The 72,089-nt window shown below is 41.3% G+C and overlaps 1 protein-coding gene across 1 annotated transcript; it reads left to right on the forward strand.

The window, feature by feature from the left end:
* The first annotated feature begins 1,299 nt into the window (after positions 1–1,299).
* Positions 1,300–31,742, forward strand: LOC104617694 (tyrosine 3-monooxygenase-like). The gene is made up of 12 exons (XM_010283080.1): positions 1,300–1,497; positions 2,394–2,568; positions 6,619–6,707; positions 9,978–10,045; positions 10,940–10,990; positions 14,724–14,869; positions 18,507–18,642; positions 19,299–19,368; positions 21,069–21,125; positions 24,228–24,323; positions 29,811–29,944; positions 31,583–31,742. The coding sequence occupies exons 1-12, from the start codon at positions 1,300–1,302 to the stop codon at positions 31,740–31,742; spliced, it is 1,380 nt and encodes a 459-aa protein (XP_010281382.1).
* Positions 31,743–72,089: the final 40,347 nt, after the last annotated feature.

A 72,089-nucleotide genomic window follows, 5' to 3' on the forward strand; every position in this document is an offset into this window, starting at 1 on the left:
GGACACCTCTTCCGCGGCTGGCACTCACCGCGCCCTGCAAAACCCGCAGTGCCCGAGGTCTGGATGGGACAGTGTTCCTCAGGACGCTGAGACCTGCCTCCTGGGGGTGGTGCTCCCAAATTCACCTGGAGTTTGTCTGTCTCAGCCAGGCAATAAGTGGGGAAATCGAGACCTTCCCAGTGCTCTGTCTTGGGCCCAGGGGAAACACAGTGCTGTCATGGTCTCTGGAGAGTAAAATTTGGTTGCACCATATTTACCTTCCCCGGCTAGGGAGGAGGCAAGAGCAATACAGCACTGTGGTGTGTTACCCAGCCAGTATCAGCTAAAGGGCACATCAGAAATGACTCCATCTGCAAAGAGAGGACAGAGAGGTGGCCTTCCCTGTGGGCCTGCAAAGCAATTTTCACAGGGGTTCCAGCCCACTGTAACTTGGGGCATGAGGATATGAGTGTTCATACCCAGAAACATGTCTATGGATCTCAAGGGGTGCCATGCCCTGCCAGGTGGAGAGCTGAATCTTTCCTGAGCTTGCCCTGCCAGATGTGAGAAACATGTGACCCTGAGCTTTTTGAAAGTCTATTTCACTGGAGATGAATCATGACAGAAACACATTCCGCCAGGGGAATTTAGCATGGAAGCTAAGGAACTTACCCTTAGCTCTTCAGTCAGATCCTGTGGGCAGGAAAAGCTCAGAAGTAGTCAATGAGCTTTGACTCTGGCTCAGGTCTCTCTGGCACTCCCACAATTGTGTCTGTGCAGAGGGGACACTACTTGGATTGGGCTAGGGGCTGGGGAAAGACCCCCTTTAGTTTCCTGGGTGCATGGTCAGTGCAGAGAGGGCCCAGTGAGGTAAGAGAGGGTGGGGAGGAAGGGCAATCTCAGACATTGTGCAGGGCAGTCCAGTCTGGTAGATGTAAAAGGGGTTCAGGCTAATCGTTTCTCCACAAAGGAGCCCATCTCCAGGGGTGAACAGCTTGCAGACACCTTCAAACTGGGCAGGAGGGCCATGCTTTGAAGTTACCCAGAGGAGGAGGGTTATCTTGGGCTCTTGCGCATATCCTACGCAGGCAGCTTCCCTTGATGTGTCTGGCATGGCCAACATAAATGTCCCTACACCTAAAACAGTAGCAACAGCTTGCCTCACTGTTGTCTGTCAGCTCTGATCTCACCACCTGCATAGACACACTGCACCTCTAGTCTCACCACATCCCCTGCCCATTGCTCTGGGAGAAGTACTCGCATCCTACGGCCGTTTCCACTCAACATCTGGCAATTTCAATCCACTCCCCTGTCTCCCAAATGAAGACTGACTTGTTGGGGATCTCAGGCCAAAAAGAAGAGGCCAGCAAGGAGAAGGAGATGCGTGGCACAGAGTCCTTGAACAGGCAAAACATCCTGGACTCCAACAGGGAGGATGGCAGAGCCACTTGCATCTTGACCCTCATCCTCTGCAACGTGAGGAAGATTGAGCTCTTTAGGGCAGCCAGAGTCTTTGAGGTACAAACCTCACCATTCCCTTCCTCCACTGAGCCCTCTATTCTGTCCCTATTCCCTTCACCTCTCCCACTCTACATCTCCCCCTCTCTCACCCTTCTGCTCCCTGCCTGGCTTGTGCCTCCACTTGCCTTCCCCCTTTCTCATTGTCCCTGTTTTGCTACGGTTGCTCAGAGAGGTTGTCTGGCCTCTCCAGGTGAAGAAGGAGAGTGCTCTGGAGGGAGGTAGCAGCTGGACACAGTCATTTAGAAGAATCATTATTTTAGATAAGGGCTGTGTAGAGCACATACCAATCTATTATGTCTCTCTAACAGTTGTGGACAGCCATCACTAAACAACAGGCCGGCATTTCAAGCACTCAGATTGTGGGTATGTTAGGAGCCAATGAATTTTCTCTGCATATTTGGCAGGAGATGCAGAGAATACAAGAGCTGTAAACCACACAGGCATTATATATTCTGGGCACTTGAAGTATCCCTACCAGGTGCTCACTCTCATCTGTGAAAATGAATAACTCAAAAGAAAAGTATTGTATTTGTTACTTATTTTTAATTGTTCGCAATTATTTAATGATTATGGTGTTATTATACATCAATAGATCTGCTTTCATTCTGCCAGGGTCTTACCCAGCAGTTACCCAGCCACTCGTTCATTATTTCTGCACAGATGAAATGCTACAGTCAACAGTATCTCATCTTTCATCTCCATCTATCTCTACCTAATTCTACAGTGTTCAATCTTTAGTTCTGCCTGTATTTTAGCTCCTTCTGTACTGGGCATTATTGCTTCATTGCTTAACATGCATTTCTTGCTAAGACCTCTTTTAAAGACATTGTAGAAGTGTATCTAGACTTACCTGGATTTTCAGTCTTTGGAGAAGCTTCATCTGGCTCTTGCAGATGTTTGAAACTCAGATCCATCACTTTGAAACCAGACAAGCCAAAAAGCCCAAGAACTCTTCTGATGATCTTGACATTTTTGTTGAATGTGAAGTTCACAGTGCTGATGTTAATACCCTTATCACCTCCTTAAAGAGTGTAGCAGAGGATGTGAAAACTAGCAGAGAAGACAAAGGTAAGAAATATACCCATCTGGTAGTCCTATTTTGTTTCTTTTCAGAGTAAGTTTTTTGGCATTAGCTTCATAGTAGTAATTTAATTAGTCTGAGAAACAGGTGCATTCATTTTTCTTCACTGCATGACTGTTTTCCTTGAATTGGGACCATTCCCATTGGTGGGGAAAGGGAGGCACTTCGTCACAGCCAGTGGAACTGAGGTGAGAAACTGTCCCATCAAAAAAGGAAATGAGAAGGATAGAGCAGCAAAGGAAGAAGTTAAGGAGAAACTGGAAACTCCTCAATGACAGGAAGACTGTGGGTTGAGAGCTGGGAGCTGACTTGAGTGCAGAGAACTGACTTCTGTGAAGCTCTGCAGAGTAAACACAGACACTTGGTGGGAATTTAGTGATATGGCAGAGGGTCTGAATGTTTCATTTGCTTGCAGTGTATTTCTAAAAGAAGCAATAGGTTTTGTATTGGTTTTGTTAAAAGAAGCAGTAGCTGTCTCTTTATGGTGTCTTGGCTACCACTGTCTGGGTCCAGTAGTACTGTCTGGAGGTAGATTGCTCCTTCACTGAAAAGAGCTAAATGCAACAAGCTGTAAGAAACTTCCAGAGTGGAAGAGAGAGAGAGGATCAGCAGAAAATCTGCAGGTACTGGGCACACTTGGAGAACTATGGGACGAGCTTCTTGTAGAGAGCAGCCCTGCTGCCAAATCTGGAGTAGCAGAGCATCAAGCATTTTCCTAGGCACCTGAAAATCTTGTTTGGAGGTTGTGCAGCTTCAAAGCTTGCACTTTAGGAACAGTATTTCACCTGGAAAAGTGCTGCAAATGGCTACTCCACTGCCTGTGTTGTATTTGGTCACCATCTCTGCCAGTCATCAGGATGGGAAGCGAGTTTGCCAGAGGTAGGTGGGTATTTTTCCTGTTTACAGGCAGGTAGGGGATCGGTGAGTACAACAAGCTGTTACAAACCTTCGATAAAATCCTGAGGATGCCAGAGGTGCCCCTGATATATGAGAAGGCTGCGGGTCCAGCTCATAGGTTGAGTTCTCTGAATACAGAATTGCCATGAGTTTTCCCACCCTTGACAAGGCCAGGCAGAAATCCCGAGGGCCCTCTTAGCTAATACAGACCTGTTTGGACACCCTTGGGGATTGCTTGAAATTCGCCTTCAGTCTAGTGATGAGAGGCAATCCGTGATAAGCTGTTATCAGGCACTGTGGGGATATCAAAAGGGTATCACTTGTCATCAGGGAAACTGGAGAGCCAAAGAGCATTTTGGAGGTGAAGAAGCATTTCTTTAGGATTTCCTTGGGAGTTGAGAGGTTTGTGTTCAGAAGTAGCAGTTAGTTTCAGGTGTGCTGGGACTGGGATCTACAACAAAAATAAAGGACTGTTAAAAAAGGGTGTGTTTTTTAGCAGAGGTTTAAAGCAGATAAATATTAGGGACAAAATTTTCTTCACATTTTCCTTTTTCTTACTGTTTTGAACAGCAATCATAAAAGTAATCAGGCATATTCTGAATGTAATGATGCTAGAATTAGGATACATGGCATGCAAATGACCAGAGCTTTTCTATTTCTAAGTTAGCTCAGACTAACACACAGCACTCCTTAGTTTGTAAAGTCTTTTCTAGGTGTTTCAGATGCCAGAATTCAGTAGCACCCTAAGCAGTTAATTTGATTTCAAGATTAAAGGATCAAAGAGCTGGTATTTGCGGCCCACAGAGACACCTTATGTATGGGCACCAGCAGGAACTGGGGATTTGGAGATTTTGTCCTTGTCCTGGTTTCAGCCAAGATAGAGTTGGTTTCCTTCACAGAAGCTAGTGCGAGACTATGTTTTGGATTTGGGATGAGAAACTGTTGATAATGTGCTGATGTTTTGAGTTGTTGTTAAGCAGTCAAGGACAGTCCAGCTTCTCATGCCGCCCTGCCAGCGAGAAGGCTGGGGTGCATGGAAGCTGGGAGGGGACACAGCCAGGACAGCTGATCCAGGCTGGCCAAAGGGATACTCCCTACCATACAACATCATGCCCAACATATCAACTGGAGTTGGCCGGGGGGCGGGAATCGCTGCTCAGGGACGGTCTGTCGATCGCCGGGTGGTGAGCAATTGCGCTATTGGGCATCACTTGTTGTAAATTCCTTTGTTGGTATTATTACTGTTGTTATCATTGTTGTTTCCTTCTCTCTCGCTGTCCTATTAAACTGTTTTTGTCTCAACCCACGAGTTTTTTCCCAATTCTCTCCCCCGTCCCACTGGGGAAGGGGGGAGTGAGCGAGCGGCTGCGTGGTGCTTAGTTGCTGGCTGGGGGGCAAACATGACAGGCCCTAAAGCTCTTCATGTTTTTGGTTCTATTGAGGTGAATTTGGGAGTGCTAAAGTGTCAGAGGACTTTCAGTTCAGCTAGCCCCTAGGTCTAAGATTGGTTAGTGACCCATTTTACTGGTATGTCTTATTGAAAGAGTCTAGCTGCAGCTTCATTTTCCAGTGGGGCTTGCAGATGCCTGTGAGAGCATATCGGTAACCAGCAGATATCTAAGTTGTATAAACGTGCTTACTGGTCAGCAATTATTTTACTGGGAAGATGCAGGTGTGTACATTCTGGCTACCCCCATCACCTGAGGCTCCAGCTCCTGGGTTAATCTATCTTTTTTTCCCACATAGACTTCTTACTTTTTTCTTCGGAGATTTTAGGTGAGCCAGACAGGCCTTCCCAGGCAGTCTAAATGGACAGTGATGAGATAATGCCCTGCCCATAGTGGCTTTAACCCAAATTAATTTGGTACTCAGTTGATAAAAGCAGTGGTTATCTCCGCTTCCATGAAGCAGAGGCAGATGCGGCCAACCTGGCACCTGACAGCACCGTCTCGGTTTTCTTGGCTGCATCCATTCCTGTGACCAGGTCAAGGGTTCTGCCATGGTCCTTCCTCCCCTCTCCTTTAGCCTGTCTGCCCTCTCCCAGGACTCAGTAAGGGATAGGCAAGACGTGTACGGGGACATACGCTGGAGGACTTATGAGCAGGTAGAGGTTTTGAGGAGATATGGCTGCAGATGGCAGGACAGGCACCTTGCATGCAGAACCGTTGGTACAGCTAACGACAGAGGCTCAGCAAAAAATTCTGGGTAGACGTAAGACGTCTGTCAGACTAGTATTTCTTCCTGCTTATCACAGAATTGGCCATAACTGTGTGAAAGAATTGGAATTTCCCAACATCAGTGTGTATTTGTAGCCTTGTGCCTTTGTGAAGTGGCTCTGCCTGGATATAATATAGTAGGGCTAAAGCTAAATTTGCCATTCAGTAGAGACGTGCCTCGTTTCCTTTTGTCAAGTATGAGATTAAGGTGACCCCAAACAGACTTTTTCTGAGCTGTAACACACTAAGTCTGACCACAGTATAAGTCTGACCTCATAAAACAGTATTAACTTTGTCTCTTTTCAGTTGTTTTTTAATTGATTGGTTATAAATGCTGGCACTTAAATTGAAATGGGCACACTTCATGTTTATTTTAGTCACCAGAAAAGGTCCCCACTTCAGGACAAGGAAACTGAAAATTCAGCTAATGCTAGAATAATTTTGCTGAAAAAATTAAAAAGGAGCTGGAAGGAAAAAACTGAAGTCAAGATACTACTTGGCCTGTTTTATTTCTAGAATTTTAATGTTTTCTTTTTAAAATGTTGTTTTCATTTTTAAACGTATGAAAATCTAACACTACTTTTTAGATAAGATCAAAATATTTTTTTAAATCTAAAATGTAGAAATAATTTTGTCATGCTGTGTCATTATTTGGCCTAAGAGGAAATGATTTTGCCTTTAAAAATTGTTTCTACTAATTAAAGCTGAGAGATTATCCTTACAAGTTAGTTTCAGGTCATTTTTCATCTAGTCCGCCAGTTTGGTTGGCAAAGTCAACTACTGACATACAGTGACATGTAAATATGAATATTCCTGGATATTGATGAAAAGAAAGTTTGTAATCTTCATCACAACTTTTATTTTCTGTCTCTTTTAAAGATTGTTTGATCCTATCTCATTTAACTCTTGCTGATTTCTCTCCAGTGCCCTGGTTCCCCAGAAAAATCCAAGATCTGGATAAGTGTCACCATCTGATCACTAAGTATGATCCCAGTTTGGACCATGGTCACCCTGTAAGTTTAATGTCACTGTTACTTGATTTTTTAAAAATAAACTCTCTGTAGGAAAATTTTTGTAAGGAACATTTCAGGAGTAAAGATAATACTCATGAAAGGACAGAAAAAATGGAGGATCAGATACAGGCTGATCTTCAGTGAAATTAGGGAGTATAGAATTAATAACTTAATAATGAGAAAAGCTTATGGGTCCTGATTCATCAAGGTACATATGATTAACATCAGACACATGCTGAAGTAATTTCTATTCAACATATTCTTTAGCATGAGTTTACATTTCATTGTTTAGTTTAAAAAAATTTCTGGTTTATTATTTCACCCCTGATATATTTGAAGTATTCCCACATTGTACTAGCTGGTCCAAATAAGAGTCAGGTTCCCCAGCCTTCTGCTTTTTTGTGTTTTCTATGTTTTGACCTTTCAGATATTCCATATCTGCATTTTTAATTTTGCATATGCCAGGAATCTCATTCAAGTGCAGATGTACAGAGGATGGTAATGAGGACAAATGGCAAAGAGCTAGTAACTAATAAATACCAGATTCCCAGATCCCACAGTTTGCTTAAACTTGCAAAAATTGTCTAGACAGAAAATAAGATAAATACATGGTAGCACTGATTTGTGGATATAATACCTGAACTGAGATTTAAATGTGACTGGAGAAGCTCAAAAGGTCTAGGGATTTCAGTTGAGGTAAGCATCTGAAGTTTAAATAGGAAGCAAGTTGGAAAGATTATAATCCTAATTTACATCTAACTTTTCACAAGGCCTTTGGAGCCAGGACTTTGGCAGTTTGTTGATACTACTCTGCAAAATATTGTTAGAATGTTTTTGACAGGTTTTCCCTTGGATTCAGGGAGTAGGTCTTTGTTAGTAAAGCAAAAAGGGCTTTACTCCTAATAGTTTTGTGTGTGTACTCTTAGCCTTGTCATAATCAGAAACTCTTAGAAGGAAGAGGGAAAATGCACTGCAGAGTCCTGCTCTAGGGATGATAATAGTAAGGCAAAGTACGGGTGGGAACAAACAAACAAACAAACACTTGTTTCTCATCAAAGCTTTCCAACTTTAGTACAGGTAAGATATGAGTTAGGTATATGCAAAGAAGGGACTCCGAAGGGCCAGTTGCTGATTGACAAGATAGATCACAGAACTGTTGTGAAGTGTTCTGCCAAACATCGCATAGAAGTGGTGCATGAAAATGAAAAGCAGCACAGACTTTGCACTGAAAAATGCAAGGAAGATTTAGATGGGCACCAACAGAATCTACAAGATTTTGTCATTCCCTTCTCTAAATGTCTGAATTCTATTTAGACCCCTTTATTAACCTACACAATGTTAATGTTAGCTATGTACAGTTCGCTGTGGTACAAAAACACTTTCCAAGTCTATATTCTATTTTTTAGAATCACTTATTAAACTACAATGCTCTAGGAGAGCTTCGTATTCTCCTTAACTGGGACATCTTTCATTCTTTCTCACATCTTTCTGATAGAAACAATCCAAGTACTTGTCATTTTCCTGAGCTTGCTCGGCGGCTGTTTCTCATGAAATAAATGAATGCACATTGGGAATTCTTTGAACTGGACTAAGTTCCCCTCCTGCTTTGCCAAATAGGAGGTGTGAGCACTGAAGAGGATGAGAGAAAGCACCAGTGGTGCAGAGTTACCAAAGTCTTGAGTGGGGGTAAATCTACGCTGCAGAATGCAATGCAATGCAGAAATACCTAAACTAGCTTGAAACAAGTTAGCTCAGGCACTGAAAACCATTTGTCTGTGGCAGGAGGGAGCACAACGTGGGCTCATTTACTGCGCTGCTGAGCACGGCTCAGAAATGGACAGCTTGGAGGAAAGTACCAAATATGCTGATCTACAGGTAGCTCAGCAGAGGTTTTGCCTATACACTTACTGCCACATAAACAGTTTGGGCTGTCCATCTCAACAGCTTCACTTTGTCCTTTACGGTCTCTTCAACGACCAGAAAAGCAAACGGATGACACTGTGACACCGGTCTCCGGGGCACCCTGACGCTGGCTGTAGCGGTTCCCCAGGGAGGCTCCTGCTGCTCAGGGAGTGGGTACAGAGCCCTGGGAAGAGCAGTGACAAAGCTGAGAGGTCACAGCATCAACGTGAATCTGACCCAATGGCTTTCCCACGTGTTTTGAATGGACTTGTTACAGCTACTGACAAGCAAGGCTGGCATCTGAATGAACATATTATCCGTAACACATGACGAAAATAAACATGCTCTCAGGATCCAGTTCTTTCCTCAGATTCACGCACACAATACTCATTAACTCCAGTATTACTGGTATTATTGCTACACTGAAAATTATGTGAATAAACCTAAGGGAGAAATTTGGCCTGTAGTATGCAAAGCGGTTCCAGTAAATTCTGAATATTTTAGAATAATAAATATTTGTACAGTGATGCCGATCAACGCTGCTTTATGAGTTATATTAGTAACAGAGTGCCAGATTTCAGATTTTATTCCTATTATGAATGATGTAAAATTCAGAGGAATTTGATTCCACATCTCTATTCATATTTAATAGCTGGAGAAGCCTGCTTGAAGCTCAACTTCTAGTAAACACTGAGGGGGCAAAAACAAAACTCTGGCATTTAATAAGTAAACTGCCCCTTTAAACAGATACCACTGGATCTGTCTTTATCATAACATGCTAATAAATGGACAAGGGGAGACTGAGCTGAAAGCCTGTATTTTCTACAGATTCAGTGGTGGCTCTAATGGTTTCTAGCCAGTGAGGACCCCTTCTTCTCCCGAAGTGCAGCGCATCATGCAGGCGCGGTGTACGTTCTCTTGCGAGGTGGTTCTAGGCTTGGTACCACCACGTCCATCACCGCCCTATATTGCAACCTTCGGGCTTAGCGCAGGAAAAAAGTGGTTCAGGGATTCAGCACTTCTCCAGCGGAAGTGACACCCCTATTTCAATTCCATTTTTAGTGTGACTTGCATTTAAATTTAACTGTAAGTGTACTGGTCTGCGATGTAGTGTTTATGAACAGCTCCAAAACCTTCCCACCAAGCCGTGTTACTTTCCTTTCTGGTCACAGGCCCAAAACTTTCATCAAAATGTCATGGCTGTAACTGAGTGCAGTCTTTGGCTGTTCATAAGGCCCGAGATTCGTTGCCTCAGGGAAAACACCTTATCTGAGGCCTAGTTTTTCTGAATGCTTCTGTCAGCAAATTTATTTATGCCTGCAAACCTCTCTTAACATAAAGTTTTTTCCAAATTATTTTCCAACTCAGGGCTACGCCGACCTGGAGTATAAGAAACGGAGGGCATTCTTCGCTGATCTTGCCTTTAAGTACAGAGCGTAAGTAAAAGGCTGCTGAAGGGAGGCTTCAGTGGTCCACAAGTCCTTTCAAACACCTTCATGTGCAAGAAATACCAGAGACTTAATCTTTTATCAACGGATCAATGGGGCTGTCTTTTAGAAAACAGAATTCAGCCACGGGAGCTTTCACTCCATACGAAGTAGACTTTTCCCACAACACAGCAAATATACCTTAAGATAAAAACCTTAGGATTGCATCCACATCTCCTTCAGTGCTGTATTTTGTCTTAGCAGAGGTGATTTATCAATAGGACTCTTTCATTTCAATTCTGCAGTTCCTTTTAGGACTAGCTCCTGAGTTGAGGCTGATCTTTTCTAAGGAACTTTAAGGAACGATGTTTAGAAACATATTTTTGATGGAGAAAAACCATTTACTATTTTTGTTATTTGTTTGACAAAATGTCTCTAGACATATACATTAGCTAATTCAAAAACTAAAAACCTCTCAGGTCTTGTGTGGGTGACTGAAAATATTTCTGCCTTTATATATAAAACTTCAGCAGAATCACACTGCTGCCTGACAGAGTCAATCAGGTGTATAGGTGGAACTGGTTGTGGATTATCAGCCTCATGGTGTCCAAGAACTGGTGAAATCTCCCAAGCCTTGACAGACTTCTATCTGAGTACAGCTTTCTCACCACCACCACGTATCACAGCCAGTGCAGCACAGAACAGCACAAAAGCCACACGCTAAACTGACTCAGAGCTACTGAAGAAGCACCAGTGAGGAAGAGGAGAGGAGACTGCCCATCAGAGAAACTAGTGATAGCCACACAGTGTATGCCTGGGCAACTCTCTGCTGATGAGTTTATGAACCTTTCTCTCCGATGATACTGTGCTGATCACATGCATTATTTCCTCTCTTCATTACAGAGGAGACCCTTTGCCTCGCATTGAGTACACAGCGCAGGAGACTGCAACTTGGTGAGTTTGTTACTTATATTCTGACTCCTGGGCCATCCCACTGCAGTCCTGGGAAAGACTGGCAATGTGAGACAGTTAAAATGTTTTAAAACCATGTTTATTCATCTCAAATTTTTCTCCTTGGTTAAGTGTCACATTTGGTGATTTGTTTTGCAGAGCCCCATTCTCAGGGCTGGCCTCAACTTTCTAGAGCAAAATGTATTTTCCTGACCATCTCCCTTCCTGCCAACCACACCAAGATACCAGCAGCCAGAAAACACCTGGAGCCTATAGTATAGTTTCTTCTAAGTGACCTCTAATTAACCATAGCTATGGTGGCGACAGAAATACCACCTTTCCAAATCTGTTGCCAGGAGGCAAATGCCCACTTGCAGGATGGAAGTTCACTCAAGGAATGTGGCTGATCTAATATTCATAGGACAGACCAGCCTTGCCGGCTCTTTTGGAAGTATTCATTGTTGTTAACATAAATAGGTATCATTCTCTTGAACTGAAGATAAAGAACATTTTGGAGCGTCCTTCCAGGAAACATTATTTACACTGTAAAAAGACCCTTGATGTCATATGAAATGATGGCAAGTTACTTTTACATGGGTGCAGAATTTATTCACTGGAGCTTTGTTTCTCCTGAAGGTTTGTCACTCAAAAGAAAAAAAGAAAAAAAATCCCAAAACCAAAACCAACAAAAAACCAAAAAACCAAAATTAATTCAAAGTATGTTTGCAGATGCTATGTGAAGCATGTGGCAGATTTGAAAGAAAGCAGAGTTCTTATTCCATATACCTTGGTTTCCACTTTCTCCCACTCCTTTAACAAATCTCAGTAAGCAGCAATAATTACATATTTGTATGATAATGCAAAGATAAATATGTCCAAATGTCCCAACTAAGAGCTGTGTCCCAGGACTGTGCAAATTGCCACATGTGCGTGTAATAAGAGAGAGTCTTTGTTCAGAAAAGTTTACCATTTAAATGGAAAGGGAGCCTAAAGGTGGGGAAAAGGAAGAATGATGACCACATTTTGTAACTGTGGAACTGAAAAAGCTAGAGCTTAAGTGATTTGCCCAAAATTATACACAAAGTTTATGTCAATGCCAGGAATTAAATCAATACACTATATGTCTCATGCCAGAACCTCAACCACAGGGCCATCCCATCTTTTTCAGTGATTATTTTATTTTAAATAAAATCTACTGTGCCATAGAAAGCTTGAGGGGTGTTGCCCACAATCACATAGAAACCTTGCATCCAACTCATCCAGGCAGTCACATTTTTACTAAGCTCAAATAGGTTTTTATAGCATCTTTCAATTGTCGAAGATTGATGGTCGGTGTCATGCTCATGATTGTTACCACCAGCCAACAATCTTGGCATGGGATGGTGTGTGGGAATGTCATATTTAAGAAAATTTAATTTTGTGTTCTTTCCTGTTTTTTCCTTTTGTTGCCAACCTCCGTCATTCCAGCCCTTCTCCACCTAGAATTAGTCCCACTGTGGTAACAGAATAGGCCTTTAAAGGAGTATCTGCCCATTTCCCCAAACAGCCAGCCCCAGCAACCCAGGTTGTCTTGTTATGTAAAGCTGTTTCCAAAATTAGACCTCCCAACGGTTATCACAGCCCCATGGGGCTGGGCCCGGAGGTCAGCTGCATTACAGCACAACTTAATTGAGCACTGTGCAATTGAACGGGAAATTTGTAGCACAGACTAAATTCCCTTGGTGTTCACTCTGAAGAGTTGTTGGATGCCTTCAGTTTGTAGCAACATGGTTATAAAATGAAAACTAATCAAGTGAAGAAATATAACTTTCAGAAAACAGAGGGTACAGATGATTTGAGTTTCTGTTTTCAAACAGGCTTCTTGGAAGGCCCTGAAATGAAGTAGTTATAAAAGACATCTTATGGGTAAAAGCTATATAAGAAAAAGGGAGAATCTAGGATGAAATTATAGGGATGCACCTGTCGCATCTTCATAATAAAACTGAACAGTGCCACTTTTTTCTAAAAGAATAAAGAAATTTATGTAAAATAAGGTCATTGCCTTTAAAGTCTTTCAAGTGGCTGGCTCCATCCTTCGTTATGAGGCTCCATTCTAGAGTATTTCATAGCCTGCGCTTTCAGCAGTTTCTCTTTCCATCTCTGGACTGAAGTACTATGAAGTAGCAGCTTAATGAACTTTGCATAATAGTACCTCCATATAGTGAGGCATTACACCTACTTGAGACACTACCTTAGGGCAAGCTCAACTGTTGTCTGGGAATATCTGCTACTCTATTGATTTTGGAGCGAACTTAGGTGATTGCCTTAGAGGTACTTAGAGAGGAGAGACACTTAGCTTTAGATTATTCATCACTAGTCTCTGAGACTGCCTACATTTCTGCGGTAGTCAATGTTTGGACACACAGTAGAATCATACTTTGGTGAAAGAGACCATCTGTGCAGAAGTGTAAACAAGCCTGCCCTCGCTGGACTCCAGTCTGGGGATGAGCTGTGCACTGGTTCAGATCCTATGCAATCCCACTGAAGTCAGTAGTATCATATGGGGAAATAAGCCAGGGCAACACTTGAACTCTAGTCCTTCTCATTTTTTCCTAATTCTTCTATGGAAATGGCCCAGTCTCCTGCGGCTTTTGCAATAGTGACAGCAGCCACTGTTTCCCTCTGTTTTTTTAGGGTTTTTTCCTCCTCAGGTTTTTCTCCCTCCCTTCATTCTGCTTCATTACTCCCACACTGTGTAAGACATTCATACAAATGAAGAGAGCCATTACCAGAGACTGGCTATCACCTCCATAGCAACAATAGCATCACACAAAAAAAAAATAATACAAAAACAACAAAAGGTCATTTTCCGTAGTCAGCATTTCCAAGAATGATCTCAATTTTCATAAAACAATGTTTATAAAATTGTTAACACCCTAGGGCCATGTCTGAACAAAAATAACCATTTCTATAAGGTTCTTTGCCATCCTATTACTATTTGTTTATTTTGCAACAGCTAAATATATTCCAAACCACAACTCTAAATCCAAGCACCATCAAATTTAGGAGAAGCCTGGAGCCTGTGCCCAAATCTGGTTATATATATTTTTCTTCAGCTGGTCTCTTTTTGTATAATGGGCTGAATGCTTCAAGAAGTTGGCACGTCTTTCAAATAGCCCATGCCAGGCATTTTGAACTGCAAAAGTATGAACCTCTTTGCCTGTCCAGATGTTACTCTTCAGTATCAGAAAACGCGCTTTTTTAGGAGGACGTTGTAGGAGTCAAATATAGACTAGGCTTCAGCATGGAGATGGAGGGACCAGCATTTCAAGTTGTACCCCCACAGAGGGAGGGAGGGAATACCTGACTCATTCCATCCCTAAACTGCAGGACATAGAGAAGGCCACAGCGTCAGCTTTCTCCCTGGGATTTCCCTGGCACCTCCAACACCCTTATACCTAAGCAAGAAACACTTCTGAATCTGGATTAGAGTCCTGTTACATTAAGGGAGGGTGTAGGAAGGGATACAACAGATTCACTGAACAGAACCCACCTTCTGAAGGCGAAGTGAAACACAAAACTCTTATGCTTTGCTACATCCACCCAGGTATTGGCTTCCAAGTACCAGGTGTCCTGAGTTCAGATTTTTAGACTGTTGCCTGTGCTGGGGGTTTATGCCTTTCTGTGGATCTGTAGATAGGGCAGAGGAGTACTGCTTTGTTGAGGTGGGTCATGCTATCTGACTTTTGCTTTTCAGGAGAGAAGTCTACAGGAAGCTAAGCAGCCTTTACCCTACTCATGCCTGTACACAGTACCTGGATGCTTTCCAGCACCTGGAGAAATACTGTGGCTACCAAGAGGATAACATACCTCAACTTCAGGACGTCTCCAGTTTTTTAAAAGGCCAGTCATTATGAATCATAGTTTATTCTGGGGTTTCCTGGATATATGTGTACACCAGTTACAGACACAAACCATCTCACAGGACCCAAGCTGGTGAGCAGAGCTGATTAGCTGTAGAGTTCCCTTGTGCGAGATGAGTTGTAGCACAAGATATTAATACCAGACATATCTAGGGACCAAGCTGTAAGTAAGTTTGTGTTTGCTCTGTGAGTGGCTGCAGTTGGTGTAGCACTAACCAGTTAATTCCAATACTAGCAGAAGTACATCCATAGCAGCACACTCAACATGACTTCCACATATAGGTTTTTTATGGGTTTAGCTGTATTTTATGCTTCTATAGCTATGCTGCTAGTAAGACTCAAACAACTTTGCTCCTTTCAACTCATCAATCAAATGTGTGCTTAGGCTCTTTCCTGTGTTACAGGTGTGCAGTGCTCAACCAACCAAACCTCAACCAAACCATAGGCTGTGGTGTGTCTCCCAAAAGTCCTTGGCATACAGTGGATGTGTTTCAGCTACTACAGCCTATGTGGAGAGGCATAGTGCAGTTCCTCCTGTCGTTGGTTAGCTCTGGGTGAGCCCTAAACTGTCCCACTCTCCCAGTTAGGACATGAATCCCAGCATGTTCCTTTGCTGATCACTGCCTCCAAGGATTACGCCATTCTTTAGCATACATGGTGATAAGTCTTGATATAATAAACTATAGGCATGCAGAGAGAGAGAGAGGAATACCCTGAGGAGAAAGTGATCATGCTATAACCAGTCCACACAGCCAGATAAACTTCAATCTTCTCTGTTACTCATCAGTATCTGTGAAGTCAAGCAAGCAATTCCTTTTGACTTCAATACAAGTTGAACTGCAAGATCTGTATAGTGTCACCTGGCCTGCCAGTGAGGCTGGTTTGATCAGAAATGAACTCTACATCATAAGCATTTCATAACTACTTGAAGGGAATTTAAATGGTTAACCATGTGACCATTTAACATGGCAAGTGTTTTTCTAAAGGGTTAACTAGATGAACCTAAGTGCATTTTTCTTTCTAGGAAAGATGTTTGGATTTAGGCATTCATTGTCCTCCACAGCTGGAAGAAATTACAGCCAATAAACTCAAGCAAGCTCACACTACAACGCACAGGCCTGTATACATGAGTTTTTTAGGCCAAGAATTAAGCCTTACAGATAACTTTAGGTCAACCGCTCAAGACCTTCTCTTCAACTCATTCTGATTTCAGAGATTTTTGGGCAGCAGGTCCAATCAGCCACACCCCCAGTTCTCTACCGATTGCTGGTTTCATTGCACAGTAACAAAATAGAAGTTCAGATTTTGCAGATATTACCTTCAGCAGATAAACTTTTCCTATGGCTTTTCAAGGCAACTGTCCAAGTCTGTTTCATCAGCAGACTGTCTGATTCAGTGGCCTATATTTTAAAGGGCATCTCAGGGAACATAAGCTGTAATTTTCACTTTCCTTCCTGCTCCTCTGACATGGATGCTAAAGCAATATAAATTTCCCTAGGCTTTTTCATAGTACTTCCAAAACTGTGTTACTTAGGGCTTGCTGCTCGTCTGATATATTTTTCAGCTGGTGCAGTTTTCAATTCACTCAGAATTTACCCCAAAGATGACCAGATTCTGAGCTTTTCACATTGTCTGGATTGGCTTAGTATGGCATCGGCAGCAAGGGAGTACCCTTCTGTGCCGGCTCCTGGCCAGTGCCTAAGGAGACGTGGCTAATGGTCTGTCTATTCCCCCAAACACCCTGCTTTCTTAACTGGGGAGTGGGGACAATAGTAAGCTACTTTACAACCACTTCCTATTTCCTGGTTAACTCTGATGCCTCTGTTCAGCATATAAACAAAGACATAATCTCCATAGATTTATTTGCTGCTGTTCAGCTTTTAGGCATTTCTGTACCCATTACCTTTGAATTCAGTGGAACTATAGAAGATAACCATGGCAAATGCTAATGATCTAGTCCCTCACATTGTCAGGTAGAAACATTCCTTGCTGTCCACTCTTTTTTTGTCTTGTATAGCTTCAGATGGTTTGTCACATCTAATTCTTCCAGTGAAGTCTTTTTTTTCCCTTTTCTTCTCTTCTTTTTTTTTTTTTTTTTTTTTAATGGGAAAAGTGCTAGTAGCCAGACAGAGCAAGACAAGAAATGCTGGAAGAAACATTAAAAACCAAACCAAAACAAATCTTGTAAATGGCTTGGTTTCTGGGTGGGATTTTTTTGTTTGTTTACATAAAATAAATTAGGTTCCAGGCTCGATGACACAATAGAATATGGATAGAGAAGGGAGAATAAAGCCATTTCTGAATTTTTTTAAAAATGTAGTTTTATGCTTTAAAGAAGATGAAATGTCATTTATGGGAGCTGAGAATGCAACACAGATTTCGAATATAGGACTTCAAAAAGATTATCGTTGGCTGTCTTTTAAAGCAGTGATTTTCAATTTTCTTAGCTTTACAGACCACCAACGTGTTTCCCATGGAAATGCAGATGATGTAGTCTGCCGACCATAGGACTGGTTATATTGTTAGTCATCTCTCACAGACCTTTCATACTAATGCAGAGTGTCCTGGAGTAACACTGATAGCACAAGCTGAAATCATGGTGCAGAAGTATTGCATTTTTCTGTCCTGTTCTATGGACACATGCAAAGCAGAACACGTACGATGACATCACTGGGGGCTGTGTTGTTAGCTCTAGACAAACATAATGGTGAAAAAAAAACAGAGGGGGAAATCAGGTGAGAGCACTGATGGAAACTCTGATGTTAAATGGTTAAGGGCCAAATTCCAGCACTCTTACCTCTGACAAGGACCTGTTTGCTCTTTCTCCTGCATGTTCCCATTCTAACAAATTCCAGGCAAAAAGATAAAATTAATAGCAAGTTTTACCAGTGCTGAGCTAGTTTATGCATGTGGAGCGTGCACTGACAAAAGGAAATGAAGCTGAGTAGTATGCTCCGACTCTGCCTCTAGGGTATGTTGAACTAAGCCTGTTGAGGAACAGAAGAATTGCTCAAACTGAAGAAGACCCATAGCCCACCTACTTCTGTCTTCAACAGTGCAAAGTACCAGGGGTTTCAGTGTAGGGAGGAGGGGTCTAAACAGTAACTTAGAATCAGGGAAGAGCCGACTGCTCTCAGACAAGGGTAAGGGCAGGGAGTGTCCCTTGTCAAACTCCTGGTTATCTTTTACATATGCTATAGAAGAAATGAGAGAGAATCAAAGAATTAATAAACTAACCAGGACTGAAAATGGAGTTTCTGTCCCCTGCTTGATCATAAGGATCGTGTGTGACCTCAGATACATCACTGGCATGTGGAACATAGTAGATAAATATGTGTAAATGTGCTAAAATGATAAACTGTGGTGAGCAGTACTTCCATACCTCACATCATTGCTGTGTAAATACATGTAGGTTGGATGATTTAATGTTACAGTAATGGACCCATAACAGTACCGTGGAACTTCGCTAATGGTAAGTCGGGATGTTCCTACAATGCTTAGGTGGAGGGAGCTACTGCAACAGAACACAACGGCCCTTTGAAACTGCTTACTTGAAGTAAGCGTGCCATGTAGTCAACCCTAGAAACTCCTAAATTCGTTCTCACTTCCCTTTGCAGAAAGAACAGGTTTCCAGCTGAGACCAGCTGCAGGACTGCTGTCTGCTCGTGACTTCCTTGCCAGCCTGGCATTTCGTGTCTTCCCGAGCACACAGTATATAAGACATTTCTCTTCTCCTATGCATTCCCCAGAACCGTAAGTTTGGATGCCCTGGTACAATCCTGTCCTTCTGAATGTGTTGGGGATGATTCTCTTGGGAATGGCTCTGGAGCTCTATCCAGTAGTCCACAGAATGAAACAATTTGAGAAACTGGTAGCTGGAGAGTTAGAAGGGGAAGTCATGCATGAGAGGGTGTGGGTCTCTGTCTCTCTTGCAAAGTTGTCTGGGGAAGGAAAAGACTGGAGAATATCTGGTTTAATCTTTTCATCCTTCCTTCATTTACCATCTGCTGGGGTTTGATTCCCTGCTGTGAAACTCTCCCAGTAAGTGCTGGCCAGACAACAGCAATTACATTTCATGAGAAATTACAAGTTTGCACAGACACTTTTGTTGTATGCTGGGACGAAACAGGGGCCTTTCAAAGATGTTGTGACATAGAAGACTAGTGCCCGTGCCATCCCAAGTGAGACAATAGCCAGGGTAGCGGGAGGCAGCTGGCTCCCCATGGCAGGCAAAAGGGAATGCTCTGTCATGCTCCCTGCAGAGCCAGGCCAGGCATGGAGGCAGGTACTGCGGAGCAGCCCTCACACTAGCTCCCTTTGGGGCTCTATTGGCTAAAGTCCGTCATGGGAAGTTCATGTAGGGCAGGAAATAAACCCTTTATTAAACACGAAGATCACTTGTTTTCCAGAGACTGCTGCCATGAGTTGTTGGGTCATGTTCCCATGCTAGCTGACAAGGAATTTGCTCAGTTCTCACAGGTAAGAAGCTTGTTCTCCTGGCTGTTTAACCAACTGCCTGGGATAGCAGGCCAGACATGCCTCAAAGGCGTGCAGCTCACCATGCTTGAAATGCTATTTTAAGACTTGACTGTGCCTGAGTCACAACCTCAAGGGGTCGTGGGCTAGCAGTGCCCCGGGAGACATTTACTCCAAGGGAGTGGTAGCACTGCTCCCTGCGGACATCGTGTAAAAGGAAGGGCAGGCAGTGCTTGCGGGACTTCTCTGTGGGAGGGCCGTGTCAGTCTGCAGAAGGCTGCCAGTGCAGCCTCTGCGGCACTGCGTGTTTGAGTTGTAGTGACTACGTTGTTCTCCTGGCTTCCTGTCCTACACCACATGAACCTAACCAGCAACAGCCATTGAGCCCCCAGGCTGGTTCTGTCTCTGGACGTACATTTTTATCTCACATGCTACTTTAATTGTGTCCATCACCATGTCATTCATTAGAGATGTTTTTCCTTTTACAACTCACCAGATTCTCACAGCATTGCTCACACTGGTAAGGAGGCTCCAAAAAGCAAACAGGGCTTCTTTGTACAATAAGGGCCTATTTAGTATCAGAAGTCAGTGTCAGACCCAAGTGAACTCAATGACCTTCTATAATTAAAGACTTCAGAGCCATGAATACGCCTCAAAAACATAGTAGAGGGAAGAAGACAACTCATATTTTAGGCTTATCAATCAGTGGCCAGTGTGGAAACTGGCAATAAATACAGAGGGGTTACATGATGTAGGTCCCTGTCAGAATATCTTAAAAAGAAAGCCAGTTCACCTCATATAATGTGGTTTCCAGTTGTATTGACTTGGATACATGCCAGTTTCCATTTTGGTCATAAATATTGGTTATTAGCAGATTTAGATGAGTAGTCCTTAAAATATCCTAGTGGTCTATAATTTATTCTGGAAGAAACCTCTTCAGTTCAGTACAATACCAGAACTGAAGACACATTAAAAATAAGACATTATAGCAACTGTAAAACTTTCAGCTTTCCTCTTTTCCCATCTATAACGCAGACTATACAACATGGGATCACATTAAATGAATTTTCACATTTCACTACTTTTTTTTTTTTCACGAAGTATTTTTGCAGTTCGAATTCACTCCATGAAAATTCTTTTTTGTTCCATTCAACATGAGATGATGAATGGTGAAAATGCTGTAATTCTGTTTGTTTGCTGCATGCTATGGCTCCTGGGATAACTAAGAAGAGACATCTACAGATTCCTATTGTGAGAATAACAATTAACAGGGAGTACAGATGAGAGTAAACAGAATCCTCCCTGCACAGATCTGACCCACTCATAAGGGCTGTCAGAAAGAGAGTGAGAGACAGAAAGGTAATGGCAAGGAAAAAACCCACCTTGCTGTCCTTCCTTCTTATGCCTCCCTATAAATGTCTGCCAGGGATAGTCCAGCATTAAGCCAAGAGATGGTTAACTTTACACAGGGAACACTGAGGATTAAAAACTCATCTAATGTGGCTCCCAGTGGTATGTAGCTGGGGGCCAGGGAGAGGTAGGCATCCTGGAAGCCATGGAAGGTCATTTTGGGTGATAAAAACAATGAATAGTTCATGCTATTCATGTTAGAAATTATGTGGTCCTCCCCCTTCCCCTCTTTTTCTCCCTTGGGCTGAATAATCATAGTAGTGTAACACTGCCTGCTTGCTTACTTGCTTTAGGATATTGGACTGGCTTCTCTTGGATCATCTGAAGCGGAGATTGAGAAACTGGCCACAGTAAGTGCAGATGGCAGTTTAATATCAGAGGCAAAACCCGAACGATTCACTGCATATCCCTTACTGTGCAGGGAAGGCTCTTCTCCAGTGTCTCAGATTAGCCAAAAAATGGGAACATCAGCACATCTCTTCTCCTCATCCACAGGTTAGAGAGGTGCTGGAGCAGGGGCTAGAGTCCCTCTGGGGGAGCCTAGAAGCATGTGATTCCACCTGAGGAAATGCTTATACTTTTTCCTTCTATTAGAATACATTGCTGAAGCTGAGTTTCTACAATTTCAGCCACAGGAGCATCCCAAGTGGCTTTCCAGATTCACCTAATAGGCTGGACACCCTATGTGGTTCCTGCATTTTCTCCTACACAAGGTGCAGGGGACCAGCAGAATTCAGTGTACCCTGTATTCATTAATCTCACAATATAGGTGAGTTCTTAAAAGCAATTTGACAACAGGTACTGTCATTCGGTTCTGAGTAACTAGGCTGTGTACGTCTGCCAAAACAACTCATGCAGCCCCTGGCTGCCATCCTAACTTGTTCTGAAAGTGGGCTGGAGGCCAGACGATTTTTTTTTTTTTTTTTTTTTTTTTGTGATAATGGCAGTCGTTTCCCAGTCTTGTTGATTTTTTCAGGGGAGGAGAGTAGCCTTACCCTCACCCAGATGGGTGAGGCTCATTCGGGAAAGCAGGTGGATGGGAGGAGACTGTCACTCCTGAAATTCCTCACCCAGCCCACAGCCTCACTCATGGAAAAGTGGAACAAAGTGTTGTGTGAAGGAGATTACGGCTCACCTAAAATCTATCTACATGACATCTTGGGTCAGAACTAGGTAAAGCTAGCTGTATCTCTAGAGTTGGGAGTCCGAAAGGTCCCAGTGCTGGATTTTTTGTAGCATCATCCAGGTCCTGGGCTGGTGATGTGAAGGGATTGTGTGGGAAGAGGCAGTGACATGTAACATTTCCACTGCAATTACCCCTCTCTGGGTCTGGCGAGGCTAGAGTAAGATTAAGACCCATGTTTTTGTTAGGATCAAAAGAATTATGGGTCCCAGACAACCATTTTGCATTATTATCAAGTTCTTGGTGGGACTGGGTAAAGGCCAGTAGCTTACATAGAATCCCTCTGCAAGCATCCCACTCTGACCCTGGGCAGGGCAGGACTAGATTAGAGATAGAGCTAAGGTTAGAAGAATGATGGGTCTCAAGTCTGAAATAGTCATAGTATCATCTAGGGTTTGTGGAGGTAGAATAAGGGCACCTTTTTGAAAGGGTTACCTGCAGTTTAGGATCTGTGAGAATCTAATTTTATAAGTGCCGTTCAATTGTTCTGAACAGTAAACATATTCTGGATTAAGATCTCAATCTTCAATTGTTTGAAAGTTAGACATCTAATCTAGGCTTATTGTTTAAGTTCCTTCATTAGAAAGTGAAGACAGAGAAGAACCTGTAACATATTCTCTATCCTGACATAAATGACTAACATTGTAAATTCTTTTTTCTCTCTGGAAGTCTCTGTCATTCTTTGTTCATTATAAAGAGGATATAGGTAACTAGCTTAGATGATATGACAACATTTAAGCTAACTAAAAATTTTCTAAAGAATCACAACTTTACTTATTTATATGACAAACTTTGAAACTTTGAATTGCCATTATTTCATTCAGTCCCTGGATTTCTCTAAGCAGCTGGATCTGTGCACAAGAGATGGGAAATTGCCCGTGTTCATGTTATCCACAGAGTGCCACTAGTACCGTGGCCTATTAAGACAGTGAGTGCCTAAAGAACCTCACTAACTAAAAGCCAAATACAGGATATCTAAGGAAACACTAAAAAGAATTTCTCCTCCTCCCATGTCTCATTTTCCAGTCAAAAAGACCTTTTGTGAAAATGAGGAGATACTCAAAAGACTTTTCACTGCGCAATAATAAGAATCAAGATTATTAACACGATAAAGATGCATAATTATTAGCTGAACTGTAGAAAAAGCAGCTCAGGATTCTGCAGAAAGAAAGATCCTGGCATGCTGTTTCTTTAGTGGTAAATTTGCAGGCTAAAACCAAGTAATTAAAATTATAAGACATATGAAAGTGGATGGGAGAAAGAAAGAAAAAGAAAGTAAGAGGCAGAATAGACAGAATAACAGAGAGTTTCACATTATTTTACAAACTGCATCCAGTTATTTGAGAAGGGTGCTGAGAATGCAATACTTATGGCTAAAGTGAAGCCAAGGTCCAGCCCTGTGTATGAGGCAGCAAAGAGCTATGTGACCCTACAGGAACCTTGAAGAGTTGTGACACAAAGCTGTATTCTTAATCCTCATGTTTTCCATGTTTTTCTTTTGCACAACACCTATCCAACAGCTCAGGGGTCAGGCTGTGGCCGGAATCGGTCCTCCACTGTCCATTTCCTTAAATGCTCTAATAAGGGAAGGGCTAACAGGTTGGCAAAGCCAAGAGTTGCTTTTATCCCACTACTGTCCAGCAGGTAAGGAAGTATGGTCCTAAGCATGCTTTATTGCAAGAAAAACCAAGAGAGATGCATCTTTATTTTCTACTGGAGCATGATAAATACACTGTTGGCATAATTTTAAAGGGTACAGTGCTGCTAAGGGATAAGTAATTCTTCAATTCTTCTGAATGCTATCATACAGACAAAGGAGGAGGGAAACTGTCCTTTCAAGTACCTTTCCTAGGGTCTTGAACCCTCTGTGGGGGTTTACCCGTCCTTCTGGGGCATATGGATTGAAATCTGTCAGCTTCCACTGACTATAACGAAGTTAACAGCTTGCAGGGTAATTTGTAACAACTTCCAAAGAAGGAAGAGGATAGGACTTTATGACTTTATTTACTCATGTAATTATCACTAGCAATTTCTTTTCTTTTTTTGGGAGTGAGAATGGGAAGGATGGCAAGTTTTGAAAAAATACATGTTATAATTTGTGTGTTATATAAGTTGAGAAAAAAATAATCTTCTTAAAATATACAACTATAAAATTTGAAGACACAAAGACATTAAGGGATAAAGATAAAAGAAAATGAAAGGAAAAATTAGAAGCTTAAAAATGAACTGCCTGTTGAGACCGTTTTTCACAAATTGTTCTTATTATCAGCTTTATTGGTTCACTGTGGAGTTTGGTCTCTGCAAGCAAAATGGATCCATCAAAGCTTACGGGGCAGGACTGCTTTCGTCCTATGGGGAGCTTATGGTATGTGTCAAATGTATGGTATTGAAATATTTCTATAATCCAGCTTTCTAAACTCTCTGGTAAAAGCAAAACATTGTTTCCTTATATAAACCTATATGATTTAAAATACTGATTTTTCTTTTGTAAAGCAATTTATTCTCCCTTCCCAGAAGCTACTGAGTAGGGAAAAAACTACTGTAGGATTGTACCTGTCTTTCAGCTAAAGAGATGGAATGCAACAAAAGCAACCAACCCTATAAAGTATTAGATTAGCTTCTTACTGCTCCTGTCACCTAGTAATAGAGTTGACTTTAATAAAAAACTCATGTACCTTTCTGAATTACTCACTAGAGGGCAATATTATGCCTATTATGAGCTCTGCTACTTCCTCATGCACATATGAATCGGAAAGGCACGGACCAAATAAAGTGCGAAGAAACTGTAAATAGCATGGATACTGATAAAAGGAAAATGCTTTAGAATTTCACGTTCCTAAATGTGCTTCAAAACTAATCACACTTCGAGTTTTATGTAGATGAAAATCTGTGCACACAGGTTTGATACTGCTCTGCCAGGACATATTAACTGTGGAAAGAGGGACTGTACACCTTTACAGAAAGCTTATGGGTTTCCCCTCCTTCAGAAGAATGCTTGATAGGGGAGATATTAATTTCTCCTCAATTTTGCAGAGCACTGAAGCAAACGATATGTTTCTAAGTGCAAAAGCCCTAAACGGGTACCAGTAGGTCTCATATGCTTCAGGTTGTGCAGATACTGGATGATTTTTTTGAATTAATAAGAGCCAAAGGAAAATAAAACCCACTCTTTTCAGGTGCTTTTATAAACCAGAAATCAATTTTTTCATGGGAGGCGTATTTTAAGTTTAACACATAGACACAACAGCCTAACAGCCAACCACATGATACATCCAGATGGAACCATGGCTGGATTAGCACAGCTTGGACTCCCGTAGCTGGAGACAGTTGGATCGCTATGACAATAAACCTATTGCAAAACTCTCCTAATGGTATATAGGTCAGACCCCTTCCCAGTCAAGTGACAGAAGGACGAAACAACATGTTAACGTAATTCAAGATATTGATAATAGGAGTCCCAACAGCGACCCAGTTGAGAGTTAACGTATAGAAAGGGGAATCCTCCCAGTCATCAGCCTCCATTTTGCCACCTGCCAAGTGTAGCACTGATTTTCTCCCCAAACATGCAGTTTGGGGACTTCTGTGAGCAAACTGTGGTATATGATTCGCAGTGCTTTCTCTCTAGATAAAATGAGAGGTCTGCATGCTCATTAGCTCTCCAGATAAACAAACATGCCTTCCTTTCTACATAGCTACCTGATCTTGTGCCTGACTGCTCATGAACATGAGCAGGACTGTGCTAGCACTATTGTGGCACTCATCTGTAGAACAGTGAAACGCATTGTTTCGAAACAGCAGATTAATGAGCTCCCCCACAAATTAGGCTCCAGTGCAATGCATCTGATTTACATGTCTATCTGTTCTAGGATAACGCTGATGCTACAGTTTTTCTGAGAATCCTTCAGTATTTGCTATATTCACAGCCAACTAATAGGAAATCTAGGCTTGCATTTATTTACCTGGTAAAACCAAAAAGATCCAATATCAAAGCATAGTTCAAGGCAACATTTATTCTAGTCTGCCTGCCTGAATACAAGCATTTACATGTGAAAAGGGCAGAGGTAATCATGTCTCTGATACTTAATGTAGCTTTCATGGTAATATGCACCACATAATCTATTTGCATGGTTACCTCCTTTTCTGTTTAATTTTGACACTGATGAAGGTAAAAGTTGCACCAGAAATGCTCACTTCTGGTGGCTGGAGTTAAGTGGACCAGACTTGTGCTCCCTCTCCTCTCTTTCTACTCTTTTCTTCACCAGACACTCACAAGCTCTTCGGCTGTTGGTTAAAGTAGTAGGCAAGAACTGCTTGTTCACAAAACTGTGTTATATAACAAAAAAGTATAACTACATCTCAAATTCCCTACCTCTAAGGTTGACAATGGAGGTAGTAACTGTCCTTGAGTTGATAAGTGGCAGATTCTTGTCATTACTTTTATCATCAGTAGCTGTTGGGTAATGCTGCTGGATAAACTTTTGATACAGCAGGGTCCACCTAGGTCTTCATCCATCATATTACTGAAATTACATGCAGATGTGATAGCATTCAATAAGTAATGAAGAAGGATTCCTCCCCCTTCCAAAAGTGTGTCCATCTTGCATGTTGTACCTTGGACAGTCTGAAGATGGGCAAGTAGCTCACCAGCAATGCTACTATGCGCCCTGCACTACTCCTGTACGAGCTTTGCAAGTTCATCACTCTGTAGCTTTTGGGACAGCAGCTTAATGAGTTCTGTGCACTTCACCTTGAGCATCTGAAACTTCTTGTACACAAATTAATTATATCCATGGCCTTAAGTGCTGAAGTTTCCTTTTACAGCTGACTGAGTCATCTCACAGATTTTTATCTGGAACAAAACTGAAATACAGGAATGTTTCCATTTAATCATTCTAGTCTGCATAAGCATCAGGTTCTAACTTCAGTATAGACAGTGGCAGTGTGAGTAAAGTGCCGAGGTCCTATGCCTAAGCACCTGCTAGCAACTTGAGAATGTATACCAACCGTTTCTTTTACAGACGAAGAGAAGAAATATGTGTAGTGCAGTGCCTATTTCGTAGAACAGATTTTTTTAGAAATACAGCAGTGGCTAGGCAGTTTTGTTAAAGAAGATGAGAAGGTTGGAAGATAGTGAGGCTCATGATAACCTTCAGTTTCTTGCGTAGCTCATTTTGCAGTCTTAGACTGGCTCTTGAGAAATCTCTAGGTAAGTTTTGCTACTGCTTGGGAGAAAGCCATTGCCCATCCTGATAATTATCTGCCAGTCTTCTCAGTATCGTCTCAGATGTGGGCTTGTGGATGGAGGCCCCGAACTTGATTCCATATCACTTAGCTGATCGGCATATTTGGCACCGGCAGACTCACTGCAGCTCATGTGACCAGGGAGACATGCGGCAGCAAAGGAGGGGTTTCCTCATCACTGAAGGCTTCTGAACCAGGAATAGAAGGATGATCTGGTCTCTGAGGAGACAATAAAGGCAAGAGTTACTAAGGCTAGGTGGCTGGCTGCAAGAAGATAGCATCTAACCAGCTGGAGAGGGTGAGCAGCAGTACGTCCAGCTAATGTTATGTGAGAACTTAGTATCAGCAAGGAGCCTGGGAACATCCCTGAACTGCAGCCTGGACTGACTGTGGGTGTGTGACTGTAACCCAGGTAACCACATCCTGACTATGAAATCTTCAAAATGTTTTCCTCTTCTCCACAGCACCCACTGACCGGTTTGCACTCAGCTTCGGGCAGTTATTCTCTGTGGATGAGCTGATCCTGCCCAAACTCAGGGCATAACCTGGGGGAAAGGCAGAGGATTAGAGGTAGAGCTGGCCGGCCTCTGCATGAGACTTGCACTTGAATCCATGATATCTAACAAATCATTAGCGACAGCAGCTAGGTATCGGAAGGGACAGGATAACCATACCCAACTCTAAAGTGAACAGTTGTAACGGGTCTGACTGCTGGCCAACCTTGCCTCCTTTGAACTGTAAGAATTCCTCCCCAACAGCCCTCAGTATTGCACTGTTTATTTCACTATATTCTGTCAGCTGTTCTACATTATCCAAAATGCTTCTCTTGTTAACACTCAGCTGGACTCTGTCCTACGTACTGTAAAATCTTATGGCTCATACCACACTTCTGGCAGCACTCAGTGCTGCATATGCTTTTCTTGCAGCACAAGAAGTACTTAACTTGTAGAGGCCTTTAAGGCCATCCGGATTCAAGCTGAACTTCCACTGAAATCAGTTCTGTTTCAACACTGACGGCATAGAGGGACCCCTGTCAGATTTTGAGTTTCTAACATCTTTTCCCATTTGTCCCCAGAGCTTTTAAGGTTATAAGAGCGGCCTCATGTTTGTGTATACCATCCATCTTCGATTGTGTGAGTGCTCTCCAAGGTTTATTCTTCAATTACACACTGCAAATGAAGAACAGGAAAAACACCATCTTCTAGCATTTTACATTCTTGTTCTTCTTTTTTTAAAAAAGGCCCTGTATTAATTTCTGCACCAGTTCTGCAGCAAATTGGCCTACTGGTTAAGGCAGGGCTCCAGTGATGGAGAGTTCAGGCTCAGTTCAGTGAAATACCTAAAAATGTGTTTAAGGGTACTGTCTGAATTTTTCCAGTTAGCAGATTGAATTGAAAGTCTTGTGCCGTGACACCTATTCTTACCAGTTCTTTACTTTGGATCATGAAATAGTGAAAGGAGCCTTCTGAAGACTGGTGAAGAAGAGAGAAAGACAAACAGACAGACCTCAAAAAAGGAGTCGGTGTTGAAAGAACTGTCCCTAGATGGATGGGGCCCACTGTTCAGGCTGAAGGCAGAAAGAAAGGTCTCGATGTTGACTGGGATGAGCTGCCTTTTTTCTTTTTGTTTGTACCCAGGACACTTCGTCAAAGTGGCCATGGCACTCACCATCCTTGTTGACCGGAGGCCAAATCAGCTTTTAGGCACATTTACGGTGCAGTTCAAAGGGCATTGGAGCCAAACTAGCTTTAAACTAGCTCACTTGGGTTTCACGAGCAGACAAACTGTGCAGGAACTCACTTTGAACTTGAGCTGCCCTGCCTTCCCAGGACCCTGTGCAGGTACTAAACAACCAACAGCAATACCTATGCAACCACACTGCCACCAGCTCTGCTTCTGGCTGGTTTAAAGGTAGCTCCAGTATGTCTAAACAAATGATAGATGTGCCTATGGACTGCAGTGTGGATATGAATGGCTTCCATAACCCTCCTGTTTGCCTAAGGGGAAAATGTAGAAGAACCAGAGAAGAATGTAGAGAAGATCCTCTGTGGGCCCAAAACACAAACACACGCACACATAGAGTATAGTATTGTATCTTGGGTTTCAGAGAAGCTTTTAGGATGCTTAACTGGCATGGGAGCTGTGCAGAAAATACCAGGAGCATCTGTCTGTTCTTCAGTGCAGGAGGAAATATGAGATTTGTGACATGGGCTGGCGACTTTGAAACAGTGCTGCACAGTACTGTGAATCTTCTGTGATACTGGTCGAAAAAAGCAGCATGATATTATTTTTTCTTCTAGATATTCAGATTTTGGGGGTGGCATAGACTTTCCCCTCCCTGTTCGAGAACGTGGCTATGGTACCCAATCGTACATCACTATAATACAGGAAATATATATTTCTTTTTTTTTTTTTTGGTTTTTCTTCTTTTTAAAAATTACTTTTATTTGGTTCATTAACTGCTAATTATGAAAAGCAGATTTTACCTGTGAAAGAACAGGAATTGATACTACCTTTAACTATTCCACAAAGAGCATTTCACAGCCCATTAGGCACTAATTCTTGCTATGTTCATTCACCTGTTCTAACCTGTGTTGTTCCCATTACAAAGTACGCTTTATCAAACAAGCCGGAGTACAAGCCTTTTGATCCAGACGTGACTGCAGTTCACCCCTATCAGGATCAAGCCTTCCAGCCTGTCTATTTCATTGCAGAAAATTTGGAAGATGCCAAGGCCAAGCTTCAGTAAGTAAAGTGTTTGTGGGTATTTTCATTGAGAGGGGCACACCGGCTTGAATCCCTGTCTGAAATACGTCTACTCCTACTGCAATAACCGTGCCACGCTATCTCACGACAATCTGCAAACTGGCTTCACTATCTCACTTCATCTGCATGGTGGCTTTTTTACAACAAAGTTAAGCATGAGATTGTTCATCTGATAAAATCTTCATAGAAAATCACAGCTATATGTTGAGATGCCCTGTCCCATGTTTCATCTTAGCGATGCCTCATTTTGGCAACCTTTGAGGTCAATGCTGTAGCTGGATAGTGAGAGTAGAGCACGATCCCACAGTCAGGGTGCGTCTGTGCTAGTCCATACAAATAAGAGGTCGTGAAGAACTGATTTACCCAAGGTCACACAGAAATTTTATAGCAGACTCAGGAATTAACATGGATCAACAGGGGGCTTAAAAACAAGATTGCCTTTCTCCTCTGATTATATCTGCACAAGAATGCAGAATCAGCATTCACAGGCAATCTAATTTCCACAAAGTAGCTGACTGCAACCTAAATAACATTATTTCAAATTAGCTTGAGGTGTTTCTAAATGCATTTTTTTGCCTGTGTTATGTTATGCAATAAGTACTTTTAAAAAAAAAAATTTTTTTTAAGTAAGCAGGGTTTAAATTCTGACCTTAATCTCCAACAGTTAGAATAACATGACCAATTCTGGCTGGAGGCAGGAGGCTGGTTGTGGAGCTACTGGGGAGCATGTAAGAGCTGAAATGAGGTATTTATGAGAGGAAGAGAACCTGGGCCAGAGTTCTTCCCTACTCCCTCCACCTCTTCTCCAGAAGCACTGTCTGCTGGGGTTATAGCAATGGAAAATTAAGCCCCCCATCTTAAATCTGAAGTTTTACATTAAATTATTATCTTGGCACCGTGTAAAAATGTGGCTGAGAACTCACTGGCAGAAGAGCGAGGACTTTAAAGAGCATTTGACTCAGGCAAACCTGAAAAGAACTTACAAGGACAAGGAATACACCATTCTCAGACTTGAAGCTCTTCCGTACATTTTTTTCAAGATAGTTGCGCAGCCAAAGCTGCTCAAAATAACCAAAGGCACAAGAATCTGTCAGAACGGAAAACATAAGGCAGCATCAGTACAGGGGGTTCCTACCAGCATGTACTTAATGGAAACATTGTCAAAAATGGCAAGCAATCGTGTTTTTTTCTTCCGATAGAGATGGCAAAATAGCCCAGGATGCCTAGTATCAACAGGTTTTTAGAGTTTCACTCAGGAAGAGCTACTCCAGGTTATTTCTTGGAAGTGAAGGTGGCAGACATGCTGTGTTCCTGCATTCCTCAGCTTGTGGTTGTAATAATTCTGAATTATGTTAACGTAGAGCTGCAAGAGCACAGCCGGGTCTTAGCCAGCCACGCTGAAAAGCAGGCACTGCGGATCTTTTGGGCTGCAAGTAGCTCAGCCATGGGGAGGACATACAGCACCAGACTACGTTAAGGAGTAACACTGAGGAGGGTGTCACATCAGCCTCTGCTCCCCGATAAGTCCATGCCTACATACTGAGAAATTAGGTCCTGCAGGTTTTACATTTAGGGAAATGGCTTCTGAGCTAGCAGCTGTGTGTTCTTCTCCTACAGAAACTATGCGATGAAGATCAAGAAGCCTTTTTCTCTGCGCTATGACCCATTCACCAGCAGCATAGAGGTTATGAACACACCGCAGAAAGTCAAGAGGGCACTCTGTCAAATGAAAAAGGAACTGAAAAACCTGTGCTTGACCCTTGAAAACCTCTCCTAAAACTACAGCAGTGCATCTCACCTGGCGCAGATACTTTTAGACAGTTCCAGCACTTGAAGATTTAGTGATGAAGTTGTAGTTGCATGCAAAAATCTTTAACCCACAAACAGCTCTGTCAAGCTAATCTTTTCACTGTAATTTAGGCTGCTGGCTTAGCCACACTAATGAGTTCCTATTGAGTATGTTTCAATGACAAACAAGACCAAATTACTCCAATTTTTGGTAGGTGATATGAGCTACAGCTGTTCAGAGTGTGTTTATCTGTTACTATTGGACCCCTAATTTTTTTTTAATTCACTTGCCACCTTTTCAAGTTATCTGTCATGAAATAGCACTGTAACTCTTCAGTGACAGTCTTTTACTTGCTGCTTAAATTACATGATAATGATCTTCTAGATTGGCTAGCTGCCTACAGCTAACAGTTCTTGCAACTAGCACATTTCTGCTAGCAATTACTATCAGCTATTGTGCTCACAAACTATGAATGGTTCCCTTACAATGTGCAAATGCAAGAGTTTGTAAGAGGAACCCTTTACTTCGACGCACTATTTATTTTTTAGACACTTGTCTCATTCAGTAGCCTTTAAATACAGCTAAATAATTTCCTGTCACAACTGAGATCACAGAATATTTGTCCCTTGGCTAAAAAAAAAAAGCAGAAAATAATAGGCCCATGATACTCTGGCTTTGTCACATACAAGGATTCTTAATTTGAAAGGGAAATTTGGATTCTGGGAAGGAAATTTGGGTGTAAGGAAGGTTTTTCAAAGAAACCTGCAAGAAATAGAGTCCCATTGGTTTTTCATGGGATTCAGATACTCCTGGAGACCTTTAAAAATCTTTGTTTCTTATTGATGTCATGATGACTGTAGTAATAAAATCTATTGAACACCTAGTGTAAAACCTAAGATCAACTGCTAGCAGCCATGTAAACTTGCTACGGAAACAATATCAGATGTGTGCTCCAACTCATCTTGCCTCCCTCCCTTAGGGCAACGAAGCTGGTGAGGGGGCTGAATGAAGAGCGGCTGAGGGAACTGGGGGGGTTCAGTCTGGAGAAGAGGAGGCTGAGGGCAGACCTTATCGCTCTCTACAACTACCTGAAAGGGGGTTGTGGTGACGAGGGTGTTGGTCTCTTCTCCCAAGTAACTAGTGATAGGACAAGAGGAAATGGCCTCAAGTTGCACCAGGGGAGGTTTAGATTGGATATTAGGAAAAATTTCTTCACCAAGAGGGTGGTCAGGCATTGGAAGAGGCTGCCCAGGGAGGTGGTGGAGTTGCCATCTCTGGAAGTGTTCAAAAAACGTGTGGATGTGGTGCTTCAGGACATGGTTTAGGGAACATGGTGACGCTGGATTAATGGTTGGACTTGATGATCTTGAAGGTCCTTTCCAACCTTAGTGATTCTGTGATTCTGTGATTCCCTCTCCAGTCCCTCTCTGAGACATGTCTGAAATTTATCTATACTCTGCAGGTCACGTTTCCCAGAATCGAACCCATAATTACCTTTTCCAGACTTTCATGCTCTTTGTGTCCCTTTCCTTCCTCTACTATCCACAAGTAGAGACTAGTTCGGGAAAAGAAGAGGCTCATGCCTAGAAGGATTCCCTCTCCTCTTAGCAGCAGCGCAAACAGACGGGCTCGATGCAGGTTACAGGTATGGCATAAGCCGGGGCAATGTGGATCTCATGGCCCAAGCTCGGCGACAGTGATCCACAAATGTCTGTTTAGATTTATCCTGTGCAGCTTAGAAGCTCTGCTTATTTTTTCAAAAGTATATTTAGCACGTGGCAGACAGCAAGCTTATCCACTGCTATCCACTAATTGCCTGCGTGCATGGTCTGAAGTCTGAGGTAAATGTGAGGTGGTTTGGCTCTTGGTGGACAAGGAGACATCATCTCTGTCTTAACTGGTCCCAGTGGGATAGGAGCATGTACACAGAAAGTCACAACAGAGCGATTCACATGCTGTTACTTCATACAGAGCTTATCTCACTATAATTTGTCCATGTGCCAGGCTGTAAAGAAACTGTCTTATTGAAAGTTAGTGGGATTTTGCCTCTTAAATCTTCATGTCTATAAGCACTTCAGAAAACTTTCCCATGGGCAGTAATAGAGTATTCAAGATCTGGGGAGATGCTGCAACTTCCCCATTTTATTAAAATGTGGTGATGCCTGAAAAATTTGGAAAAATCTTGGCAAAAATGAATATGAGACCCCTTCCTCTCAACAGCAGGAAAATCACAAGTTCTTTCTTTTTTATTTAAGTCCAGGATTTTTCTCTTCTTCTCCAAAAACACTTGCATATCATAAACTCTGTTTTGCTAGAGATTCAGACAGGGACAGAGCTGAAGTGAGTTCCTCTGCTTCCAGTATATTTCTGCTGTGATGGATGCTCTCAGCATGCTTTCATGGATTTAATTCTACTTATCCTGCTCATACACACACACAAACACAATTTCTCTTCAGAGAAATTTGTTTTGTTACATATTGTAATAATTTATCTGTCTACTTCCTGCCAATTGGTGCATAGGCAAAAATGCTAGATAGCTCACAACAGATTGTTTTCAGAAGTATTATTTTCATCAATCGGTTGTTTTACAGTGAAAACTGAACCATGTGCTCCAGTTTTGTGTGTTTTCTTTTTCTTTCTTTTTATGTGGAAGATAATGCCAGAGTGGAAGAGCTATCGAAATGTTTTCTATAGATGGACCCCGTAGGCCATAGGGTCTTTTTCATGTATTCCCCCTGAATCGGTTGAATGTGGCGTTTAGGACTTGAGTTTGGCTATTGCTCAGAACAGACCTATATTTGGAAGAAATGAGAGACCTGATGGATTTGTTTTGCCCAAGGCCTCACACTTTCCTTGGAGGGACTCCAGGCCCGCCCACACACCCTTGTCTTTTCCAGTTCCTGTAGCAAGGAGAGAAAAAGAAACCATTTGGAGCCAGATTCTCCCACCCTTACACATGATGAGTAGTACCCGATCTCTCAAGCAATCCCAGCAACAGTACTGAGCCTATTTAAGGTGCTGTACACAGACACTAAGAGCAGGATTATCAAAACTTCTGCCGGTGTACTTGCTTTTTATTGTCTTAATGACAGTCAGCCTGAATACATGGCTAGGGCAGGCTCCAGCGAAGCTTAGCAAAGCTTCAAAAGTAATGAATTTGACTACTTGAGCTTTTAAGAACCGTGAATATTTTTCCAAAGGAGGCAAACCTGTCCCTCCTTACAGGCAAAACCTACCCCAGGATAGCCATGTTTGACACTCCCCTCTAAGGAGGTCCAAATTCTTCTCTTCTGATTCAGCGTAGTGACAAAGCAAAAGCCTTCAGGGTTACATCCTTGTGAGGTACACTGGTCGTGCTGCTCTTCCAATAGTCATTCTTTCATTTCCTCACAGAAGCCAAGAAGTACCTCATACTTGTGTCGGTCTAAGGCAGGGGTGATAGGGAAGACAGTGATGGGGCCTCCCGATGAAAATAATGGCACAGAAGAAAAAGCACCAACCAGTAAAAATATGTCTTTTTGTCAGTTTGCATTTCAGCAGTTTCACATTAATCTTGCACAAGAAGGCTCCAAAGCCAAGTAAAACACATCTTGTGACTTGAAACTGAACTGATGAACTCCCCATGGGTCCTTTGCTTATCCTGATAAACTTATTTTTCCTAGATGGAGTGCATTTAGAACAAATAGTGTATATTATTAAATCTGTATTGTGTTGTTCTGTTATACATGGGAGAGTTAGTAAATTCAGTTCATGGGTTTGGGTTTGTTTTGTTTTTTGGCTAACCAAGTCTGTCCTCTACCAATTTTGGTCCACCCTCAAGCCTCCAGCTGCTTCACTGCTTCCCTGCAGATTTATTAGGGATGCCAAGGGTACCACTGTGTAAGGAGAATACACAGTTATGCAATTTGGGGAATTTGGCAGGACAGGAAGAGGAAATTTAGGCAGGCCTCCCACCCAATCCCATGAGAAATAGTATTGTATTACAAGGCAGAGTTGTCATCCTCGGAAAGACCTTCTCAATCACTTCCCTATGGTTCCCTTAACATTTTGACCTTTATACTACATGGTGAATGTAAACCTTACTTAACCCATTAAAGAAATACCAGAAGAAAGAAAAAAAAAAAAAACCCCAAACAAAAAAGAGACCTTCCAAGAAAGAAAACTTCATCACACTCCATCTTCCTTATCTTCATCACACTCCGTCTTCCTTATCTCTGCTGATCCATGATGGAAGAAGCAAGCAAAAAAAGCAAAATTCCACGGAAATGATAGTGTATTCTTGAAGAAACCTAAAACATGAAATTGTTCCATGTACAGCTACACACATGAAGATCGCCTTACATCCATCACTGAAATGCCATAACTTACCCAGTAAATCATGGCCATCAATTAACCATGCAGAAGTGTTACATGACTGCTTGAGGCAGGAAATGAAGCTACCAGGAAAAACCCTCTGGTAGCTTTGCCTTTTTTTTTTTTTTTTTTGCACATACTGCAAAAACAGAAGGTTCTCTGGAGCCTGCTTCAGTAGATACCCTACAGTATGGAGGAATTCCAGCTGGCAAAGAAACAGAGGTGTATATACATACATCCCCAGTGATCTTACCCACCTCTAATCAGGAGTTTATACGTGGGCTTTGAGATTTGGTTAGAGGACATCACTCTGCAGCATTCTCCAGCTGGCGCGTGGTCAGAGATTGGCAGAAAGGGTTACTGGCTGTATCCTATTAAATATACGTTAGCTTTGGGTAACGCTGGTGGCTGAGGCCCAAACTGAAAGCAAATCTCTGGCAGTCTCTCCCACCACAAGAATTCCTCAGGGGAAAGAAAGTCAGACTAGAAAAGGAGTCTGTCTGACAGCTGTCAGAGCAAAGGGACAAGGAATGGAGAGGACTGGTAGATAGGCCTAAAACCTGTGTGTTTTGCATATGCTGTTTCATTACATTCGAGAAACATTTCTGTTTGAAAGGGGAGCTTTTTAGCATGAAGGAGGAAAGTTCAGACCTGTGAGCGTGTAGAGGACTCGGGGTCAGTTAAGACTTTTTAACTGTGCTTGGGGAGTGTTGGCCTGATCCAAGACATTTAGTTTCAGCATGGGGTACAAAGGTTAGAAAGTAGAAAAGGGGTCTTTGGGAAAGAGGTTTTTACATGGTGTGTGGGAAAGCTGAAGCTGACCAAGCCTTGCTGCCATGCAAGACACAAGGATCCTAAATTTTGAGTGCAAACTAGAGGGGAAAGTGAGCAGCTGGCCAAGGACTTCCTCGCCAGCAGAAGACTCTGAAACTGTTATTGCTATAGCTGTATGCTAGGTGTTTTCACCCTGCTTAACTATTTTGCCATGAGTTTTCTTTTCTCCCTTTATTCAAAATGTTATTTATTTATCCCTTTGACTTGTGTTTGCAAATGGGGAAAATTAGATCACCGAACATGAGAAAGCTTAGTATTATTTTCCCAGGGTTTTGGGTGAAACTTGTGCAACAAACAGACCTTCTTATACTTAAACATGGCCCTTGTCAATGGCAATTAAGACCTGGCAAAATGGTTACATTTGGGTAAAACAGGTGACAGCTACCTCTTGATGTATCCAAAACAAATCTCTGCTCCCATCCACAACCAGTACTGTTAGTCTTCAAGGTACATCTTTCACAAAATTACTCATGATAGATTTAACCATAAACTAAAAAATATAAAATCTAACACATAATACCTGTCAGGTACAGTAACTAGAAAAATCCTCTGGTTTGGAAGTTCAGTATCTGGCTGCTTTGTAACAATATTGGACACAGTTTACAATTACGTGGCCTATTTCAGCTGTCGCTGAAGTCACGGCGTTTGAGCATGGCATGCCATAAAGCAGGATACACTGTTGACTTCAGTAAATCTGGTTTGACTGATCCCACTTACAGACTCCGGATCAGCAGCAAAATTTCTGTTGAACAGGCTAATAGCTGAAATGTGGAAGTAAAAATAAAGGATCCTCTTACAGTCATATCACTGTGCAGCGTTTAGTATTTTCCTCTTGTATTTACTGACAGAGAAAAACCCCTCAACTATCAGTATTATAGAAACATTCCTTGAAGTGGTAGACTGGCACACTTTAAATACTCTGACATAAATAGACAATTAAAATGAACTCGTAGAAGGAAAGTATCTATTAATTTGTTAATTAACAAATGCTGTCTTTCAAGAACATCTCACAAGATGACACAGATGATCATCATTATGTTTTGTACAAGAGCATTAGAAACATTCTCAATAGAACCCATAAAAAAAAAAGGTCTGTTTTTAAGTATTTCCTGAAAGAATCCCAAAACTGATGGGTTAGAAATGGAATGTGTGTTGGATGATGATATGAATTTTGTACAGCGTTTAAGTCTTGTACTTCAGACATTTCAATTTGTTTCTGACTCTTGCGTTAGTTCATATTTCTTGGTTTAAATCTGAGTAAACAAAATTATTTCACTCGATTTCTTCTGTCTCTAGTGTCCTACAAAGGCAGGCTTTGTAACCAAATCTGAATTTTAGCCACCTTTATGAAAAATTGTGTTAGCTGCAGGGAGCTTGAGGAGGAAGGAGTTTCATAAATGAAACTTGCTGGTCACTGTTGCTTGTTGTAACTTTCTTTCAATTATCAATCTTTATCCCTGGGCAGGAAACAAGTCAAATGTTACCACAACAGGCTTTCTATTACAAATATATCATCCAATACTGCTATCAACTGCATACAGAGTTTGGTAAAAATTCCATCCCATCACTAGTGTGGTAATGGTTTTATGATGATATTGCCTGGGCAAACTATTCAAGCATGTTTTCTCAGTACTTTGTGATATATCATTACTTTCTGCTTTGCTATCTTACTTGGTTAAATGAAGTTAAAGATAGATAAAAAAGCAAGTGGGTGAAGAAAATTCGCTTTCCTGTTGCCTTGACATCTCTATTTGTCCAGGAATCAGACTGAAAACATGAAGTAAAGAAGTAATGATGTCATTATGCAGAAAACTACAGAACACCTCACTCTTTAGTACTGAAATGGCAAAGATAGGCGGTACAAAGATTTTCCTTATTAATTTCTGCAAATTGCTCTTCACATTCCAGCAGTTTACTAAAGCCTTTAGGTGCTCACTAACAGCTCAAGAAACTAAAAGTTATTACAGAAAACAGATGGGCCCAGTATGATTCCCACTCATGGCTTAGTTCCGTATCCTAAGCTGATATAAAATTACTCCACCAGTTTCAGAAGAGCTATCTTAGGCTATGCTACATGGCTCACTATGTTGCCTGAGAATTCAGGAAAGGAAGTTCAGGTTTTGAGCCTTCTAATACATCAGTTTTGAGATTATGGAAACCTGTTTATATTTGTGTGCAAGACAGAGTAAGATAAATGATAACATTTAGGAAATGGAGCAAGGAGAAATAATTTTTTACTTAAGGAACCCAACTCATAGAAGTAAGAAAGAATGTACTCCCATAGCTGAGGACACCAACAAAAACCAGCAAGAACTGTTTTGCTCTGAATTCCACCTACAGCACCATCACAGAGTCTTCTGTTAGCAATTTCTCTCCAGAGAAATAGATTCAGCATCTGTCACATTACCAGACTTCCACCCTCAGTAAAGAAGTTGTTATTTTCAGGATGACATGAAAATCTTTAACTAGCAAGATCTCAGTAAATGAAATTAACACATCTTTAAGATTAAGGTTTTTGGTACACAACCCATTTTTCTATGACACCTCTGTTATTTCACAGTATTGGTCAGTGGAAGAGACGAGAAAAATGACGAGAGATGTGCATAAATGGGAGACAGTCCTAGATTCACGGTAATCCTGTGTAGCAATTTTGCTGTGACTGAGGCAGAGCAAGGGGTGACTGATCTAATCCTGAATTAAAAGACCACTCTTCTGCAGAGATGGAGTGGAAGAGCACCTGCAGTGCATTTATTGCCCCTCATGCCCTAAGCTTATCCTGTGCTTCTGCCACACCAAAAAATAATATATATACTTTGGTCTTTCCTGTCTCCTTGTAAGACAGAAGCTGGGGCCCAAAGGGAGCTGTGATCCTTCAATAAGTTCCTTTGGGCAACAGACATTTGAATCCCTAAGGCAGGGAAAAGTGCTGAAGAGGGCATGAGGACTCATACATGTCCCACAATACCTGTGGGCTGAATGTTATCCTGAAACTCTCAGAATCAATAGAAATGTTTTTCCTCTCTCTGCCAAAAAATGAACAAGAAGTTGTATGCAAGAGCATTGCTTCTATCAGAACTGTGTCTGGAATAATGAACATGTTACTGAACAGAATCACAGGGATTGGAAGGGACCTCTGGAGATTGTCTGGTCCAACATCTTAGAGCAGGGTCAACTGGACCAGGTTGCTCAGTAATGTGTCCAGTCAGATTTTCAGTATCTCCAAGGACAGAGACTCCACAACCTCTCTGGGCAGCCTGTTCTAGTGTTCGACCACTCTCAGAGCAAAAAAAACTTTTTACATTTAAATGAAATTCCCTGTATTTCAATTTGTGCCCATTGCTTCTTGTCCTTTCACTGGATACTGCTGGCAAAGTCTGTCTCTGTCTTCTTCACTCTTCCCATCAGTTATTTATACACATTCATAAGATCCCACTGAGCATTGTCTTTTCCAGGATGAACAGTCCCAGCTCTCTCAGTGTCTCCCTGTACGTCAGATGCTCTAACCCCTAAATCATTCATGGTCCTTCATTAGACTTGCTCCAGTATGTCCGTGTCCTTGTACTGGGGAGCCCAGCAACTGTCTGCAGCACTCCAGATGTGGTTTCACCAGTAATGAGCAGAAAGGAAGGAACACCTTTCTCCATCTGCCTGCAACAGTATTCCTAATGCAGCCCATGATGCTGTTAGCCATCTTTGCCTCAAGCCCAGATTCCTGGCTTACAGTCAACTTGTTGTCCACCAGAACCCCCAGTTCAGCTGGCCTTTTCTGCCAAGCTGTTTTCCAGAAAGTGGATCCCCAATCTGCACTTAGTGCATGGGGCTAATCCTCTTCAGGTGCAGGATTCTGCACTTTGCCGAGCTTCCCGAAATTCATATTGTCACACTTCTCCAGTCAATGACGCAGTGAGTTCCTCAGCCTTTTCCATATCCCCATTCAGCAACATGCCTACATTTCCCCAGTTTTTTGTTGCAGATATGCTTGTAGAAGCTCTTCCTGTTTCCTTTTACATTCCTCTCCAGATTCTACTCCAGCTGGGCTTTGGCTTTTTTGGCTAACCTCATCCCTGCATTATATAATGTCTCTATATTCCTTGTGGGAGATCTGACACTAATTCCACCTCTTGCATGTTTCTTTTTTATGTTTGAGTTTTGTCTGGAGCTCCTTGTTTCATCCATGCAGGCCTCCTGCCATCTTCCCTTGGCTTCCTGCATGTCAGGATAGACGATTCCTGAGCTTGGAAGAAGCGATCCTTGAAAAAAATGCTCAAATTGTCTTATGAAAATGTAGGGAATGAGGGAGGTGAGACAGAAAGAAAGCAGAAACAATTTTACGCCTACTATTAAAGCAATCTGTAGTCATGTTAGTGCTCATGTGCTTGCTCCAGTGGACACCTAATTTTCCATGCGAAGAGAACTACTCTAACAGAAGGGTAACTGAGGAAAGCTTGCTCTGTAATATCAAATAAACTGTGTTTTTTGGGCATGTTCTCCAGATGTGGAAAGCCTCAGTTTGATTCTGTGTATCAAATCAGACCACAGAGAGAATTTGGCATCAGTATAATCTGGACCTCTAGCCTGTTAACTAACAGTAGAGTCAGTCCCTCAAAAACTTTTGTCTTCAGCCATTAAGACCCAAATCAGACCATGCCAGTCATTTTGGCATGTAACTGAGATGTCTGAGTAACACTTGTCTTTGAAATCGTTATGTAGTTCTTGTGTGAGGAAGCACATCAGACAGCACATAACCTCTTGGTCGTGCAGAGTTTCAGATCTGCAGGCGGATTCCTTCAGTTTTAAGGAAAAGGAAGATAGGGTTTTGAATACACCTTTTTCTCTTGGAATTGACTAAGTGTCATAGGGCACTTCATCTTGATGGGGTGAAGAGGCTACTAATAATATTTTTATTAATAACATGTTCAGTAACTGAACTTTCAGGTGGTGTTCTGATTTCTATTCTTCCCTGAAACACAGCATTGAAATGCAGTAGCGCTGCTGTAATCACAGCAATGTGGAGACAAGACCATGGAGGAGCTGGGACTCCAAGGTAACACACTGCCAAAGGACTTGTCAGTTGGGTAGGTAGCTAGCTGACAGCCAAAGAAGCTGTAGGTAGCTCTGAGCGTTGCAGTTGAGAGCAGGCAGGTCGGAGGAGTTGCCTATATAAAGGCGTTGGTACTGTTCATAGGAACAAGATTTCATTCCTACTTGCTTCTTTCTATATCGTAGAGGAGAATCAGACTGTCATACCCCTTTCAGGGGCACCCTTCACCTGCTGTCACGCTTCAGAGTTCCAGCAGATTTTCACAGTCTGTTTGGTTTCTGTTGGCTGCCCAGATCTTGAACTGGCTCGTTCCGGAGGATTCAGAGTGTACTGTTCTTGTCAGCTAGGCTGCCCGCAGTCACACCGTCCCAGCCAGCGCTGTACTGATGTCATACGGGCAGGGTACCTGCGTGTCGAACAGCTCAGCGCTATTTACCTTTTGTCCACAAGGTGGTAGCGCAGCATTAGCATTAATGTAAACATGGTGGCCCACCTCACTTTCGCCCGGTTACCTGACAGAGTCCCACTACAGGACAAACGTTGACAATCTTCTTCCTGTTGTTAAATTTCTAATTAAAGAACAGCGTGATATATTAGGCCAAAGACATATACACCAGGTTAGTAAATATTTGTGAAAATAAAGAAAAGATACAGAAATCTACTCCATGCCCGAAAGGGCTATTTGGAAAGAATGAGATAGGGATAAAATCTCTTGAGATTTTGACTTGTTTCCAGAACTGGTGAGGCCAACTATTATCAAATGCTGCTCAAGGGGGATGATACTGGCTGGGCTGCAGCGGCCCCTAAAATCACACTTGAGTGATGCTCTGGCTGCAGCGTGTGGTGTGGTAGAACTTGTCCTCTCAAGACCCACCAGAACCCATATCTAGCAGCTTGTAGGAACATATGCTGACCATCTCTTCAGTGAAATATTTAGGCTCTTTTCTAAAGCTGGTTTAGGTTATAGTTTTTGCCTTTGGCAACAAGAATACTGGCTTCAGACAGTCCCAGCTACAACCTCCTCCCACTTTCCCACTGCTCATTGCTGCTCGCCACAGCTAGCGGTATGACTATGAAAGATAAGGAAACTACTTCGATGTTATTCTTCTCTCCCTTACACATACCACTTTTTTGACGCAGATTTCAGAGGACTAGTTCACAACACAGGCTCATGAACAGTGGTGCTGCCACCATCGAGAAGGTATTGTGCTTGCAGCAGAGGGTCAGGAGTGGGACAGAACACGTTAAACTGGAGTTAAGTCCATGAATGCTTTTCATCATGGACCTGTGACTGTAGCTCCCCATAGTGAATGAGCTCTCTTGGCAGGGTTTGTTTCTTATTTTTCAAGCTGTTGTATCAAATGAGGTAAAATGTCCTTTAAAATATGTATTTCATATTAATGTTATGGAGATCACTATTTAAAAGTTACTTAATAACAAAATATTTTTTAATTTTTCATACAATTATTACAAGTTAATGAACACCTCATGAGGATTCATACATCCTCAAAACCTCTTCACGCTCTCAGGTCACAAAATAAAAGTCAGTTTGCGAGTGATTTTTAGTAGTCAATCTTTTGTTCAACATAAAATCAGAGCATTCATACAAACCCTTTGAGCTGTCATCCTACCCCCAGTGAATTGTGCTCAACTCTGGGATACATAAATTAATCAAGTAGTGATTTTTGCTGGAGAGGAAGGGGTAGGAAGAGAACTTTATCTCCTAATTAGTGTGGTCTCTACCTTCATATCACATCATAGTGCTGATTAGCTAGGGCACTCTCTAGATTGCCCAATTTGATACCACCTTTAGCAGGTTACCAAACAAAGTGGCTCTAACTTCAAACCCAGGCTGCTAGGCTTCTTACACAGGGATGAAAGGACAGAGTGTATTAGTGTCAAAGAGATCAAAAGAAGGTTTTCAACCTAGTTGGTACCAGAACATAGTACTGGAACAAAATTCTCTTGTTTGAGTCTATTTACCAGTAATTCTAGGTGGTCTCCCATCAAAGTGCTGGAAAGTCCTCCTTAGTGTCATAGTGACTGCCCACAATCCTTACAACCAAGACAAAGTGTTGCACAAACTACGCAGGCTCTTAGGTCTCAAGGGCATTACTACATACCATGGGTCTGACTATAATTCTTCATCTGTTACTGTAACTTTAGTAGGAGGCTTTTATTTATGTCAGAGTACCCTTATAGTGTGCTGATAAAGTATTATGAAGCATTCCAAGGAATGGACATAGCTGTCTCCAAGAAATGGAACTGCTGTTCCAGTCTAGTAAAACTATCCACTTGAGTGAAAATACTTATATTGATGGTAACAATTTTGCCAGTATGTTCATGCCACTGTTGGGGATCTCACACTCCTGACAGACAGAGCCTGGCAGGAATTTAGAGCATAGATGGGGCCTAGATCAAATGAACAATTTGGAGTTAGAAACATATAGCAATGATCCTTTCAAAATCCTTTTATTTACAGAAACATTCAACTGAAATAAAATCTCTTAACAGGAGGTCTTGATTACTTTTCCATTTCCAAACCACAGATCATAATGGGGATGGAATGTGGTTACCATAAATTGTTGGTTTACAAATCATCACTGACTTGTTAGCAACAGCTAGGATGTTAGAGTTAGAGCAACAGTTTGGATGTGATAAAATAGCAAGAGCCCATTTTTCATGGCATCGTTGGAATGAATATAAATGAATTCTTCCCAGAGATTCATTGTGGTGGTTGTGGTAAATAACAAACTGCATATTTCCTGCTCATGTTGAAATCAATGGGAGTTTTATTATTGGCATCAGGAGAAGCAGGATTTGACCTTAATAGAAAAGAGAAGAGTAAAAGAGAAAAAGATGAGGAAAAAAGAAAAGAATGAGCCTGAGAGTTCTAAAATGACTAGCAATTCAGATGCCTGACTGGAGACACTTCAAAAGAGGAGTCTGAAAAGCACAAAGTATCAACAACCTGGAACTGGGGCCCCTTTTCATTTGGATTTCCTTCCAAATTTTCCTTTGAATTCTCTGTTTGTGAACTTTGAAACTGAGGAATAACCAATACTAGTGACTGCTGAAAACGCAGATTTTCAAATTTTCCTTTTTCTTGGAAATGTTTCTGCCTGTCTAATGTCACTGAAGAGTTTTCTTATTGGGTTTTGGATGAAGCCTATAAAAATCAGCAAAGGCATTCTGTCAGGGAAGCCAGCACAAACTTTCTTCCATACTTGTGTTTGAGTCATGACATAGATCACTATCAGTCACTTAACCTTGCTCAAGCAAAATCCACATTTGCTAATAGACAGAATTAGCAAAGCTTACCTCTGTCATATAGGTAAATCTTGACAAGAGTACTTCTGCATTAGAAACAGAGGAAACAGGAAGCTCTGGCCCAAAAGCGATCATCACTACTCTTGCTTAACTAGTAGACTAAACTACTCAAATTTTTTTATTTCTCCTCAAGTGCTCTATAATAATAGACTAAACAAAACAAAATAACAATGTATGCATTCTCACCCCATGGTACAACACGTCACAAACTAACTTCCTTTATTACGTGTATTCAAAGCACTCACCAAGGTCACAATCCCTAAATATAGTTGTTTAAATATTTAAAAGAGTGAGTGAAATCTCGTCCTCTAAAGTCAACAGCAAAAGTTCCAATGAATTCACATAGACTAGAACAGATGCTTGGCTAAGTCAATTCAATATTAGTAAGACTAGGATGATCTCTATTAGCTGAACATTTAGTACTTACCTACTTAGATTTTAACAGAACAAACATATAAGCATCCTTCCCAAAGTATAGACGTCCTCAAAAATAGCTAATAGGGGATTCCAATAAAGATATGAAGAGCAAATGCAAAGAATAACTCTTCCGCCCAAAAGATGTACTGGTCCATTTCATTGATGTATCCTTCAATACCCACAAACCGCACCTCCTGAGAACTCTCACCTTAATGTTCAACAACTTACTGGTCCTGAACCTCCTTTTGGACCTTCAGACTGGCACACAGATGTTCAAAACGATCATTCTGTGCAACTACTCTTGAGCATGCCGATAAAGAATTCGGATAACATGTGAGTGTTTCAGACCAGATCCTGCAGCAATGCAAAGCAGGATGAATTTAAGTTTTGCTAATGAAAACTGAAAGTGCAGTATACATTACATAGACTTTAACATATTGAGAGAGAGAAACCATCCAAAATCACCATTTTTGTTTTAAGGTAAAGGACTAATGCAGTTCATTCTTTCCCATCTGATTTTTTTGTTTGTTTGTTTCTCTATACAAAATTCTCATTATCTGCAAGACAGCCCTTTAAATAGCACATGTTGTCCCAGCCAGATGAGGAAGGTTTGTAAAGGAAAGTTGTGCCTAATAAATGTAATTTTTCCTTAACAGAGTCAGACATTGTTGAGCTTTAAACGTGTAAGAGTAGATGATCCAACTGAGATTATCATAAGAAACGTTAGAGGAATTTAATCCCATCCTTTGAACTTTAAATAAGGTTTCTTAACTGTGAAGTACACAAGGAACTATATTGACTATTGTCATAGCTGGCTAGATATCCCATATCTTACCAAAGTATTCTCTAGAAAATGATCCTTTATCTCCAAAATGTTTCTGATGTTGCTTGAAAGAGACAGCAAACACAATTGAGGCTGATTTTGGAGGAAGGATATATTCTGTGTTCTAGAAAACCCTAACCTGCCAAAAATTCACTCTCCCAAATGTAAAAGGTGGTTAGTACTTCTCAGAAGATGCACTTAAATTTATTAGCTTCGTTTTGCCTGGATAACTTATCCCAAAGCTAATCACTGGAGTACACAAGGTCTCTACTAAAGAGGTACGCGTTACCCATTTCACTAGTCTGGTAGATTTGTTTCTCATTCCTCCAGAGTGGAACAGAGGTCTTGGGTCCAAAATAGCAAAATACATGTGTTTCACAACAAGAGGACTTATATTCCTCATTAGTTCACTGCTCTGCAGAGGATTTCAGAAACACCACTTCGTATCCAGTTTCACTACTTTCCCCATGACAACTGGGATGTTCAAAAGAGAAGCATTCAAAATGGTATCTTGGAGGTGTGTCGACCTCCTTTTTTGGAAGTGAATTTGTTTTCACTAGTTTGATTTGATTACTGTATTTAAACTCTGAGTAAGTCTGGGCTATGGTTTTACTAGGTGGTACAATATCCCAGACATTATGAATAAAGGTACTGCTATTAGACTAATTTTGAAATGTTTCAGCATTTCTTTACATGGCAGACAGAATGGTTTTGTAACGTAGACTTACCTAACCTCAGCCACCTTACTTGTGCACTGGTAGCTGTCTCACTGTGCCAGCAAGGAGCATAGTAAGGGCTACTTTGCCCATCTTGAGAGGGTTTTGCAGCCTCTGCTGAATTTCCCACTCCCATGACCAGACTTTCCTGGCACTCATTTGCAGCCAGAGGCCACGTCTACTGCCTTGGTGTTTGAGCGGAATCAAAGCTCACTCTTAAGGTGTCCTAGTATGTGCCATAGTAATACCAGTTAATAAAGTACTTGCCTGACCTACATCAGTTTTGATTAAGAGCAGAACAACCCAAAAACCAGGCTTGGGATTCCAGGAATTACAGACCAGAATATTTAGAGGCTGTGCAGAGCTTACATGGCAGACCAAGTTGCCTCTGAATGTATTAAGATTCAGGCATAACAAAGTCATTTTCTCTATCAAGATGTTTAGAGGCAGTTTACTCTAATTCTGAACTTTCTCTGTTTATTTGCCAGTAACCAATGACTTCAGGTAATGACATTCTTTCAGGATCACCCACCAATGACTTCAGGTAATGACATTCTTTCAGGATCACCCTTTTAACCACCAGCACTTCTACATCCCCACTTGTCCTTTTAACTGCTGCTTTTTCTTTGGCCTTAATTCTAGAATTGGGAACTTCCACATTTCAGCATTCTAGCGTTTAAGAGAAACATTTAAGTGTTTCCTTAATAGGCGTAGTTAATGCAGGGAGCTACTCACAATCAAGTGGTAGGCTAGGAGCAGGGTGTATTGAGACCTCACTTTTGGGATATGCCCAGAGAGGCACTGAGGGGTCTTCTCTGCCAGCACAATCCTGAGAATGCTCATGAAGTTGACAGACTCTGTAGAAACTCCTGTGGAGATCAGAAGATGCTTCAAACTGGGTGCTGCTTACATCCTGCTTGATGGATATAATAGCAACTGTTTGGGCATTTGGTAGCCTTTGGCTATGTGCGTCCTACATAGCGTATAGTACTGCATACTGCTTAAAGAGCACAAAGACTGTTGGTATGTGGTTTATAAACAATGCACAAGCCAGAATGTGGTATTCAGAAAACTGATGTGTTTCTAATGTACGTAGACATTGTTGTTACTAATATCTAAATTATACCCCCCCACCTTCTAAACTGAGTCCAAAGAACCTATCCCTGCCAGGGACAACAAAGTAACCCAAATTTGGAGTTTCTCGGTCAAGATAGTTTTGAGTCATGACATTTCTTTAAAATAAACATTAGGAAATTATCCAAAAAGTGAGATCACCCCACTTTTTAAAATATCTTCCTATCTCCCAAATGTTTTGCCTAATATCAGTCAAGTTTTCCTGAAAAATTGTAGTCTGACATAGAAGTTTGCCTGTGCAATTTCAGGTGGATTAATTTCAGCTTGAAAAAGTCAGGGTGGGATTCAAAATCAGGCTTATAATGGAAGATCTTGCATCAAAATAAACTGTGGCAGAACGAAGCATCTCTCCATCTTCTATTTTCTCTCAGCCAGAGCTAACAATAACTTTGCTTCTGCTACTGAACAGCCGAGCCAAAAAACCAGAAAGACAAAAGCCAAAGACAAACCAAAAAGACAAGAAGCAGAGACAGCAAAGAAGACAGAGAGAGAAAAAAAATCTACCCCCCACACAAACATTGCCCTGAAATCTCAAAGATAAGAACAACAGCCTCTGTAAAAGTCAGTTTCGACATTAGGAGATGACAGAAGCAGCAGAGATGGCAAAGCACCTAACCTGACCTACCATCAAGAGATGCTAATGAAAACAAGATGGGAAAAATAAGGGAAGTTTGTCACTTCAAAAGAAGAAAGTAATTTTTAACACTGACAGTATGCAAACCAATAAAATACTCAGATGTTGGATCAGGTCCATATCAAAGTCAGCCCATAATTACATGAGAATCAAAAAAATGTCAAAACACAATAATAAAGATACTGTGGAGTGCTTTGTCTTTTGTGGAGCAAGCCCATCCATACCACCAAATAAGGGAAAAAGTTAAAGAGGAATTCAGTGTGATGATTACAAGAAAGAAACCATAATGGAAGGGAATGGGCAGAAGTGGGAAGAAGAGAAGAAAAGGGGCAGAAATTAATAGCAGTGAATAGTGAGTGAAAAAAAAGAGGCTGCCTTGTGCTAGACAGATACCTGAGAAAGAGCTGCAACAGTCATGTCTTGAAGAAATCTCCATATCTAAGTTTGCAGAGAAAAATCGTATCTCTCATCACTCCAACTACTACCATTAGAAAAAACACAAGCATGCCTTCAGAAATATGGGCCAGCCTTCAGGTATGAAATGGAAAAAGGGTTTTATATACCTTGAAGGTTGTCTTATTTTCCAACAATATAAGCTGGAGTAAGAAACATATCACATCTTCCCACAAAACTGACTTTGCCTGTATCCTTAGGCTATCATAGCTATATCAATACTGTCACTAGAAATTCCCAGGACAGAGGGTCAGATAGAAATTGATTCAGCTACACTGAGTAAAGTGAATGCATACAAATTTTAGTTAGTTGATAAATCACTTCAGGGTCTGGCCAGCAGCATGCTTAGTCCTAATTGCTTGACAGGGAATGCTCCCAAAAGCGCTCATCATTTATGTACCTTTACTCCTATTGAAGTGAGTGGAAGCATTAACCTTTCACTTTGGTGGGAGCAGGATGAGGCCAGCCCCAGGTGCTTTGAAAAATCTTTCCTATTTCAAAGAAAAAATTCTTTGCCCTTATAGTTGTAAATCTCCCGTCATTTAAAAATCAGACAAGAGAGTGCTTGATTTAACTCCTTACTTGTGGATACAACATTGATTATTTTGAATATTTCTTCATTACACTTTGAACTGTATATCAAATGCAAAGAAATGGAGAACAGAAAGTGTAAGCAAAGTAAAGTTATCACTAACTACTCTACCCAATGGCAAATGGAAGGATCAAAAGGCAAAAAACCCCAGCCAGATAAAACCTCCTATGCTTTCAGAGTGCACATTTACACAAAAAGGGACAGCAACCTTCTGTCTGCCTGAAGCAAGTCCTTTTTCTTCTTGCAAACACCTCATTTAATCTTGAATCATAAATAATAATCCTGAACTTCCTGCATTTTATCCTAGATCTACTACTGCAGTCAATAGGACTTTTGAAAGTGCAAGGAGCACACACTGGGCTAGAGCCTGTGGCTGTATGATCTAAGTCCAAGTCTGCACCTTTTTCTATGCCCGAAAAGTGCCCACAATTTTATGGGTAACCCCTAATTTGTTTACATTGTTTGCTTTCCACTCCCCAACCTCATAATATGAACAGAGCTATCACGATGATCTATTATAGTTGGGGCCAGTCTTGCTGTACAAAACTCTGTACAAGCTGAGAACCAAAATGTAGTCACAGCTCCAAACAGCTTGGGGATGAAATGAATTCTTTGTCTGTCCTGCATCCTAAGTGCATCCAAATTATTCTAGTATCCATATATCTACGTGGACCACTTAACTCCCTCTTGAACTCTCCTTAGTGCTTTAAATTGCTTGTCAGCCACATGTGAAAATCTCTACCTCATGTAAAATTTACATTCCAGAGCTTTCTATTACTGCTTTCTCTCAGCAGTAAGGTTTCTTCTCATCTTGGTGACACTGGAACAACGGGACCGAGCTGCTCCTGCCTTCTGCACAGATACTCAGAGTTGTGTGTGGAGCAGACATGTAATCAGCCCTGGGCCAGAATTTCAGCAGTCCCTTATTTAGTGCATCAGCATGGGGGGAGAGCTAGCTGAGACAACAAGGTAATGTGATTGCTGCTGCTGGCAAGAGGACAGATGTCAACATTGCCTCTCCTTTTCACGGAAACATACCTGGCTTTATGAAGAATAGGTTAGCAAATATTTTAATACAAATAGTAACCTCAGCAGAGCTGCCAAAGCAGGCTCCAAAGAGACTGACTTGTTTACAGTCTGGACCAGTGCCTTAAAACCTGATGTGCTTATTCAACAGAAAATTAACCCCCAAACGGGTATCATCATTACTGCAGGGAGAAGCTCCAGAAAGATAATATCCTAACTCTCTCCAGCTGAACTCAGGATATTGTCCACATTTTATCACATCAAGTGCCCTTGTAGTCATTCAGAATAAACAAGCAAATAAAGAAGTGAGGTATATCACATGTGATAGCTTGGGTCACTGGGACTGCATAGATGTTTGGATGTGGCCCAACCCCCTGCCTTCACTTGAATTACTACTGGAATCTAACTTCTTGCATTGTTTTAAGAGACTAAATTGTTCTCTCTCTGTACTTTGGTCATCCCAACTCAGATGTTATCTTTTCCTTTTCCACTCTAGTTTTTGGCTACAAAAAATATACATGAAGAAGAGTGCTGAGAAGAGCCTTTTTTTCCCAGCTGCAGAGTGTGTGCCTATGTGTCTATGGTACTGTCCTCCTCCAAACACCTTTGACAAAGATTGTAATTTATGAGGTCATTTGTTTAAGAGGTTACTAGTGATGCTCATGAAAATGAATGCTGGGTATAGATTTGACCTCGGAAGCAACGTTGGTACTACCAAACTGGTGTAGGTAAAAAGGGGTAGAAGTTGTTTCCAAAGTTACTGTAAACATTCAGTAATGGATGAAAACTTCATAGGGAATGGTCACTGGTCGGGAAAATTCACTCTGCACAGGTGTCATAATCTTTAGCTATCAAATTTCTTGGAAGATGGAGGGAAAGACTGATTGTGGAAGTATTATGCAAAGGCCTGTAATACTGGATTTACCAATAGAGACCTCGGTCAGTTTTTGTTGCATAATTCAGTTGATTTTAAGCAACCCCATGGGGGAACAAGAGAGAGAGATGATGCGTGACAGTTAAGAGCCAGGACTTTCCTATGTGACCTGCTGGCAGAGCTCTGTGGGAGGCCATGCATTGCCCCCATCCTCCACAGATGTCAGTGGCAGGCACTAGTCTGGCAGCTTCTAGGTCGAAACAAATGAGGGTGGTGCTTTTCATGCCCATTACCTGCTATGTCAAACTCCACTTCTTGATATCAGACCTCCATACCAGGTGTAAACCAAATTAACTGGATTTGGATTTCAGGCAAGTATTCATGGATCATGAAACTTTTACTGAAACTAGAAACACAAGTATTGAAAGGATCTAGAAGAAAGGGTGAACATAGGGAGTTATTGCTTGGGGTGGTCAAAGGAGATATTAATTTGTGATGGCAGAGGAATAGTGGCACTCTTGATGACTAACATGGAGGCACATGACTTATCGCCTTGTTCAACTCCTCTATCAGTGAACTTGTAGCTGGACAAGGAAGCTTCCTGAGGCTGCAGCAATATGTCATTTCTTTTAGGGATAGAGTAACAGTCTCTGTCAAAGTGGTGGGCTGTTGTTAAGAATGCAAAACTGAAGCAGCTTGTAGTTATCAAGTCACAGGAAGGTTGGGGACATACCCACTTCCACTGAAAATACCTGACAGCACCTCCTCTATACTGAAAGCGTAATAGAATGCAATGAAAATGGAAAGGTTTCCCACAGTATCCTATAAAACTTTTAAAAGAATTGTATCCCTTTTGTAGAATTCTATAACTGTTAAGAACAAAACCAGAAAAAAAGAGTATCACTTCCTCATCTGTCTGTATTTTTAGAGTACTATCCACAAAAACCTATTACAGCCAACCCTACTACATTCCTTACAACTGTCCCACAAGGGTGGTTCTTAAAGTGAAAAAGAATATCTTTTTCACTTACACAGTCTGTGAGGCTATCTAGGAAGTTTAGCGGTATACAAGTCCCTGGCGGCAATAATCAAGGTGAAGAGATTTCTCTACTAGCTCAGCCTTGTTTATCCACGTGTCTTCCTGTACACCCTTGTCTCATCTCTCTCTCTGCTCCTGAGAAGGCGAAGGAAAACCACATTCCCTTGAAAAATGTCAGACTGAACTAGAATGCAGTGTTTGGATGACTGAAAAAAAACTTACATATTTTATGAGAGCTGCTTCTGGCTTTCTTGTGCTGGAAGCAAATATTTGCCTACTTAGAAGTCTGGTTGGGTTCAAGTGGCATAGTAAAATGTTCCCTAGCTAATGCTTACTACATTCCCTGCCTTTCCTGTAAGTAGCCCAAGTTCCCTAATCTCTTCTATCTAAACTCACCAAGGGGCAGAGTCCCCTCCTCTCTCCCTTGCACCACACATGGTCTGGAACTCTGGGCCTAACTCATACCCCTTTCGCCATTCCGCGTATTAACAGCTCTGCGCCCCTGCACTGTTTTCCCTCCTCACATGCCTGGTACAAAACGTTAAGCATCCTTGTGACCTTTAAACATCCTGCATAGCTCTCCATGTCCTCTTTACGTGTTCCAGACTCATCTCCGTCTCCTGTTAGAAAATCCTGTGCATGCACCTGGCTTGATGACATCAGCATATAGGCACACAGCTGAGCTAACACATTTCAGTGAATCTACTGCAGAAGCAAATGGAAATGAATACCGCTCCTTCTGTCCCCAGTCCAACAGTTGCTCTACTATGGTATCAATTTGGCCAGAAAAGAGAGTTATCTGCAAATCTATTTTTACTGTTACTCAAATGCTGTGATGTGGGGGGTAGAAAAGAACAATACTGACAGCATTTTGATGGTGGCCACCAAAAACTGAAACTATTTTAGTTCCTTGTGCTTGAAACATCACCTTCTATCGGTGTTACTTTTTTTTTTTTTCTTCTTCTCTTTTTTCCTACTAGATGAAGTAGCTACATATTCCAGGAGTAATGTGTGAGTAAAGTGAGAATTGCACGAGAGAGCCAAGACACATACCAGTCACTATAAGCAACTACATAATTTACCTTGAATGCAGACAGTCCAGTAGCTGTGTTTCTCAAGGTCTCTGCTATGGACATTGCTTTTTTCAGTGTTGTTTTACTATACCTAAGTGGGTGATAGCTCTTTCTTTAACCTGAACAATGAGCATGCAGGAAACACCAGGAGGAGGCCCAAGGATCATATAAATCTACATGCACAGCAATATGTTTGATCTGTAACCCTGACTTTGACTGTAGAGTGCACTCAGTCCTTTTTCCTTCAAGGGTAGAGAGGTCCTGGATTGGAGGGCACTGTAAATAACTCCTGACTCCTGCTGAGCAGGACGAACAGTGAACAGAAGTGTGGGTTCATCACAGGCACCGGTTGACTGAAGGAGAGCAGCAGTGTAGGAAAACAAGTGTTATTAGGAATATAAAGTCTGCTCTGGATTCTTGTTCTGAACTTGACACCAGAGTACCAGGAAAGTCTCTGTGGGAGAGTTTGGAAGACTTCGATTCATGTCTGGTGGAGCAAACAGCAGTTGTAAAATCTCAAGAGACGAGGGCCACCCAGAGTGTGTCAGTTTATCAGCTGGACAGCTGCGGTGTGTCTGCAGATGCCAAACCATAAGCATATTGGCAGGGGAAGCACGAATTGTGGCCAGCACACAAAGTGGCTCCTGAGTTTCTGAATTGCCTGCCTCTCAGAACACACTTATGGTCCAGGCCAGCCTGCCAGCTCCCGCAAAACTACCGTGCAGCAGGCCAGTGACATAAACACACCTCACACCTGGCTTCACAGCCTTTGGGAAGATTTCTCTAATGTAGAGCATGGCAATTTGGGAATATTCTAGAACTCTGCTTACCTCCCTGCCTTAGGTAGGGTAGCGAGATGACGACACTGTAACTGGAAGGACCTTATATACTTATTGCTCCTCAACTAGAGAAACAGCCCTTTGGGAGCTACAAGCAGTGTAATACAGGGACCTTCTGGTGGCAGAGAAACCACCGAGGGACTTCATAAAACATTCTTCATCATGGGAGTGTGAGCATAGCAGTAAAGCTACTTTTGCACAAACACTTGTGGTCTTACCACAAGAGAGCCCTGTCTTTTAAACCAAAAGGGTCAGTTCTTGCCGATGGCTGCATTTTCCACCCACGTGAAAAAAAAAACCAACTGGAAAGCAAAACAAATTAATCACAAGACGAAGGCAGAGAATCATGCCTTGAAGAAGAACGTGGGCTACAGCGACAAGATAACCAACGTCGACAACAAATGCCAAAGGGAGGTGGACATGCAGTAGATTAAATATTGAATGAAGTGTTATCCAAAATATACATGATATTTTACATCAGCCTTAGGTGTCCTTCAGATGTTGTACAAGCTGTGATATTTATGATTATTGGTGTTTATAGTAGCAACAGTAGCAGCATTAATATACCAATAGGTTTTGAAGGGATAAACTGTATTCCTAATGAATTCCTAATGGAGTTCTAGCGAATCCTAATGGATTCTGCCTAATCCTAGGGTTTATTTTATCTGGATTTTAAGCTCCTAACACTGCAAATAGGGGCAGAGGATTATCCAGGCTTCTTAAAATCCTCAAACCAGTGAAGAGTTAGGCAAAGGCAGGGTGAAGAAGTTAACAGAGAGAGGAGGGTGTCCTCAGAGACTAACAAAAGATGGAGTCTGACTCCTTTCCTTGTGAAAGATCAGTGTCTCTGGAATTCTTGCAAGTAACATGGACACTTCTCTGCAAATGTATGGAAGCAGTCTCAGAGTATTATACCGACCAGGAATCAGATACCGGTGGTGCCATTTTAATGGAACTATTGGTAAAAGTTTGCAGTGATTACGCAAATATCCCAAACTCTGGCTGATGGTGATTATCACGACTGCAACACAGAGAACAACACAGACTGATTTAAACATGTTTCCCAGAGATGAGATGAATCAACACATGGTCTACATCACAGGGGTTGGACTAGACGGCCTTTAAAGGTCACTTCCAATCCAAACTATTTTATGCTTCTGTGATCTCTGCAGTTGTGTAGGCATCCTGGAGCTGAAAAATAGAGAGATGGGCATTGGGGCCCTTTAGGGAGCAGATGGTGATTTGGGATAGCAGGGGACATCAAGGTGTGTGCTAGTAAGAGAATGAGGAGACAGCTGCTGCGGTTCTATTTTTCTATTCCACCATGCCTGTGAGTTTTTATGTCTTCCTTAAGAACAGCACTGATGCCTGTTCAAAAATAATGCTGCTGGACCAGGCAGCTCCTGCAGGCAGGTGTGGGGAAAGTAGGCAGGGCTGAGCAGGCACCAGCTGTGACCGTATGCACAGTTGCCAAGTGGCAACATGCCACTACGTGAGGACTTGCCACCAGAGCATTCTGTAGTTTGTTGGTCTCTAAGTCAAGTTGTTGTGAGGAAGATGTATATCACCTCAAAAATATGGTCCTGCTACCCAGCTGGTGGATCTTTTTGCCCTCCAAATCAAGTAGAAGTGGAACTGTCTGGCATGGGCTGACTCTACTCATCTTACTCCCTGGATCTTTTGTCATAATCACAGGAAAGGGTGAAAAAAGGGGAAAAAACCCAACCACAAATCCAATATCACTTGTGCCTCTTTACCTATAAATACCACACCTATTAAAACAAACTTTTGGCTACTGAGGTCAGAATGAGCAATGAATTTTGCATGAAAAATGCAAACAGAAGGAACTTCTAATTTGAAACTTTAACAGCAATATCCAAGCATAGCCTTGCAACAAAATCCATCTTATTAGTTACAGTGCACAGCTACAGATTTTATTAGGACAGCTCTAACAGGACAGAATAAGAGGGAAAGGGTTGCATTAATGAGATGCAGCCACAAAGAAGATGACAGCTATGACTCTAGCATGTTTTGCTGAAGAAAGGAAAGTATTAATGTCATTGCAAAAAGCTTTGGCAAGCCTCTGTTATGAATACAATACAATTCTGACCACCCATGTGCAACAAAGATGTATTGAAAATGAAGCAGGTACAGAGAATGGCCACACAGCTGATCAGAGTCTGCCTCATAGAAGAGGACCTAAATCAAGAGGTTGTTCAGTCTAGCAAAACAAAGGCTGCTGGATGTCCCAATGATTGTAAGTTCAGCAGACGGAAGAGAAGGTGTAAAAGTAGATACAGAGAAGAAATTTGAAAATCTAAAGACAATAAACAGTTTCAGTTCTAGGACTAAATTTAGGCTGGAAATTAGAAGGTTTCAAACTTTTGGAAGAATGAGTGGAGCTTTGGTGTTCCTTTCCCTGCATTCCCTACTCTCTGTCCTGCACGGTGTCCTCTAGTTGCTAGTGCTATTTCTACCCAGGCAAATCTGATCCAGTATCACAAACTGTTTTTCTGACTGAATAGTGTCCCCAGCTTCCATAGTTCACATGAAATTACACTCTTTGAGTAGTAGCTGTCCTTCTATGCACTAGCAGTGAGCAGTTTTTGCCCTACCCTACCCTTCATTCCATAGTAGAGTTGAATGGGTCATGTCCCATCCCATTCTATAAGGCATTTAGGTTCACAAAGCACACCACTTTTTTTTTTTTTTTTGCAAATATGTTAAAAAAGCAAGTCTCAACAGCAAAGCTACTATGTTTTCCCTTATGACAACAAAGAAGACATAAGGATAATCAGATTTTTAATAAAGACACAGAATTCTGAACACTGAAGATAGGCTGGATGCTTTAAATTATCCACCATCTGGTACAAAATTTGTTTCCTACTAACTGCTCCATACCAACTATTGAAATATCATTCATCCGTTCTGTGAACTGCTTTCATCCCCACCACACATTACAAAATGTAATACTAAAGATAAGAAACCATCAACAGCAGCTTCACTGCTTTCAATGCATCGGCCTTCTACTGCTCTAAGAACCAACACCAACAATCTTTAGTTATTTGCAGTAGCAAATCCTTATCATTAGTCTGAATTCTGGCAAAAACTCATACAAACAGAGACTAGCACAAGACTATTGAAATGCATTTTATTTATCTGCATGGGTACTTGTTATTTTGCTCATAAACATGGGAACTGTCATATTTAAATATTTCTCCAGTACAGTCATAAATCTCTCTTATAACTAAATGTCTGAGTCTAGCTTTCTCTTTGAACTTTATCTTGTCTTTATGGAAATGTATTGTCTATGGTTCTTTTTAGTTTAGCTGCTTGTAGTTTTGTCTACTGTCTGTGTTACAGACGTCTGGGACTTGTTAAGTATTCCTATGTAACAAATGAAGACGCTATATCTACAAACATAGGTATGTACAAGGATTTACACTGGAAATATTATACATTCACCATCCTGATCCCAAGTCCAGTGAATTCAGAAGCAGTTTTTACCCACTCTATTTATTTTTAGTTAAGCCCTCTAATTGGGCTGAGGCATGAAGCATAGATCAGAAGTTCGTTTTCATTAGGGGCTATGATTTGAAGGCTTCATTTAAGCCACACACTACCTATGGAGCAAAGAATGGTGTTGCAACTGAGAAAAAACTCTGCCAAATACACAAGATCATATGTAATACTACATAGTTATTTTTTTTAATTTCAGATTAGGAACTTCCAAAGAAAAATGAGATGTCCACTGTTCTAAACAAATTAGTAGTAAAAAATGAATAATCAAACTTTTGTGTTAACACATAAAGAAAAGCGAAGATTCTGTCCCAAATTCAGACTTAAACTGGTTTCAACATAGAAAGGCAGAAGGAACAGAATGTATGATTACAAGTACAGTGCTATGAGGTTTGTATGTAATTATTAGTCTCAGAAGCCCATATAAATAAAACATATGGAAATGTGCTCTCTCATGAGCCTTGAGTGGCAAAACTTGAATTAAATGCCAGTGAAACTTTTTGTGAGAGGTCCATGAAAATAACTGGGGTTTTTTTGACGTGATATAATTTGTTCTTCATTAGACCTTTACATAATGCAACCTTCTGTGTTTCAACTGGATTTTAATACACAAGACCTTGCTCCTGCACACATGGTTAAAAAGGCAAGGAGACTCTTCAATTTCACTGGAATTATCAGTAGCTTCTAAATAAGTTAGGAGACATGGGAAATTTTCTCCAAGCTTGATCATTATCAGGAAGTGGTACAGGGGAAATCTGTTACCATGTCACCATTTAAGTACAGAAGATTTGCACAGTGAAGGTCAGCTTTTAAGTCTCCCAAAGCACAAGATTAGCTTAATCTCAGTGCGCTCTTTTAAGGTTTGCCCCAAACTTCATTACCTTTCCTATGAATCAAAACTCTTTTTTTCTTACTGTGAAAGGGGATCTAGCTAGAAGTGTGTAAAATGCCATGGTTTAGTTACTAGTGACAACACGCAAACATTATCACCTACTTCCATAGGAATATACTCAGCCTGTACAGCACTGACAGTTTTGGACTCATGGGAATAATGTTTTAATGAGCTCTCAAACTCTCATGTTTTCCCTGTCCTACTCACAGATAGCAGGGGAAAATGACATTTGAAAATGTCAACAGTCATGACCAGTTCTGCCCCAAGATGGAGAATAGTGAACACAGTATTATTAAAAATGCCCTTTCCCCCCCCATCTACAGGGTTGAAGTGTGATGTCAAACTCAAGAAAGTCATTAGAATGTGTTCCATAGGTCTGGTGAAATGCTTGTATCTATAGCTTGATGGTAAAGAAAAGAAAAAACCAGAAGAAATTCCTTCTGTTTTAGTGATTTTAGTGAAATTCCACTAAAATCTACTGGGTCCTGAAAAAGTTAGTGCAGGAATCCAAGAATTTCACTCATTATGCTGCATTACTGTTCAAAAAAATCATCAGAAAGAAGGTAAATGGTTATATAGTGCTATTTATTATATGCTGCACCAACAGCAAAAACCTGGGAAGTCAGCCAGTTACACAGGAAGGTTCTTCTTTAATCTGTATATTCAATACATCTTCTACCCTGAAATCTCTACAATTTCTATAGGGAGGTTACATTTTCACTTTCTCTTCTGTTGTCTGTACTCAAACGTTCTAGTGCCAGACATCATGGCTGGCCACAAAAGGATCATAAGAGCATTCATAAGTTCATAAAATGAATGGATACTATTGCTAAGAGACAAAAAGCTGAAGGAGGAAAAAAACTCTAACAGCACCAGAGAAATCAAGTTCTCAATAACCAGTATCACTTTAAACCCTATTTTACCATAGCTTTTAAAAGGACTTTATCACAAGCCACTAGACCTTGCCAGAGACAACCTGCCTCGCTATCCAAAGTGAAACCTGCTGGGAAATGTTGTATAAACTCTGCTGGCTTACTGAGGTAAGTGCCTTGTTATCCATTCTGACATAAAGGAGGTGGGAGCGATACCCCAGAGAAGGAGTCCAGAAGACAGCCTGAAAAATCTGGCGGAAGGAACCCTAGAACCAGACAAGCTTGGGGAATTGGCAGAATATACGTGAAATTATTGCTAATGCACAGATTAATAACAAAAGCCTGGAGCAGATGGACTCTTGCAGCTTCAGACCCAATAGAGTACCATTCTGCACTTTCCACCCACCCCAGGCACTGGGAGGGCCAGTAGGGTTCTCTTCCGACATACCTGAAGTGCATCCAGCCATTGTTGCTTTCAATACCTCTTTGTAACGTGTGCAGCCCTAAAGTTGTCCTGTAGGAAGCAGCTGCTGTATGAAAAGGGGATGAGCTTCCACTGGAAAAAAAAATGCTGTTATTGAAAATAGTCATTACTTCACCACTCAGCATGCTAAAACATTAAATACAGGAAATTGCCTCTCTCAAATCCAGTATTGCTAGACATATCAAAAAATATACAGTCTTTGCAGGACTCCATCTTTGCTACTCTCAGTTTAAAAATCAACTTGGACTCCCTGTGGAGGAAGCAAGCAACCCTATTTGCTTGTTTTTGCAATGTCTGTGAGTACACTTAATGACATGGACACTAGCAGCAAGAATGATATTACTGTGGTCTGCAGTGAAGAAAATTATGACAATCAGAACAGCTTCATAGAAGGAGCAGGTCATTCTGATGGTGACAGTCATGCTGCCTATTGAAGGCCAGAGCCCAAGAAAACGTTCATGTACCCATCTGTGTGGGTCATCAGAAAAAAAGATATGATGAAAAGGAAAACTTAGCAGATCTCCTGGATCATCTCAAAGGAATATTGTTCCTACAGTACTAACAGCACCTTATCCTGACACAGCGAAGTTGTTTCCAGTCTTGCTCTGTAAGGAGTACTTAGCTCAAAATGGTTGTTGTAAACTAGCACAAAGAGCAAGCCAAAAATTGTGAGAAATGTCAAAATCAATTTTTCCTTCAAAAGGCACTAAAACCTGAGTAAGGAATCCTTACAGTTTTCTTTCCATCCTTTTCTTTTGTGCATGTTAGTTATGTCTTTTCCATGGCCATGTACTATCCTACCTCAAAGCCAAGGAATAAATAAATGCATACACACATATGTCATAGGGTTACTGAACGCTGAGGAGGGGAAGAAAAATTTATCAGATCAAGTCTTCAAATTAGAGCTGGATGTCCTTCTAAAAGATACCATAGCAATCAAAATGCAGAAATATATTAAATAAAGGAATTCTCAGGGAATAATTTATGGCTGGTGTTATATAGGAAGGGCTTGAAATGAAGGGGGAAAGCTATGAATCCAGTATAGTTCAGCATAAGGGGGAGCCAAAATAATTTGATTCTCACACAGAGAAGACTCCAACCCTAAGGGAGTTAGGGTATATGGTAAACTTTGAATTCAGCTGGAACAGAGAGCCAGTACCATGGAGTCAGCATATGGCCTCTGGTGTGAGACAGCTGCACCCGGCCCCCGGATTCCTCCGAGGTCTAAGTCCAGGGAGACAGGCAGCCGTGCTTCCCATAGCAGGAGGACCATGCCGTACTGGATTGCAGCAGCTCCTCCTTTGGGCTCGGGGTTTTGAAGTGATTTTGCCATAAAGAAAAGCAAAATATTGCTTCCTAGGTAACTCACATAAGCGTACCAAGAAACTCAAGAACACCCGTACTGGCTCAGATAAGCTCTGTTGAGCCCACTAGCCTGTCCCTGACAGGAGATGACTGGTTAACCATTTAAACCCAGGGAAAGCACACAGGATCAAATCCCAGGCAGACGCTGAGTTCCTTTCGAGCTCAGCGTGTGGCAAAAGTTATTCAAATCAGTATTGCCCCTCAAAAAATACAGAACACTGTATATGGGAAAAGCAGGATTTCTGAGCCAGCATGTGTCATTTCCTATGTATAGAAGCTCTTAATAGGAGCAATCACTGAATTTCTGGGGTAGTGCAAAAAAATATCTTTCCACAAATAATGGTAGTACACTTGCATTAAAAAACAAAAAATAAAACACAAAAAAATCAAAACACACCCCAAACTTCCATATGCCGTTGAAATACTTGCTGTAGGAAATTAAATGAAGAGCAGTTGTTCTTTCTGCTCTTCTGGCTTTAAAATCTGAGAATTTCTAATATTTGTTCACCTTTTCAACATAAAATGTGTAGAGGGGCTCAAACTTCAGAAACCTCATGAACATATTTTATCAAGAGTCAAAAAATGGTTTCCATTTCTTTACGTATAACACAGTAACTCATCTCAGTCTTTCTTGCATCTGATGACTATCACTTGTAAGTCAAGAGCCAAGACTGTAGTAGGAAAAATAGAAGTCACTTTAATCTACACTGGAATAATGGATATTTGTTCTAGTTGACAGGCTGGCAGGAACTCAGAAGAGCAATACATGAGACAAATCTCAGAATATGGTTATTTATTCTCGTTCAACCGCAGTACAAATTTCCTTATGAAGCTGGAGTTTTGGAATGCTTGAGCAGATCTCTGTGAACCTTATTACCATGGTTGAAATTATCATGAATTACTGTTGTACTCATTAGTGGAAGTTCTTAGAGACATTAAGTCACCTACTGGCTGACCTTCTGGAGTAGTAGATTTACATTACCCAAGACTCAAAAAATACCAATATCAGCACTTAAACACAGAAGATTATTATATAAAGTCTGCCGAGTTAAACCGAAGGATTTAATGTATCAGTCTTGGAGACCAGTAATGGTGTATTCACACCTGCTCCAAAAAAACCATTATTGATTAAATTTTGCTAAGCTGGGTTTCATTTTCATAGATTTATGCCAGGTTAAAGGCCACAGTGATCCCACATTGTATAATACAACTTCAATCATATTTTAAATGACAATTCATTATTGGGTGCAGGCAGATGGCCCAAGAGAGCATTCGAGTAGGGACTGGAAGCATTTGAAACATCAGTGGCTAGTTCTTACTTACATCTGAGAAAATGACAGTATGGGAAAGATGAAGAAACCCAGGGGTAAAATATCAGCCATGCTAAGGTTAATAACACCAGAACTTCAACCCTGAAGGAGTGTTTTCAGTAAAATTTCTCCCAAGGTTTTTTAAAACTTAAAGTCATGTGGTTATGAGAGTTACGTACATTTTAACAGGCAAGAAGTTTGCATAAAAGTTTGAGGTTTGGGGCCAGATTCATCTGAAAGTAAGTAATACAAAATTGGAACAATTAGTCCCTTTTCTTCCAGATCTCAAAAGTTCAGGCAGTAGTTGGAGAAGATTGGATCTGACCCTTGTTTCCACCTTCACATTGTAAGTTCTAAGTGTACCAAAGAAAACAGCACTGCTCTTCATTACAGCATCTTAACAGAGCCTTTCAATAACTAATTACAAAGATTTCCTAGTGATTTTCCTTTCCACTTCTTTTCCTCAGAATGCCTGATGTAACTTTGTCTTTAACTTACCCATACTAAAATAAACATGATTGCCCTTCTCTGTTGTTGGCTTTTAAAATTCTGCAGCTCTAATCTCATACAGTTCCCCGGCTTTCGAGCTATCAGGTGAATTTCTCTAGATGTGCACAGCTATAGCTCCGGTATATTTTGTTCTTCATTTGTGTTGGACATAAAATTTTACAGTTTGATGTTATGCATTATGGAGAGGCTGGAAGGAAAGGTTGTTCTCTTTGCGCTTGGCCCTGAGGCTTGGCAGCAACACTGCAAAATGACTTTATCCCCAAACCAGATGTTCAAGTTGTTTTAATAATATCTTATGTTTCCTACACAAAATAAAACAAAAACTCACTGTATCAGAATGTTCCAGTGTTATAAAAATGTGATTTTTGCTGTCTGCATTTTGCCCACCAGATGGTAGCACTGAAATAAAATCAGAAGTTTTCTTATCAAAGCACTTATCACTCTCATAAGTTGGACAAAATTCCTCCTTCGTAATATTTGTAAGATATAAGTACAGGTAACTCCCTAGGTCACCTGTATTCTACCAGCTACCTCATTATCTGACAGCAAACACAACACAAACGCAAGTAAAAGGATCTAAGATGGGCCTTCTTCTTTCAGGGCTTAGGTGTCACCTAGTTCACTTGCAATTTATATCCTACATATTTCTTTCTCCTCCATCTTAATTTTGTAACCTATCATTATAAAAAAGACAAGCAGAAGGAACGGTATTCAGAAAATGTGACCGCTACTGCTAACTTTAGCAGGCTTTAAATTCAGTAAAACTGAAAACTCAATGTTAATTTTCCTAGGAAAACCTTTTTTCTTGGTTCAGAGAAGACTAAAGACAACCAGAAGAATACTAAAAATACAAAGTAATGTGTTGCCTTATACAGAAGTTACTTTTCATCTCTGTGTTATCTGCTTTTGTATTTTATGCCTGGACTAAAGATACTACCCCAATTTACATTTATGATAAGAACATTGCTCAAATGCCATGACGAGTAGCTTTTCTTAGCTCATTATGGGTAACAGGCAGCACAGGAACCCGAGGTATTAGAACTTCTGCCCAGAATTCTTCAAGTATGTCTGTGTATATAACTTTTCATTCAGAAAAGAGCTTTTAATGTCATTTAGTGAATTAAAATTCTTACTTTTTTGAATGCTTCATTAAAGTGTCACAATTAGGAGAGTTTCCCAAGAAGACTTCATAGAAATCATAGCGATTTTTTTCACTTGAGTTAATTACAAGCTAGTGACTATCTAGTTTGGATTTAAGCAGAGTACTCACATTCTAGGAAGAAAGTAGTGCACATATTTCCAGTGAGATTTGAACCAGGACCTTTTTCACATAAGAGGTTTGTTCTTTTCCAGGACTCTTGCTGTGCTTAAATGGTTGATATATCATTGTTTGCAGATCTTTATCTAACACCTTGAAATTTCAGAAAACTCATTTTTAGTCCACAGGAAGGATTAATGTCTCACACTCCACCAAGAAAATAAGGGCCTCGTAGAATACTGAAGCTGACAGCTGTCAACTGTTGCAGGAACAAGACTTCATGAGCTCTAGCTCTACTAAAATAACTGATGTGCTGCATTTCTACAACCTTGTCTTTTTACAGGCACAGGCTGGTGGCCAGTCGTTAAGGAGAACTCTCGGACTATATTTAATTTGGACCTTAGTATTTTATCTCCTTTGCTGGGGTGGACCTGTCTGGAATTAAAATTCTTGAGACTAAAATTCCAAGGAACACTGGAAGTCATGAGTTTTCTGACAGGATCAACATGAGTCCCTGAGGAAGGAGTGCTAAACACAAATGCCAAAAAGAAAAAAAAAAAAAAGCTTAGCAAATGCTTTGGTAGGGAGGACTACAAATGTCTGGTAAGTATCTTGGTACTATACGGTTTTAGGTAGCTGCTGGATTTATGCCAAGCTTTGGAAGTGAAATGAACCTAGAGTGGAGAAGGTATAAAATGTTTTGAACCTTTGCCATCAACCTGGAACTTGAGCAGTATTACTCAATTTTCCATACCTTCTTTCCTAACCTGGCTTCACAGTAAGAAAATTTGAGGTGGTTTTCTATAAACCTGGGTGGCTTCATGGTTTTTTTATATAGAAACCATGTGAAGTGTTGTTTTCACTAGGTTTTGACCCCAAACCAGGCAAAAACTTGGTCATTTCAGCTGAATTTCCTTTTGCGGTTTTGGATTCCTTCCAACCCTAAGCTCACACTCAGGCTGCAGAAGGCTCATGTGTGCCGCCTTTGTGAACCTGCTGAGTTTACTCATCTCTCTCAGTCAGAACTCAGAGGTTCTACCAAGAGATAAAAGGAAAGGATCATAGAACCATGGAATCTTTGGGTTGCAATTAGCCTTTAAAAGCCATCTAGTCCAACCACCCTGCAGTAAGCAGGGACATCTTCAAGCAGATCACTTTGCTCAGAGCCCCGTCCAACCTGACCTTGACTGTTTCCAGGGATGGGACATCTACCACCTCTATGGGCAACCTGTGCCAGTGTTTCACCACTTTAATTGTGAAAAATTTCTTCCTTAGATCTAGTCAAAATCTGCCCTCTTTTAGTTTAAAACCATTACCCCTTGTCCTATCACAACAGGCCCTGCTAAAAAGTCTGTCCCCATCTTTATTGTAGGCCCCTTTAAGCACTTGAAGGCTGCAATAAGGTCTCCCCGCAGCCTTCTCTTCTCCAGGCTGAACAACCCCAACTCTTTTAGCCTGTCCTCACAGGAGAGGTGTTCCATCCCTCTGATCATTTTTGTGGCCTCCTCTGGACCCACTCCCACAGGTCTGTCTCTTTACTGTGCTGAGGTCTCCAGAGCTGGACACACGACTCCAGATGGGGTCTTACCAGAGCAGAGTAGAGGGGCAGAATCACCTCCCTCGACCTGCTGGACTGAGGTAGATGTACAAGGGATGAATAGCCCAAGCCTGTAGGCCCTCGATGTGCACAACTTCCATTAATTTTGTTGAGAGCGCCGTGTATGGAGAACATCTAAATCATTCTACCCCTTTGGCAGGAAGGGTGATGTCACCGGACTCAGAGTTCAATTCCTGTCTCCAATGCAGACTTCCTCCGTAGTTTTGGGCAAGTCAGCCAGGGAAGAAATCCAGGTCACGCAGAAATGAATGACAAGACTCTCATTCACATGAGGCCAGGATTTCATCTTAATCTGCTTGCATTGTAGCTCTTGATCTTCCACCTGAAGCCGTTTTATTTCATCTTTTTTTTTGTCATAGCCATTTGGACTGTAAACTCTCTGAATTAAGGACTGTGTCTTAGTATGAGTCTCCGTAGAGTATCTAGGATCAGCAGGAGCTGATCTAGCTGATCTCAGGTGGGGCCTCTAGGTGTTCCTGTCATCCAGATGACAGACAGTAATAAATGAGAAGCACGTGCACTTGACCTGAATGGAAACAGATGGAGAATACAAGTCCAGAGGATTCCATTTGACAAGATCACAGCACTGTGCTCCATTGTTAAACTCTCCAATGTCCTGCAAAAGTGCAGAATCTTCCTGTAGACTCTGATTGCCAACACAGAACACCACCACTTCTGGCACAACAGAAGGTTGTGCTCATACTGAAAGTTGTTTTCACTCAATATTTTATTTCAGCTGACTGGTTGGATCTAGGAACAAAGGCACAAGTGATATAAGCCGGTAAAACAAAATAACTTTTTTAATACATTAGTTCTAAGTTTATAAAGCACCTTTCATCTTCAATATGCTGTGGACATTAACTAATGCTAACAGGAGGTGAAGAGAGAGACCCGAAAGCTGTGTACGTACTTCCAGGTCTAGTTGTACCTAACTTCCAGGTGTCTCCCTGAGATCATCTGTCAGTTTGCAGGTTCGGCACTTGCACATTTCACACTAGATTCATGTTGCTTCTAGACTGCGTGTCCTGCCTACAACACCACAATTCACCACATGTGCTTTCACGAGCATAGCCATTAGAAAAGATGCTAAACAAGTAACACCATCCGCTTCCATGTATAATATTCTACCCTAATGCCTATAAGCGTGGGCACAGATAAGACCCCATATGTTATCACCTATATAAATACAGCATTAAAACTTTTCAGCATGGCAGGCAATGGTTTCAGCACATCCAGATGGAGCTCTATCTTCAGTTTAGTTCACCGCCCCCACCCCCTAAGATTTATACAGGCACTTTTAATTTCACAGTCCCCCATTCTTCCATTCCCTGAACGTGCTTCTGCTGTTCTGCGTGTTTCTTTCCTCTTCCCCCTCAGAGATTCAGGGCTGTTCTTCCAGCAGCTTTCTAACTCTTTACCTTTTCCTATCTAAAGGAAGCTGACCTTGTTCTAAGCTAAGGAGAAACTGCATCCTCTCTTTTAAAGAGAGGAAACAATGCACTCTTTGGCTGCATCCATGCTAGTAAACTAAATGTGCTAAGGAATGTTCCCTGGCCCACAGCACATCTGGCACAGAACTGCCTGCCTCAATCCCATTCACTTCCCTTACCCGCCAAACTGGGGTGAGTGCATCCAAACTGCCTACTGGGAGCTGCCCTTGGCATGCACTAACTCCCGAGCCATGTTTGGGAATTGTCTAGGAGAGTGCTATCTGACCTGGGTCAAAGTGTTGCCAGCATCCATGCTAGCAATTTAATAGAGAAAAGTGGTCTTCAGCTCTCAGGAACATTCCCTGGCATTGCTTAATTTGCTAAAGTCAGCCTAGGCTTGATTCCTGCGCTGTGAGCTAAGCATACATGGTTGACAGTATGTACAGTCATATTTTTCTAGTTTCTGCATACCAAATGCTCCAGTGGTGGGTATGGCTATCAAACCAGCAAAGCTAGCGGTTCAACAGCATTGACAGAAGTAGAAAGATCCCACTGTCCTCAGTAGGATATAAACAAACAGCAGAGAAAAAATGAGGGGAGGAAAAAAAAAGGAGATAATGGCTTCTTTGCATGCCCACATCAGTCTGCCTTTTACCCCAAAATATTCCTTCTCACAATTCTTTGTTATATTTCTCTGAGCTCCTGACTCTTTTCTCATCCCCATGTGTTTTCTGTATCCCCTGCCACTTCCCTTGATGTATTTTCTTCCTTTCACACCTACTCAAAGCTATTATTTCTGAATCAACTTTGACACATATGTCTCAAATCATTAGTTTTCTTTCCTATGTTATGTTTCTCTACTTCAAATTTTCCTCTCCTACATATTTTTCCTCCTTTTTGACAACTGCAGAAATCTCTTATCTTTGATTCTCTTACTCCTTTGGATTGTTTTCTTACTGTAGCCTTTAATCTTGGTCATATATTTTTTAAAATCTGGAATAATTCTTGGACTTTTTCCTAGTCTCAGTTACTTATTGCCTTCTCTTGACATACTTTTCCTGCACCCATTGTTTAAAATTCAGGATACTGCAAAAATCTTTCCTGTTTTTTTCATAACCATAGTCCCATTCCATTGTCTCTTGTCTCTGTGCCCCTTGACTCTTCTTCCAGACTTTCCACTATCCATTCTCAAATAAAACCAATGATAACAGCGAACACCAAAGTTGTTCACAACCAAGGGAAGCGGAAAGGTACTTCCATCAATGTCAGTGGGTTTCATCATGGTGGGACCATGGTAATGGTACCATGCAGTTGTTGCTTGCCAACTGGCAGGTTGAAAAACTTGGCAAGCCTCGAAATTTGTAGTGAGACTTCAGTGAGAGCCTGGTACATTCATTGCCTGACATCTGACTTTCACTCAAGAAGCTCCGGCAGTAATTGGCTGTCCTTCTTTGGGGGTCTGCTTCAGATGTTTCAGTCAGTGTGACCTTGCTATTAGAATCCATGTTTCATTTGCATTCAGTCCATAGATTATGCCAGTTTACTGTTTTCCCAGAATCTCAGTTACTCCTCTGACTGATGTTTTACATTAACTAAGGTCTACAGACAGTAAAATATTTAAGCTTGTGTGTAAAGGTATCTCTGTGCAGCAGTAAGAATGGTAGTACAGAAAGACCTGAGGTGCCTGAGGAAGGAGTTCACCTACAGCAGGCTAGAGTTCAATGCAGGCTGAATGCCTAAACATTTATCTAGGTCCTCAGATTTGTTTTGCAGCCCCAAATCCTAGTATCAAAGCTAGGTGTTTCTGAAGGAGCCCAGACATGTCTATACTGAAATTCAGCCATTACTGGGAATGCATTGTAAGGTTTGAGGAGAATATATAGCATGCCTATAGCTCTCCAATCTTTGCTGGCCAATGGCAAGATTATTAGGCAAATTTCAAGTGGTGGTCAACAGCATCTGCCAACCTTGGAAAGCTTATGAACAAAGTGAAGGTCCACTAGCAATCCCAGAAGGCCCATGTTAATTGGGCACAGTTACTAACCTCAAACAGGAATAACTGGTGACATATTATGGCCTGTAATCTACAGAAACATTGGATAATCTGATGGTCCTTCCCAACACTGAAGGTTGTACAACACTGAAATCTGACTCTGGAAAAAAAAAATGTACAGAAGATATGGATATTGCCATTTCATATATGGTTTGAAGTATGAGGGTTTTGTCAAATTTCTATTTTTGAGTCCATTTGTTTTCTGTGAACATCACTAATTTTATTCAGCAGAAAATCTGCTATTCTGCAACTTTTCAAAGATTCTCTACTTTGAAAAAGTCACAGGGTTACAAATAAATATATATTTTCCCCCTGTTTTGTTACTCCCCAACATTTCCAAAGTTCAGAATTTCTTGGAAGATCACAAATGAAGGAAAAAAAAAAACTTAACAAAAATGTTGTGAGTGAATAATCCCTAGTCATTAGTCTTTACATTGTATTCAGTGGCAAAAGAGTCTCGGATGCAGGGAGGAAGGAAAAAAAAGGAGATGAATAGAGGACCAAAATATTTGATTCCAATAAAAAAATGGAAATTTAGAAGAAACTGAAAGCTTTTCCTGAAAGTTCTGGTTTTGGAAAAAAGCCATTTTATATTGAAATATTTTACTCCAAGTATTTCTTCAGTCAGCTCGAGATTAAACTGTTCAAGTTGAACTTTTACTTCATTAGCTGTTTAGCAGTTTCAGGGCAAATCAACAAGACATAGACAAGTCTTAGTACACTCCTCAAATATTCCTTTGTGGTCCAAACAGCTTAACATTTTTTTTCTTTGTAAGATTTTACCCCTCCTCTCAATTTTAAGAGCACTTCACAGATTTCATTTGATCTTTCTTGTTCTTTGGGCTGTCTGAAAAATTTCTGTTGAAACTATGCAATAGAAAATTGGGGATTTGGCAAGAAAAAACCCAAACAAAACAACAAGTTTTGGAAGGACACTAGCTTTCTGTAGGGGATTTTTAAAGTATTTCCTTAAAAAAAGAAAGACTATTGAAAAATACATTTAGTGTTCACTTCTGGCAGAATTTTCTAAAGGAAAAGTATTTCCAACCAAACTATTTGAAATAATTTCAGTGGCGAGTCCTTCATAACCTTTATAAGTTAACAGATGTGTATAAGCAATCACAATTTTTGTTGTAACGCTTTCTATTTTTGTGAGTAACACAGTCCCACAGTGAGCCTCTGAACACTCTCCATTTCAACTTAATGTTCTCAGTCATGCTACTACTGAGTAGGCATGTAGAGCAACAGCTTCTGGCTTAGCACAAACAGTAGTTTCTTTGCAACTGCAGTGATCCAAGCATGCAATGGAGGTGTAAGCAATACAAAAGAGATAGCAACTGACTCAATCCGAGCAAGCCCAGAGTATCTAAAGTGAAACATAACTTCTGGAGTCATGCAGGTTATACAACCTATTGACTGCTTACGCTGGACACAAATTTTTGGCAGTCTTCTGTTACATTCACTTTGTCTTGCACTTGTTCTCCAGTGTCATTAAAAATTTTGCCAAAGAAAATTTCCAAGGAACCTGGGAATCTGGGGACTGTGTGCAACCTGAGGAATTTCAGGGTGGAGTTAAATATCTTACTTATCAGGGCCCAAAATCTTATAGATTGCTGGCTGTTCTACAGATGTGTTCCTTTACCAGAATAGGGGGGCAGGGAGGATAGATAAACCTTCCCCCCCACAACACACAGTTATTGTATGGTTATTTACTTTTCTCATACTAGGATATTTTTGCCCAGGGTTGGATACAGCTGTAATACCAGTGAGTGGGGGTGGGGGAAACACAGTGTCTCAGCCCTTCTTCCCAGTTATTTCAAACCAACCATAGCCAAGATGGTACTAG

The sequence above is a fragment of the Phaethon lepturus genome, unplaced genomic scaffold (assembly GCF_000687285.1).
Source record: "Phaethon lepturus isolate BGI_N335 unplaced genomic scaffold, ASM68728v1 scaffold10460, whole genome shotgun sequence".
NCBI lineage: Eukaryota > Metazoa > Chordata > Aves > Phaethontiformes > Phaethontidae > Phaethon > Phaethon lepturus.

Coding starts and splice junctions, on each gene's coding strand:
- LOC104617694 (XM_010283080.1), top strand. CDS start 1,300: ATGAAGACTGACTTGTTGGGGATCTCAGGCCAAAAAGAAGAGGCCAGC. Junction 19,369..21,068: donor AATTTGCTCAGTTCTCACAG/GTAAGAAGCTTG, acceptor TACTTGCTTTAG/GATATTGGACTGGCTTCTCT. Junction 21,126..24,227: donor AGATTGAGAAACTGGCCACA/GTAAGTGCAGAT, acceptor TCTTATTATCAG/CTTTATTGGTTCACTGTGGA.